At 41.0% G+C, this 72089-nt stretch overlaps 2 protein-coding genes across 3 annotated transcripts in view; one reads left to right on the plus strand and one right to left on the minus strand.

Annotated features, from left to right (window-relative positions):
* The first annotated feature begins 11937 nt into the window (after positions 1–11937).
* UBXN2B (UBX domain protein 2B) lies at positions 11938–37236 on the plus strand. 2 transcript variants are annotated; one of them, XM_090040027.1, is made up of 9 exons: positions 11943–12126; positions 13960–14063; positions 16231–16302; positions 18906–19071; positions 20221–20307; positions 25839–25948; positions 28922–29059; positions 34067–34228; positions 35421–37230. In XM_090040027.1, exons 1-9 carry the CDS (start codon positions 12025–12027, stop codon positions 35581–35583), a joined length of 1104 nt encoding a protein of 367 aa, XP_089896153.1. In that variant the 5' UTR covers positions 11943–12024; the 3' UTR covers positions 35584–37230. The 2 variants fall into 2 exon arrangements, with proteins under 2 accessions (XP_089896154.1, XP_089896153.1); XM_090040028.1 differs by lacking the exon at positions 34067–34228 and having other exon boundaries at positions 11938–12126; positions 35421–37236.
* Positions 37237–70852: 33616 nt separating this feature from the next.
* Positions 70853–72089, minus strand: part of CYP7A1 (cytochrome P450 family 7 subfamily A member 1) — an 11241-nt gene continuing 10004 nt past the window's right edge. The window contains exon 6 of the mRNA XM_090037330.1: positions 70853–71270. Within this exon, the coding sequence (XP_089893456.1) occupies positions 70971–71270 (300 nt within the window). The 3' untranslated portion in view covers positions 70853–70970. The remainder of the gene's footprint in view (positions 71271–72089) is intronic.

Below are 72089 nucleotides of genomic sequence, written 5' to 3' on the forward strand. Positions count from 1 at the left end.
TGGGGCATGACTCTGAGGAGTTTTAGTTTGCTGCCCTACAGCCACAGAGCGAAGCACAAGGCTCTGTGCAGCTCTGTGGCCCTGCAGGAAGCCCTACAGGCAACCTGGCAGCAGCCTGGGAAAGCAGGCTCTGCCCAAGAAAAGCAGCAAGCCTGATCTCCACCCCACTGCCCCCTGAGCATGCCTGCCTGCCTGAGCCGCGTGGCTACAGTGGCCCTCTGGGACCATCTGAGCTGGGTGCCTGCAAGCAGGTGCCACCTGGGGGAGGAGGTCGCAGAGGGAAGCACCTGCCTCCCCCCACAGCCCAGGGACCACTCTGCCCACCAGCAGCTCGCCCTCCCCTTCCCCCCCATCCCTGCAGGAGAGGCAGGTAAGTCAGCAGGGTGTGTGCACAACACAAGTGTTTAATCGGCCCTAAGTTGAAGCAGTGTATTTTCAAACCCACCGCTTCAATTTAGGACCCCTGTTTCTTCTACACACACCCTAAATGCCACCCTATCTTGACGTCTGCCTATACAAAGGTGAGGAGTGTTATACTATTGAAAATTTAGGAAGAGTTTGGACTGACAGAATGCAGTTTAATGCCCCTATTAATTAATCAAAGTGCTCAAGGCATCCCTTAGGCTGTAAGTAGAGACAGTCAAAAAGCCTGAGGCTGAATTAATTTGGTCTTTGCAGGTTAGTCTAAACTGTAGAGATTAAATTGAAACAGAAGTGAACAGACATTCAAGAAATGCAGCCACTTGCCTGCAGTGGCTCAGGCCAGAAGCCAGGGGGCACTAGAGCATGGCTCTCTGGCACATCAAGTATGGGCAGTACTTTGCTTCCTTTTCCTGCTGCCCACACGATCTCTGGGATTTGTAGTCTGAAATCACAGCAGCAAGACTCTGTAGGGCTGCTCATCACTTCTTCTTCCTGCTTCCAGGTACCTATGGGATTTGTAGCCCACAGTCACAGCCAGCAATAAGTTTGAGTAGAGAAAGGGGTGTTTAACTCTCTGCCCTGGCCCCAGACCCCAGCTATGGTTTGCTGGGGGGGAGCCCCCCCACAAACTTGGTTGCATCCCCAGCTGGGCTTACCACCTCCCCCCCAGCATTGTCAGCCAGCCATCACTGCCCTGGTTTGAGAGCAGAGGAGTAGGGCCAGCTTTGCTTTCTGGAGCAAAAAGTCCAGCCCAGGGCTGCAAAGCATGCTGGGATGCTGAGGGACTGTGAGTTAACTTGAACCAGGAAGGGGTCTTGGGCAGAAGTTTCATAAAACCATTTGACCCAAATCAGTTAAGTCTGATACTATGTTCAATCAAATTTATCTTAAACCAGTTTCAGCCATTTTGTAACAGGTTTATATGCATTGAGTTTCTGTTATAGGTTTAAACCAGTTTCTGATCACTTAAACTGGTTTATGTGTAAGCTCTGTCCCTAGCCTTAATGACCACAGGTTATCAAAATCATAGCTAATTACCTAATGTAGTGATTTTCTCTTAACTGTTCTTCTACTTTTCCTTTCAGGATAAGTTGAAGTGGTTCATCGGTTTTCTGGTGCTAATATAGTACAAATTAATTGGTTTGTGAAAATGTTGTACCACTTTTTTCCCAGTAGAAATTAATCTATTGATCCAAGTGCCAACAGTCAATAATAACTTTTCTCTATGGCCAGATGACTAATAGGGAAACTTCTGGGGGAAAATTTTGCAAATACCACGGCAACATCCAATATTTTGATATTCTGCCCAAGTTGATAGCCTGAAGAGGTCCAAAATAGTGTTACAGTATCATAGGATAATAGAGCTGAAAGGGACCACATGAAACTATCTATTCTATCCCCCTGCTCAGGACAGGATCATTCCTAACTAAACGATCCCGGTCAAGTGACTGTCTAATCTCCTGTTGAAAATGTCCAGGGCTGGGGATTTCAGAACTTCTCTAGGTATCTTGTTCCAGTGCTTAATTACCCTCATAGTCAGGGTGTGTTTGCTTATAGGCAAGGTGTAACACTGGGCATGATCCACAGATCCTGATGAAGAAATGGAAAATAATTCCATGCCAAAAAGCAAGCTAATAAGTTCTCACTTCATAACATGCTGACCGGCACAGATCTGACAGTAGTAAGGAAAAGGAGGTAAAATGCTAATGAGACAGCTGCAACTACTGCAGAAACCAAATGTCATCAGTCCACACGGATTTCCACAACCACAGGCCACATAGCTGGGTATGCAGGAGTCAGGAATGCCTAAAGCCATTCGCAGAGCATGTCTGTCTTGCTCGATTGAATCAGAGCAACAGTATCTGCCTAACTAGATTCAGAGTCTCACTGCCTCTATGTGCCTGTCCCAACTGCCTCTATGTGCCTGTCCCATAAGGCTTCTTGCCTGTGGTAGCAACTCATAACAAAATAATCTCAGACACATAAAAACAGTGCTTAGTCCTCTAGCAGTGACTGGAAAATGTTAGATAGAAGGTTTATATAGAACCTTTCAATGAGATACAAAATTATTCAGAGAGAGAAATTAGAGCTACATCTTTGCTACAAGAAACCCACAAGAGTCAGTGCCTGTTTGCTGAAATCAGGCTGAGCTATCAACACTTGTAAGTAGCTACTCAGCTACTGAAAGGTAAAATTAGGAGCTGACATGTTGACGTTTCTAATAAGCCTGCATTCTCTTAATACTTTTCTTTCTTCTCTGTAGGGGGAGTAGAATGGTATAATGATGTATCATTGTAGTTGGTCCAATCAAAGATATCACCCACAAAATCCCTTGCCTCTCACAGTTGTATAAGGTTGGTATTGTTCACTATATCATGCACCAGTCATATTTCAAGTGACAGGCTGTGGCAAATTACATACAATCTCACTAAGTCAGATTAAGAGAGAAGGAGATTTTGACTTCTGTGTTTCTACATTTTGTCTTTAAACATCTGGAGGATGCTGTCAAGGTTGCTGAGCAGCAGCTAGCAGCTGCCTCTTTCATTCTTCTCCTAACCTACTGTTCTCCCTACCAGCTGTTTACATGCTTGTTGAATCACTGAAGGAAGACAGAAAGCATCCAGAGAGCTAGAAATAGGGATGATATGGGAATGAAGGAAAAAAATCTCAGTGAATCACTGAGCAACATTCTGTAGCATATACTGAGAGTACCAGTGAATGAAGAAAGAGCATTTTATGAACTCCATTGACATGCCACAACCCAGTCCTCCGGAAAAAGGCACTGGGAAATCTCTATGTCCAAGAGACAACAATGAGAACAAAAGATAAAGGAGATGGAGGCCAAAATTCTTAGAGCAAGTGGTTCCAGCCCTAGAACCCACAACTCTGTAGAATCCTTAAAAACAGTATGGCCAACTCTAAGGACACAAAAAATTATGAAGACTGGCTTTAAAACCATGAGGTTTAAGATAAAAGTTTATTTGGGTTGCTTTTATTTGCCTGACTTTTATTATGATGCATTGGAGTGCAGTTGGGTCTCATTTCAAGTATTTCTGCCCAACCACTGTGGCTAGAAAATTGCATTAAAAAAATGAAGTTGAGATTGTCATGTATTCTTATAACTCTAGGAACCAGGGATTTAAGAAAAATGCCAAATACTGTCTGATAAAATAATGAGAGCAATATTTTGAAAATAAAGCAGCAAGGCTAGCTTCCGAAAATTCTACTTGCAAATTACAGACATTGATCTCAAAAGACATGAATTCAATCTGTTTATTACTAGAAAATCAAAGAATAAATCAGTTTTGGCTGAAACTAATGGCACAGTGATGTGTTATTGATATTTCAGCAATGTTTTTCCCTGAATATATTCCCCCTTAAACTGTAATAAACCCATTGTGTTGACAGACAGGAGACTAGAGGATGAGTTTATTTGTTTTTCCAGTTAAACAACAAATGCTTACCATAACTGGGGAAGGGGGGCAAGATACTTACGGACACTTTGGAAATACACTTTGCTTGAATAATTTACAATGTACATTAAAAGTATACTGTAGCCTTCAATTCATAATTTGAAGTGAAAGACAAGATACCTTGAACAGACATTTAGGTCCCTATGAATTGTTTTTCTAAATGCCTACCATTTAGAAAACTGCCATGGCTAGAACTGGGGCAATTGGCAGTTCTAGTCATGAGTTCATTTGGGTGCAATAATATACCAGTGGGGTAAACTTTATTGGAGGCAAAAAAACAAGTCATCTCACCCTGACCTTCTATTAATTGGTAGAATTTTAACAAGAGAGTCCAATGAATCCCCACAGTCCTCTGTGGCATGTTCCTGTCCTACTTACACAAAGGAGGAACAAAATGCTTTTTGCCTCTTCCTATGTATTTGTATAATGAGGCCTTGGTCCAGAACGTGGGTTTCAACAGAATTACAATCAAGTAATAGTCATAATAATCATATTTAATAGTAGAGAGAGATTAAAAGAGTTTTGGATTGCTGGGTTTGAAAGTTACTACTTCCTGTTATATGAGCACCACCTAGTGGTAATTACATTTCCGATGTTTTTCTTGAGACAGTCCTGGTAAATGATGATTGTTTCTTAACTTTGAAAAATTAGGAGATCACACAAAAATCACTGTAAGTTATTATTTTGAATTTAGAATTAATGACTAGACCAAATCCTTGCATGCTGATCAAAAAAGCTCACTTTGAAGCAGGTACTTGACCTCATGAAACATTTCTAAGGTGTTTGGTGTTTTTTTGGTGCAACTTTAAGTGTCTTCAGCATGATTTCCACTAGAGACAGTTGAAGCAGAATTAAATTAACTGATAAGAAAAAGTTCCTGATCTTGTAAAGATCGACACATTTAAATATATGCACTATGAATGGGCCCATGTGAATAATTGTAAGCAACCATGTTGTATGGCCTATATTTTGTACATAAACTGGTAATCCCTTTCATAAACTGAAAGTCATGCCTACTTAATTTCGATTATGCTCCTCAGAACTGTGTACAGTAATCAGGATTTGGCCTACTGTCCTCTAGAATTCTTATGGTTTTCCTTTGTGACATAGTTAAAGGAGGCTATTCATAGCTTCAGATTTTGAATAGAAAAAGAATATGGAAAAATAAATCTGATTAAAAATATAATTTCTCCTAGGGAAAAAAATTGTACTGCAGCACGAAAGAAATGAAATATTTGGAATATCAATATAATTATAACATTAGAGAATGTGACTGCCTCTGAATGGAATCATTTAAGTGGCTCACCCCAAAGACGTATTATACTCTCTTTCCAGACTAGTAGGGAGCCAAAGCAACAGTGTTCATTATTTGCTTAGCACCTATGCATAGAAGTTTTTGCATAATATAGTGAAGGGTGCGACTCTGCTGTGATATACACTTACTGCACCTCTCAAACACTGCTGCTTCCCTCCTGCAGCCTCTAATCTGCTTCTCTCTTAATCCAACAGAACCTTCTCCATACCACCTCTCCCACATTCCTCCAGATTAATAATTCTCAATCTTTTTAGGCTCAAAGAAAACTCCCTTAAGACTTGAGGTACCCCCTCAGAAAATGTCAGCTCTTAGTTTTCACTCTTTTTGTGACTATGGAAAAATAATAGAGCAAGTTTTCTGGTACAAAGTACTCAGACTGCAGCATGTCAGAATGTTTTTAATGCTATGGATCCCTATTTAAAATCCCTGGGTTCATCTTGTAAACCATGTTTGCACACCTAACAGTGTTAACATTGTGTGCGAACCCTGTAGCACCCTTGAAAGAATCTAAGGGGGAGCTGGGGTACAGGTGGGGGGGAGAGCGGCCTACAAGATAGGGGAGCTCGGTGCCAACCTCCCCCCTGCATTAGCATAGCCCAGCATGCAAAACATGAACACAAGTTCCCTAACGCACTCTAAAGCAGATCGCCTTCATTTGATACCTCATTTGAGGAGAGTTAACTTTTTATTGCGATCAGAAAAGCACTCTGCAACCATCCATGTGTGTCATGATACAGCTGTACAGTGCTTTCAGGGGCCCAATTATGTGAAAAATTTAACTTGTGTAAGCACCGAAGTATCTTAATACCATTTCAAAGGTACTATGATAGTTATCCTGACCCTGGGCATTTTTACTATAACAAGTTCAGCTTTGTTAATATAAGTAATTTTTGGAGCCCTATTCTGGACTTTTGGGGGTTTTTTGGATTGCTCTTCTTTATCCTTCGCTTTATTCTGTTAAAAAACTTTGGAGACACAAAATTCCCATCATGTAAAGGTCAAATAACTGTCACTTATAAATCATACAGCTGAACTTAAATGATTATATATTTGCAATAATTTGGGCAATTATAACTTGTATAAAGACCACTCAGTGATGGCACATATACAGACTAGCAAGACTACTGAGAAATGTAACAGACATTAAGATTTTTTTAAAAGTTATTTTGAAATGAAATCAAGAACAAAATATAATTCACGTGGTAAAGTTATTCCAGAGAAATTCTAGAATGCAGTGAGAACAGAACATCAACGGAGCTCAACCAGGAATGGTAAAATATTTCAATGGAAAGAGTTTGATGGGTTTAAAATCAGGCCCTGAAAACTGTCTCTTGCCCTTCTCGTTCCTTTACCAGGGAACTAGCTCTCCATAGATGCTACTGGATAGCTTTTACTGGGTCAGCTGAAGGTAATGGGAAACTGATGTCATAAATATTGTATACTTCTTACCATGCACTCCCAGCAAGAATTCTCCAGCCATTTGCATCTCATTACCTAGAAATGTCTTACTGAAATGAATCTTGCATGGATAAGAATTACAAAAATAAGATAAGACAGAGTAAGAATGTAAAAACCACATGGATTTCTGTTCGTGATGCTAATTGTAAGTTTCTTCAAAGATAGATCACTGAGATAATTAATAGGTTCTGATGTTACAGTACTCTAAAGGCCTAACAGTGCCTTTCTTTCATACCTTTTAAAATCCACTGGTGTCTAGGGGGTGATCAATCCCCAAATGTTCTTACCAAGTTCAGTATATCAGAACAGTAAAAAGGACTTTGGGTCCCCCAAAAAACGGAGTTTTAACGGAAGTGCTTAATACATCCCAGCACAGTTTACAGATGAGCTCTTCAAAATGGTTGTCCTTCCAAATGATAATCAGAATATTTTCATAGATTTCATAGACATTTGGGCTGAAAGGGCCCCTGGAGGATCATTGAGTCCAGCCCCCTGCCCCGGGGCAGGAAGTCAGCAGGGATCATAGGATCCCAGCAAGATAAGCATCCAAATGTGTCTTGAAGGCATTCAAAGTGGGTGCTTGAACCGCCTCCGGTGGCAGTCTATTCCAAACCTTGGGGGCTCGGACAGTGAAGAAGTTCTTTCTTATGTCCAGCCTGAATTAGTCACAGTGGAGTTTGTGACCATTCGATCTTGTCATCCTTTGGGGGGCTCTAGTGAACAGATGTTACCCCAGGTCCTGATGAGCACCCCTGATAAACTTATAGGTGGCCACCAGATCACCCCGAGCCTGCGCTTTTCCAGGCTGAATAGCCCCATTGCTCTCAGCTTCTTATCATAAGGTCTGTTTTCCTGACCCCTGATCATGCGCGTGGCTGTCCTCTGCACCCTCTCAAGCGTCTCCACATCCTTTTTGAATTGTGGAGCCCAAAACTGGACACAGTACTCCAGCTGCAGCCTCACCAAGGCCGAGTACAAGGGGAGAATGATGTCCCAGGATCTGCTTGAGAAGCATCTATGGATGCAAGCCAGCGTTTTGCTCGCTTTACTAGCCGCAGCATCGCATTGCAGGCTCATGTTCATCTTGTGGTCAACCATGACCCTCAAGTCCCTTTCATCTGTAGTGCTAACCAGTGTAGCACTGCTGAGGCTATAAGCATGCTGCAGGGTTTTCCTCCCAACGTGGAGAGCCTTGCATTTTTCGGTGTTGAACACCATCAGGTTCTTGTCCGCCCATTTCATGCGTTTATCTTTTAAATTTTAAATTTCTGTCTTTCAGAATTGTCCTGATTAATTCTATTTGTACTGTATGTTGAGCAATTTTCTAACTAATATATTACTGTGTACTGTAGCAAAATTGTTTACTGAATAATTCTAATGGCATTTAATACTATAATTTTCTGCATGTCTAGCTAAAAATGTTGTTGTCATTTTAGTAACTCACCTCTGAAAACTAGAGAATATTAGAGAAAACATACCATTAATTCTGGCATTAAAATATAATTTATATAAACATAATTTTTAAAAATAAGCCCTCTGTGTGCACTTGCAGGGCTACAATTTTTTTGGCAGAGAAATTTTACCGTTATCATGTACTTTTATTTATTTATATAAAACACTTTTATTTTTCTTATTTATATTATTTATTTATATGAAAACCATCTCAGTAAGGTTTTTGAATATGTGCCTAAATTGAAGCATGACTGTAAAATCATATATAATCAGTCTTACTAAAAAGCCTTTTCTATGACTGAAAAAAAACAATTTTAGAATTTCACAGGCTGTGTTTTTCTAGTTGTATTGCATAGTTTGTGGGTGGTGGGGGGAGTTGTTCTGTTTTGCTTTTTCCTAAATTTCATGAATGACTAGAGATGAGTTCCAGAAATGAGAGAGGGTGTTTGATGTCCAATTAAGTTTAAGTTAGGTGTTTCGTTTTGCCCACAATCTAGAAGAGTTTGTTTTGAGTGCAAGAGCTCCCAAGTTGTTCTAAGAACTACTAAGATTTCAACAAAACCTTCTAGACCCTCTTGAGTATTTCTGAGAGATTTCCTTCCTTTCTCATCTCAATGGCCTCTGCTGCTCTTGGAACACTAATTTGTACTTGGGGCAATGTTGCTTCTGTTCAAATGCAACTGCATTACCACACTTGACATCATACCTTTCTCTCTTCCTTGCCCTTTTCCAGTTCAGCATCCACAGATGTCTTCATTAATCTGAGTCTTAAGGAACATTTTAAAAATTACACAATTAACTGTATTTTAATCTTAGTGTTGTACACCACCAATTTCACTGGGGATTTGGTAATTAAAGAGCCACATTAGCCGTATGTAAGAGGATGGAAATAGTATGCATTTTCATCACTTGGGGAACACATAGCTAGGTTAGTTGAAAAGTATTTTAGAACACAAAAAAAACCACTGCAGGATTATTTTTAATTAAGGGAAGATAGCTACCAGGTAGTAATTAATGGTTTTAAATATAACACTGCAGAAAAACACTGGTCACAGCAATAATGTTATGCAAATTAAAATGATTGCTTAAGGTAGTTAGATTTCACATTCCCAGATGTCTGGAGTTAAATAAATTCTCAATGAGAGCACACTGAAATATTAATCTGCATTCAGGTGATATCTTGCAACACTGTTGCCAGTCAGGAGTAACAAGGAGAAACATCATCCATATTTAGGGAGAGAGAGCCCATTCGAACCTGGAACATCTAATGACAATAAGACCTGATTGTCTTTATTTATACCTATATAAATAAAAGTTAATATAAAAAATGTGGCCATTACAGAAATCACAATTTGGATGCTGCCTATCCTAATTCACACTATGTCACTGTGGGAGATTTTCATTTAGGCAACAGCTGGATTTCACTAATCAGTCCAAAGAAAAATGAATGAAACATGAAAATGAATGAAAACAAATTTTCATTCTTGGCACACTCAAATAAAAGCCTCAACAACCAGATCCAATTTATGTTAACTCATTTTTATTTCTATTTGTTTTCAAATAAGGAAAAGGGACTAGTTTATCAAGCTATACATAGTGTTCTGTGTAAATCCTAGAAATTAGACATTTCCAATGTTTTTTGGGTGGTGTAGGGCTTTCAGGAAAAAAAGGAAGGTAGTTGCGTGTGGGTTTTTGGTTTGTTTTGTGGTTAGACTTAGATTTTTTTTGGAAATTTCAAGGAAAATGAATCTAATCTTTCATTCTGATCTTTGTCCATGGGGAGAGAATTCTCAGCCCTAATAAATCAAAACAAATCAAATAATCATAATGGTAATAAATTATAAGGGGGCTTGCAATTTGCTGTGCATCATAGGTGAACAAAGGTTCTTGATCCTCTTCAATGAACATAATGAGTCTCTTTGCAAATATATGTAGATCACTGTATTTTCTTGAAATGCAACTGAATTAATAATAGGAAATTGAAAGGCCACACATTTAATCCATTGGTACTCTTTTAACTCCAGTGAAAATCTAAACATTACCTTAGATGTAATTGTATCTGAACACATTGGATAATGGCACTGTTCCTAAGATATTTTTCCAAAGTGCTTCATGCACCCAATGCAGTGTGTACAGGCGTACAAGACTCCCATACATAATATACATACAAATAACTCTCTTCCTATGTCTGGCCAACTGCCCTCTGTTTTGAACTTGTTTTTTATAGAGTGAAACAAAATGTCCTATTTGTATGTGTGCTGAGGGCTCAGATACCAAAATAAGTGTATGTGTTACTGGCCTATTTGTGGAGGTGATATGTACTCCCAAAACTGTTAATGTCAGTTTTTGGCATCTCTGACAATTAAGCCATTATAAATAGGGTCCTGACAGATTCAGCAGAATGAGCAGTGGCAGTTCCACTTGAATGGAAGCAGATATGAAATATTAGCTCACTCTTTCAACTGAGTGCTAGTTTCAGGCTACAAAAGTATTTCAGCTCAGCATTCACTGAGATGAATGCTAGTAGTAGTTGGGAATTCTGGGTGAAGACCCATTTAATGTTTCAGTTGAGGAATAATTGATAATGCTATTTCAATGTTGGATGATTACTGACTGAAAATGTAAAAACACGGATGCCTTGGACAGTATCTTTTATTGGAATAACTGCATGGTTGCAATAAGGTTAGGCAAGCTTTTGAATGCAAGACTCCTGAAAATTAAGGTAACCTACTGAAAAATGTCTTACATTCAAAAGTTTGATTAACCTTATCCCAGCCACACAGTTTGTCCAATAAAACCTGGAAAAAAAACCCTGCTTCCAATGGGGGAAAACTTTAATCCTGCTCACCCCCCAGAACAGTGGCTCTCAACCTTTTTAGATTCAAGGCATCCTTCAATAGACAAAGGGCACTCCTTGAAAGAGGTCAGTTCTTAGTTTTTGCTTGATTTGTGACTACAGGAAAATAACAGAACAATTCATGTTGCAAAGAACTCAGACCACAGCAGCTCACAATGTTTTTAATACTATGGATTCTTCAGGTCTTGTTGCACGGTAATTTCAGGCAGCTCCTGGAGCTCCTACCACCTGGACTGTCTGCACATGCACACCTAGGGTTACCATACATCTGGGTTTTCATGGACATATCCTCTTTTTGGACCTGGGCATTTTTTTAAACTGCTGCCCCTCATTCCCAACCCACAGTAGCCCAGGCTAGCCCTGAAGGGCAACCAGGAGGTCAGCTAAGTGCACCAGCGGGGCTGAGAGGGTGCAGGGGCCTGCAGGTCAGGTGTGAGGGGCACCAGCAGCGCTGTGGGGGGCTGTGGCTTGGGAGTGCAGGGCTGCATGGGGGCAGGGCATGGTCCGGAGGGGGGCGGGGAGGGCAGCGGAAGGCGGGGTGTGGGGGGGAGGAGGGGCAAGGCGCTGCAGGTCAGGAGTGAGGGGCATCGGCATCTCACTTTTCTCCTCCTCCCCCTTGTTGAAACTGGAAACAAACACGGTAACCCTTGAACACCTGAAACTAGCGTCAGGCAGTGGTTGAGCGGCTCAAAGGTAGCAGGTTTGTATGTGACCCGCGTTACCTGGCCGGTGTCATACTGCGCGGCAGGCGCCCTGGGCGACACCTCCGTGGGAACACGCCCCGAGCCCAGCCGGAAGCCATGGGTGCCCCAGCGCCCCCTCCCCTGGCCGTGCCGGGGAGCGCAGAGGGGCGACCCCGCCCAGCCGGCCGGAGAGGCCAGCAGCCCGGGAACCCCGCCCGTCGCAGGCCCCGCGGGGGAGGCGCAGCCCCGCACACAGGTGGGGAGCAGCCGGCGCTGGTCCAGCTCCCCCGTTGCCATGGCAGTCGCCACCGCTGCCGGAAGTGCTCCGCGGTGCGCCCCCCCCCCCCCGGGGAGCGGCGGAAGATGGCGGACGGTGGGCGGCAAGACGAAGAGGCGGCGGCGGCCTCGAGCAGCGGGCGCGGGCCTCGGCCCCGGCCCCGGCCCCCCACGGCCCGCGATCTGCAGGTGCGCCCGGGCTGGGCGGGGGGACGCGCGCCACGGCGCCTCAGCGGCGTCCGGGAGGGGAGCGATGCCGCCTCCCCGCCCCGCCCGGCCCCGCGTCTCTGGCGTCCCTGTGGCTGCGCCCTGCCGGAGCCCTGTTGCGAGCCCGGCGCTTCCCGGGCTCCGGCTGCAACCGAGACCCCGCGGGAAGCGCCGGCTCCCAGTTTTCACGTGGGCTGTGACTCCAGAGCGGCCCGCCCGGCACAGGAAGGAGCTCGGCTTGGGTTTATCCCCTGTATCACCTTTGGGTGCCCAGCGGCATTACCCCCGGCAGGACCTCCAGGCTGCCCTGGGTGAGAACCAGGGTACAGGGGACTCGGGTTGCCTCTCACGGCTGAGGGGACCCTGCATACAGCCTCTGCTTCCCTTTTGGAGGAGGCGAGGGACCTAGGTCTCCCCGGCAGGAGGAACAAGTACTTCCATGCAGAAAATCAACTCTGCACCAGTAGTTTTATGCAGGGTTCAAGTTGCAGGAGAGCTGGGAAGTGAGCCCCCTGTAAGAGACAAGTGCCCTCCTATAAGATTTGAAAATCGTAACCAGGGGCTCTCTGATTTTATTAGGGCATTGTGATAGCCCAATTTTTTTTTGCACCACTTTCCCCCCCCCCCCAAGTTCAAGTGTAATTCAAACGCTGATTCTCTGTTTGCATTCTTTGCAATGTGTCACCAGCTTGTTGGTTAAATACCAGCAGGGATTTTTTGAGCAGGTGTTTTTTTCATTGGCTTCTGAGAGAAGACAACCTTTGGCCCCCTGTGCAGCTCAGTGGCATGCACATGCAATGTGAGCTTGGCCTGGTGACAAATTTGTGACTTTGTTAATAGCCTTCAGTTCTTCACTGCTTTCCTGGAAAATGCCTGGCTCACTGCTGAGATAATTGGAATGCAGCGAGTGCCACGGACCCCACCTGGTAAAGAGCAGATGACGGTGGTCTTATTGCAGTGGTTGCTTTTGTGAACCGAGTAGTACCTGAATTACCGCTGTACGGGGCCTCCGGCAGTGAGCATGATGACATTTTAGCACCATTTGTGTATCTAGAGAAATGTAAAACCGAACTGTGTGTTGGAAAACGAAATCTTAATATTTTTTTTAAACTGAGTATTAATAGTGTATTAATAGTGTTAAATACAGTAACAGATGAGCTATCAAAAATGGCATATTTAGTATGCCTCCCACAGATTCTTTTAAAACTGAATCTGTCAGAGAAAAGGCAGCACCTATGGCTACTCATGAAGAGAACCTTCAATAAAGGGATTGGCAGCCTTGTTTTTTGGGCCTGTGATTTTAATCATGTGCTGAAGATGCATTAAACATAGGATTAAGTACTTTGCTGATTTGGAGCTATGTTTCCTTGTTAGTATTTTATGCAAGAGCTAAAGAAATAAATTCAAAGTTATTCTGCTCGTGAGCTTTATCAGAAGTAAAGTGGCCTCTTGTTTGGCATGAGTACAAAACCTCTTTGTTTATCGTAACCTGTATCAATAACGAATCCTGAACTGATGCTTCTGTATTAAGTCTCAAGTCATTCTGAATCCAAGGTAGTCCTGACATTTTTAAGTACTTCAGACTTGTGTGTTTTCTAATGTGTAACTAAGTGCAAGCTTGTTTATTTTGGAGCACAGAGACACAAAATCAAGAACATCAGTTTACAAATCATTTATTTCTTTCATATTAATGTTGGTTGTCCTATATCACTGAGGTGCACACATTGTATTAGTTATGTTTAATCCTGTGTTCTTTGTGCAGTTTACACTTCTAACGTTAAAGACTTTCTAAAAAAACATTGGTGTTTCTTATAGTTGGCCTTGGCAGGATTGTATCAGGATGAAGTTAAAAGTCAATCATCCCATTCTGACAGACCAACAGCTATCCTGGTCAATAATCCAATAGTACCTGTTCAGAGGTAAGAAGTACTTTGCTTTTCGTTATTATTTATTTATTCAAGTGTTTGTTCATGTGAAATATGAAATATTTGCTTTAGTTCACCAACCTTGCTGTTGTCACAATTTTCTTATATTTGATGTGAAAGAGTAGAATATTATATAGCACAGCTTGTTTAAAAATGCTATTATTATGTAGAGACATGAAGAGTGGATCACTAGAATATGTAAGTTCTTCTTAGGAATATCTTTTAGCACATAATAATTTATCAACTGTTCTTTAAACTGCAAGTATTCCAAACCACTCTGTTAGGTGCAGAAGTATCTGTCTCTCTCTCAATTTCTTGGTGAACTTTTTTTAGGACCAGGAACAATCCACATCTTTTCTATGTTAGGAAACCATGGTGCTTGCATCAATATAAGATGCAGCAAGTTTGGTCATGGAATCCTTTCCAAAAATAAGTCTCAGAAGCTGCCATCTGGCAAATGTCCTCTACGGTTCTTATCAAGACTAAAGAACCTGGATGGACAACCCCTATATGTCTGAAGAAACTGAATATAACTTCCTTTTTTTTTCTTGGATGGAGGCTTTTTAAGGGCATATAGCCAGCAAGAATTTGACTTTCAGTGTTTAGAGTTCACATAACAGAATATTTAGAAACTCTCAGCCTTCTCAAAGGTTTTCTGTGAGAAGGATATTTAGCCTTTTTAGTCTGAAATCGGGCAGAACGCAGGGTAGATTTACACCTAAATCAGAGATGCATAAGCTTTCATAAGTAGCAGCTTACTTCATCAGATGCTGAGAAGTGACTGGAGGAACAAAGCAGAGCTTCTAACTAGAAAGAAGTGGTTAGAATACAAAAATAATCCTGCCACATTTAAAATTAAGTAAAAATAAAAGCAATATAATTTTAATTTATTAATAAATAAATTGTGTTTTCTTTAAAAATATATATTAATCTGGATTTAGTATGGGATAAGAACCAAAATAAGGTTTGTGTAACTCTTCAATTATACCACCTCAAGTAAGGCTATCTGTGTGTATCTCAATAACAAAAACAGGTGTATGCCAACAGAGAGTTTTTGCATTTGGAAAATAGCTTCCATTTGTCCACAGGGTTCTCTGGGGAAAAAAAATGAAATTTGGCACAATGTTGGGCTCTGGAGTAACTGTCTAATTGAGAATACCTGTCCAGGCTGGATAGTTATCTATAGAGATTACTATTAAACATTAGTTGTCAATACTGCTAAATTATAATTCTCACTTCTAAGCAAAGGAAAAACTAGAATAGTATTTTAAATACTTACTTTGGTAAATATGGGCAGACTCCTGCTTTTTATTGGCAACCACATACTGGGACTCTGATCTCTTGGCAGGATGCCTTTTCAAGGATGCCCTTTAATGTAAGGAATTCCTTCTTTAAATATATTTTAGTCCAGGGGTGTCACCTGCAGAGCCATATTATCTGGACTGTGGGGCTCTTGGAGGGTCTGCAAATTCCTAAGTGGGATGTTGCCAGATTCCAGCAACCCAGTGGGGACCTGTGTGTTGGTAATAAAGGGACAAATGATGCTTGCATTAACCCTTGTCACGCCCTGACACTACTTGCCCTGCCACTGGAGGCAAGTCTGGATCCAGCGCACAAGGGTTCCTGTGGTCTGTATATGGCCTGCAATGAGCCCTTTGGGGTCAAGGGATGTATGCCATGCTTTCTCTAGCTGTGAAGCTAAAAGGACTTTGTTATATAAATTAACAGGTTTTCAGCTAATATAGAATCTCAGTTTCACCTCTAAAATCAATTGGAGCTATGGTAGTTTACATGAAAGAAAGACCTGGTCTGTGGACTTTAAACTGATGTAGTGCCTGAGTTACTTGCATTAAAATATTTGAAAATCCATTATCAGAATTTTATTGTCAGTATAAGGCTTTACAATTTTGACTTTTTAAGTATATTTTTGAATATACGTAAACAGAAGGGCAGAGGGGAAACTACTGCTTCTAAGTACTTTTGGGTAGAGACTGGCTATGTTTGTAGTGTTCAGGTTGTGCTCTGAGGATTTATTTAATCTATTTTACATGAAGCAGAAGTCTGGAAAGTCACAAGATGGAAAATATTTGTTGCCATGGATGAATTGTTCACTAATCAGCAACTAATCATGTTTATAATTACATTTTTTATGTATTGGCAGTCTTAAAATTGACTCTTTCAGAAGCTTGAGAAAACCAGAAAGAAGCATGAGTGATGACAAAGAAAACCAAAGGTATGAAGCATAAAAATGTATTCACCTGTAACAGTTGTGAAAAGAATTTTAAAGGTTTTTTTCTTTCATGCATGCATCCCCCCAACCCCCCCACTCCCAACACACATTTTCTTTCTTCATAATGGCTCTGTTCTAATAGAAACTGAAAATGAAAGTATTAACTTTAGATTGTTGTAGCATAGCCACATTTTGCTAATTTAGCTACAGCAGTATAAGGCTGATTTAGGCACCATTGTTTCCATAGGGTCAAGGAAAGAGAAGAGTTAAAGCACTATGTAACTTAAATACATTGACTTTATTACTTTCGTTAATTTGCTTTAACTTTCTTGAGTTCTCCTGTTTTGACAAGTGCAAGTTTCTCTGTAACTCAAATCCTTCTTGATGAATCTGTTTCTCTCTCTGTCACAACTTCTGTCATAGTTTGCCTTCTCACTTCACCTCTTACCTGTGTATTCTTTTTATCTTTAATTATGAGAATCTTTCCTCTGATAACTTAATTGTATTTTTGTGTTCAGCATGCTAAGTTAATATTAAAATTAATTGGATTATTTATATCACCCTTATTTGAAGTTATTTGTCTTAAAATAGTGGAATCATTTTTGTTGTCATAACTAACAGGAGTGAATTAATTTCCACACCTCCTCCCATCTCTTTTTACCCTAAATTGATTCACTTTCTGTTCTACCCTCAAGTAATTAAATCCAAGGAGGGTAGGAAGAATGTTTCTTTTTTTTTAACTTTTTAAAACTAAATCTATTGGATCAGGAATCAAAGCCTTCTAAGCCTGGAAGTTTGTCATATCCATATAAGGAATTTGTATAGCATCCATCTCAGTAGTATTTAAGTGCATTTTAGGCTTAACCACTTAAAGCCTTTTCATACTACTCTCCAACTGGCTTACAACTTTTAATTACAGATAGTTAAGCCAATAAGTAATGTTAAATGATTGTCTTTTCATTAACTAGAAATGAGCTTCCAACAAAAGCAAACCTAGAAGTTTATTTTCTTTTTTTTAACCCAGTGGCGTTCGGTAAAGTTACTGTAGATTCCAAAATGTACTTAATTGTAATAAATATTTTGTTAACAGTGTAGTTATTAGCATTACAAGAAAAATGGATCTTAGACTGACAGGGCCAAATTCTGGCACTGTGCAGATTTTTCTTTATACAGTTGTATAATCACTCTCTAAAGTAGGGGTGGGCAAAATACAGCCTGCAGGCCAGATCCGGCCCACGAGGCCATTCTATCCAGCCTTCAAGGCCCCTAAAAAATTTAGAAAATGAATATATCTCTGTCTTTGTTTCCTGTAAAAAATGTCAGGAACCAGGGGCAGTAGGACCCAGGGGAAGCCCAGCAGGCTCCCACAACAGCAGGGCCCGCCCAGCCTCGCCCCCCACCACCCCCAGCCGTAAGCTCCAGCAGGGGCTTCTGGCCTGGGACCACGTGGCTGCACCGCGCCGGAACCTTGGGGGGAGGGGGCGGGCAGGGAAGCAGCCAGGGAAAAAGCTAAGTATGGGGAAAAGTGGCCCCTTGCCCACCCTGTGGCTCTGCTGCAGCCACTTACAGCCCGCGCAGGGCTGTCCTGAGCAGCCTCACAGGGGCTGCAGGCGGCTGCAGCACGGGGCACCTGGCATGGGGCGGGGAAGGGGCCGCTTTTCCCCCTGCTCAGCACCAGCTTGTAACCCAGCCCCACTGCCAGTCTGGGCCCCACACCGGCTCTGGGTTCAGCTGTCGAGACTGTGCATGGCGGCAGCAGCTGCGGCCTCCCCCCCGCTCGCCGCGCCAGGCAGTGTTTGCTGCTGCTGGCCACCCAGAGCTCGTGTGCTGGGCAGGCCAGAGACGGCAATGGCAAACATTGTCCGGTGCGACAAGCAGGGGTGCATAGCTGCTGCCACCACGGTGCAGCCCCGATGAGCGAGGCTGGAGCCGGCACAGGGCCCAGGCTGGCAGCAGGGGCAGGTTACAAGTTGGTGCTGATCACAGGAAAAGTGGCCTGCCCCATGCTGCAGCCACTCACAGCCTATGTGGGGGTGCCTCTGCCTTCTCAAAACAAAATGAGGGCAGGGATACATGGCAGGATGCCCTTCTTGTGCCTTCTGCCCCCCAGCCCTGCCCTCCAGCACTGACCCTGAGACATTGGTCCCAAGATGGTGACTGGAGGCAGGGCACCTGTCAAGGGGCGAAGCTACCCATGCAGCCCTTGATAGCTTGCCAGAACTGGGTAAGCAGCCCTCCACCTGAAATAATTACCCTCCCCTGCTCTAAAGGCACTAATAAGTTTCCATCTATTTTCTGACAAATCTTAGTGCTTGCACAGGACTTTTCTTTCCATGCAGAATCTACAGAAGATGCATAAATCCATCATGATTTTAGGGCTTCGTTCACTAAAGCAGATTGCTTTGCTTCCTAATTAGAGATCTATTTGTGTTCCATTAGTGGAATGCCTTTGGAACAGCGTGACCTAGAAATACTGAAAAGTGAGAACTCGATGGAACCCTTTTGTACCCAAATTTGGCTCCATTTATTTACTAATTTTTTTTAATTTAAAAAAGTTGAGTTCCCTCATATAAAATGTTGTCACTCATTAATGTTACTGTTTAAAGATTTTACTCAGGTGACTCAGAATATGGCGGACTACAGATTGCTGGGCCTTCTCATAATAAGAAACCTGGTAAAATTGTTAATGAACTTTTCAAAGAAGCAAAAGAACATGGGGCAGTTCCATTGGATGAAGCCACAAGAGCCTCAGGTGATTTCAATAAAGCCAAGGTAAGAATAAAAGAGCAATAGAAGAGGTGTTACTATAATACTAATTTTCTTATATAGTTCCTAGCCAATTGCCCATCAAGAATGATGGGGGTGGGGCGGGTAAGGACAGAGGCCTGCATCCCTTCCCCCACCCCCTATCTCAGGCTGGGGCCAGGGCTGTTCTCCCTCTCCCCCCTGCCACTTTGGGCTGGGGCTGGGGTCTAAGCCGTTCTCTGCCTCCCCCCACTGTTTGGGGCTGGGGCTGGGGCCTGGGCCATTCCCTGCTGCCGCTTTGGGCTGGGGCTGTTCCCCCCCACCTCCACCCTGCTGCTTTGGGCCAGGGCCAGGACCAGGGCCAGGCTGTTTTCCCCCCTCTCCTCCTCCTCCCCCTCCCCGCTGCTTCAGGGTAGAGCCGGGATTGGGGCCATTCCCCACTGCCCCTCCCCTTGCCACTTTGGGCCAGAGCCAGGGTTGCTCCCCACCGCTTCCCCTCCAGCCACTCAGTCCCCACTGTCATGGCGATGCTCCACTGCCTGTCTCTATCTGTGTAGGGCACTCTGGCTGCCAAGACAGCCAGTCAGAGTACAAATAAAGCATTATGGACAGACAGACTTAGGCTTTTATAATATTAGAATGTATAGGTCCTTAAATTAACTGCATCTGATCATAAAAAAATTAATTAAATAAAAGTGCATCTTTAATGAAAATCAGAAGATGTTATAAAGACACTATTGGCTTGTATACACTTAAATCTATTACTCATAATTATAAAGCCAGTAAAGCCAGTTTTAGATTAGTTGTCAGATGTTTTAATTTCCCTGAACTTGGATTATGGTTGATTTATTTTTAATTAAGTTTAATAAAAACCTAATCAATTAGTCTTTTTGCCAAACTAATTGAATTCTACCATTAACGTCTGAAAATGTTCAGTTTTCCCTATTTAACATCTTGTAGTGCAAAAATAGCTTAGCCTTGTTATAATTACTGTGCCTATTTGGCTAATTAAAAGGTGTAAGGAATGTTGTTTTTGCTTCTTTACCACAGAAAAAGAAACATATGTATTCTAATTTATATGCTCTCAGAACTAAATACTTCTATAAACTGTTTTCTGTATCTGCTTAGGTTGTTCTGCATATTTTTAATTCCCTTTCTTTGAAATACTTTTAACAGTCATTTTCTGGTGGCGGATACAGATTGGGTGACTCATCATTTAAGCATTCTGAATACATATATGGTGAAAATCAACATGGTCAAGATGTGAGTAAAAAGCTGAATAGAAGAAAACATTACAGGTAGACAGAGATCTCTGGTTAGCAGTGTTTGAACCTCAAGTTGTCAAACTGTTGCTTTAGTTTTGTTTACAAGCAGTAGTTATAGAACATCATACATATTAAGCATAATTTATTTGAGTCAAAGCATCCGCACATACAAAAATACGTAGATGATGGGGTGTATAAATGTTGGTAGAGAAAAGATTTGTTGGTGAAAGCAGTTGTCAGACTACATCTAGCTTTGTCACAAGAAAGGTTGCATTAATGTGAGTACTTTGTCATAACCTGTAATTATCATAACAAGTCATAAAATGTAATTATATCTGTTATATTTCATGAGAAACAAAAAATGCATTTCATAAACTTGGAAAATACTGTCTAATACCAACTAACCATGTAAGACCCTTGCTAAGGCTCCTGTTTTGCTGGAAAATAACTATTCAGCTGGAATAAGTTTAAGCCCAATTTAGGGTAGGGGAAAAAATACATATATATGTTCTATATGTATGTATGTATGTACCTCTATATATATGATCTAATCTTTCTTTTGTCCATGGGGAATCGAATACTTTCCAAGATAGTGTCCTACCCCCAGGCTATAAAGCCATCCATGTATTGTTCTCTATCTGTCTTACCCACCTGATGCTTTCCCACCTGACAAGGAATATTTAAATAGCCTGTGGTGCCAGATGATGACAGTTAGACAGATAGTGACTAGGAGGTTGGGGGAGGTGGGAAATCATGTAGATCAGATAGACTCTTTGTCTAACTCAGTAGGGATTAGAACCATTCCCCCCACCTTCCAAGCAAGTATCCTAGCCACTATACTAGAGTATTACTCATTCTCTGGTTTCTGGGAGGTCAGAGACTTTGGTTCAGAACACTTTAGGAATAACTGCAAATTGAACACAAGTATCCTATGCCCTAATCACTGGGCAACTGGATACAGGCTGGGGAGACCAGCCTTGAGTTCCTTCTTCTCAGCTATTCTGTGAATGTGACTCCTTGTTTCCTATTATTTTTATGAGGTATGTCAAAAATAAAGTGCCAGAATGAATTATTCTGATATACTTTGTCCATTTAATTTCAGCCGAAATTATCCACCAAGTTTCATCCCAAGATCTCAAATAATTTAGCCTCCCTGAAATGGCATTTTTTATTAATTGATTTAATGAAAAGCTGTAATCCATAATATTTGTTTATTGTATGCCAGTTGCTGTATCAAGTGTACTGAGTTTTTCTTTCACTATCAAACTTGCAAATGATCTGCACTATGAGAATAAGACAGGTTCCTCGATACTAGTGCTTAAAACCAATAATAAAAGGTTCCAATACCAGGGTTGATTTTCAGCCTCAGCTGTGAAAGCCTTATGGTTGCCTTGCACAACTGTGACTGAATCAAAAGAATTACTTATTACATTCCACTCAAAATGGAAAACAAAACTTGGAGTGCTTCTCTAGCAGCAATACTAAAAAGAGAAGAGAGAAGAAAATTAAAAACTATTTTGACACTGAAGAAACCTGTTAGGGCTCTGAATACAATAAAAATAGTAAAATTCACTTTGACATCAGTAGAGCTACATTAAAATTAGAACATATTTTTTTCTATTGGTATCCTTCAAGTTTTGGCCTAGGTCCCCTCCTCTGCAGAGCTGTAGATAGCCTCACATGACTTCAGTTATTACCTCTATGCAAATTACTTCACAGATCAGCTTCTGTGTTCCTAATCTTCATTCGTCTGTTCCCCACTTCTGATATGCTTAGTTTACCTTCTTGAATGCTCCAATACTGTCTCATTTTCTCTATAAATAAATGAATTTTGCCTTTTCTTTTTCTTTTTTGTACAAGGGATGATTTTACTTTTTCCCATCTCCTAAGCTTGCAAACTGCATAGAGTTTTGAATTTCTTCTCTTTCTTTGTTACATTTCAAGAGAATGTGGTGCTAGTATAAAGTGAGGACGAAGACAGGGCAAGGTGGTACCTTAGAGACTAACTCATTCAGAGAGTCATAAGCATCAAATACTGATGAAAGCTTTTGCTTTTCTGTATGAATTAGATTTTAAGATGTCACTTTCATGTGCCTTCTTCCATTATAGAGAGAGTAGTAGTTAGCTGTGTTAGACTGAAGGTAGGCAGAAAGCTGGGCAGGGTGGCATATTATATACTAACTTATTCACAGAGTCATGAGCTGTTGTAGACTACATCTTAGTTTGTCAGATGCTTTGAATGGATTTGCAGTGTTATGAAACAGAAGGGAATAAAGTCATTTAATTACAAAGTATAGGGAAAGTGGCAGAAAACAAAGAGGTATTTCTGAGAGAGATAAAGGTGAGCTGAAGGGATAAACAAAGCAGTTAACCCCTGTGTCTTTTAATGAGTTTTAAAAGCTAGAAAAAGAACCTAGAGTCTCTACTGAGCACACATTTAACACAGTCCTGCCTGTGGGTGATTGCTTGTTCTACAACTTCATATTTAAGAATAGCTCCTCTGAAGTGATAGAATCAGAGAAAATTAGGATTAGAAGGGACCTCAGGAGGTCATCTAGTTCAACCTCCTGCTCAAAGCAGGACCATCTGCAAATAGATCATTCCAGCCAGGGCTTTGTCTAGTGGGGCCTTTAAAATCTCCAAGGATGGAGATTCCACCACCTCTTTAGGTAACCTGTTTCAGTGCTTTCCCACCCTCCTAGTGAGAGGTTTCCCTAATATCCAGTCTAAATCTCCCTTGCCATTCCTCCTTATTCTGTCATCTGTCACCACTGAGAACAGTCTAGATACATCTTTGTAAGCCCCCTTCAGGTAGTTGAAGGCTGCTATCAAATTCATCTTCAGTCTTCTCCTCTGCAGACTAAATAAGCCCAGTTCCCTCAACTTCTCCTCAGAAGTCATGTTACCCACGCCCTAACTCTTTGCATTTTCCTCCGCTGGACTGTCTCTAACTTGTCCACATCCTTTTTCTAGTGGGGGGCCCAAAACTGGAAACAGTACTCCAGATGTGGCCTCACCAGTGCAGAAAAGGGAATAACTGCTTCCGTAGATGTACTAGCAATACTCCTACTAATGCAGCCCAGTACGCTGTTACCCTTCTTGGCAACAAGAGCACACTGCTGACTCTCATATCCACCTTATTGTCTACTGTATCTCCCAGGTCCTTTTCTGCAGAGCTGCTGCTTAGCCAGTTGGTCCCAAGCCCATAGTGATGCATGGGTTTCTTCCATCCTAAGTGCAGGACTTTGCACTTGTCCTTATTGAACCTCATGAGATTTCTTTTAGCTTAATCCTTCAATTTGTCTATGTCACTCCGAATCCTAGCCCTATCCTCCAGTGTATCTACAACTTCCCCCATCTTGGTGTCATCAACAAATTCGCTGAGTGTGCAATCCATCCCATCTTCCAGATGACGGTATTGAACAAAATTGGCTCTAGGACTGACCCCTGGGGCATTCTACTTGATACCAGCTGCCAGCTATACATGGAGCCACTTATTACTACCCATTCAGCATGACAGTCCAGCCAGGTTCCTTTCCACCTTGTAGTTCGTTAATCCAACCCATACTTCCTCAGCTTGCTTGCAAGAATGCTGTGGGAGATGGTATCAAAAGACTTGCTGAAGTTAAGGTAGATCATGTCTACTGTTTTCCCTGCATCCACAGAGCCAGTTATCTCATAGAAGGCAATCAGGTTGACCAGGCTTGACTTGCCCTTGGTGACTGTTCTGACCTTTCCTGATCACTTTCTTTTCCTCTGAGTGCTCAGAAATGGATTCCATGATTTTTCTGGGGATTGTGGTGAATCTGATCGATCTGTAGTTACTTGGATCCTCCTCCTACCCTTTCTTAAAGATGGGCACTATATTTGTCCTTTTCCAATTGTCTGGGACCTCCCCCAATCACTGCAAGTTTTCAAAGATAACAGCCAGCGGCTCTGTAATCACATCAGCCAACTCCTTAAGCACCCTCAGATGCATTTGTTTGCATCTGGCCCCATGAACTTCTACACATCCAGCTTTTCTAAATAGTCCCTAACCTGTTCTTTCACCACTGTTGGCTGGTCACCTCCCCGAACTGTGTTGCCTAATGCAGTAGTCTGGGAGCTGACCTTTCCTGTGAAGACTGAGGTGAAAAAGGCATTGAGTACTTCAGTCTTTTCCTCCTCATCTGTCACTGTGTTGCCTTCCCCACTCAGTAAGGGACCCATGCTTTCCCTGACCAGCCACTTGTTGCTAATATACTTGAGAAACACTTCTTGTTACCCTTCATGTCCCTTGTTATCTGCAATTCCAATTGCACTTTGGCCTTCCTGATTCCATCTTTGCATGCCTGAGCAATACTTATACTCCTCCCTAAGCCAACAGTCATCTCTCCAAGCTTCCACTTCCTGTAAGCTTCCATTTTGTGGTTAAGCTCACCAAAGCAGTCTCTGCTAAGCCAAGCTGGTCACTTGCCACAGTTGCAATTCTTCCTGCACATTGGCATGGTTTGTTCCCTCAGTAAGGTTTTTTTAAAATACAACCAGCTCACCTGAACTCATTTTCCCCCTCAACCTAGTTTCCAAGGGGATCCTGACCAACAGGTCCCTGAGGGAGTCAAAATCTACTTTTATGAAGTTTAGGGGCCATACTCCGCTGCTCTTCTTTCTTCCTTTTGTTAGGATCATCTCGTGGTTACTGCTGCCCAAGTTGCTATCCACTTCCACATCCCACAGCAATTCTTCCCTGTTTGTGAGCAGCAGGTCAAGAAGAGCTTGGCCCCTAGTTAGTTTCTCTTGCACCAGGAAGTTGTCCCAGCGCTCTCCAAAAACTTCCTAGAATTCTTCTGCACTACTGTATTGCCATCCCAGCAGATGTCAAGGTGATTGAAATCCCCCATGAGAACCAGGGCCTGTGATCTGGAAACTTCTACTAGTTGTCTGAAAAAAAGTCTCATCTACCTCATCCTCCTAGTCTGGTGGTCTATAGCAAACACCCACTACAACATCACCCTTGTTGCTTTCCCCTCTGATCATTGATGAAATGTCCAAGGAGCTATGGAGTTCTTGTTTGAAATTCACTAGGAACAATATTCACTATCTTGAAAGCAGTAACACTACCCACCGAGTCTAGCATATATTTTCTGTCTGTGTTTGTTTTATCTAGTAACTGTCATTGACAAAAGAATCAAGAGTTATTGTAAATATTGATGGTGCCAATCAGTCTCACATCTTGTTGCCACAGAGTTTATCATTTCAATTGCAGCCCCAGTGCTGATGTTAGTAAGAGAGACTGACCCATTTTGAAAATTGAATGTAGTTTTCATTTCCCTTCTCCCTCTCACCCTGTGGAACCACCTCTGTGGTCCTTTGGAGATTTTGTTGCCCCTCTGTTGTAATATTTGACTACAAAATACATTTTTAGAGTCAGTGTATTAGCCTATCTCTTTCTCTCTCTGTAATATATGTAGATATATATAGAGGGAGAGATCTACATACACACAGTGTTTCAGATTTAGTTCTTTACTATGATTTGTCTTTGTTTAATAGGTTCAAATATTGCTAAAACTTTGGAGGAATGGTTTCAGTTTAGATGATGGAGAGCTGCGATCCTATGCAGACCCAACAAATGCTCAGTTTCTTGAGTCTGTTAAAAGGGGGTAAGTTGTAAAAGTGGTTATTTTTCTAAGTGTATATTATCAGTGGAAGGGAGAGAGAGAATATGGCCCCTTGGGGCTGTATGGCCACTCTGCTTTAGTCTCCCTATGTCTTCTGGGTTGTGTCCACTATAGATCTATCTTGGCCCTGTAACCAAGTCACTACAAGATTCAGACCCCACCCAGGGTCACAGTTTCTTAATCAAGACGCTACGGAAACACAAAATAAATGACTAGTGATCTTTAACCCTCTTTCAGAAGATAACTATTGAGTATTAAAATAAATAATAATGGTATGGAAAATGACATTGGATTGACTGATGTTGCGTCAGAGATATAATATAATTCACATGCATAGAGTATATTTTGTCAAAGGGACCTCTTCAAAATGGATCATGAGGTATTAACAACTTGATATTTATAATGGTGTATGCTGTACATTTTCTTAATTTTCTGTGTCCTTCATTGTTTTTAAAGGAGGTAAATCAACAGTATGGAACTGTTCTATACAGCAGTTTCCTAAATTATGGGGCATGCTCCCAGGGGAGGCAGTGAAGGTTCCTAGGGGAGACAGGTAGTCAACTTCCTGCTTCACACACACTTGCACCCCCTTGTACTTCAGTCACTATTGCTGCTTCTATCGTGCTCCCTGTACAGCTGCTGCCACTGTACATGGTGTCAAGAGCAAGCAGTAGCATCAGCTGAAGTAGGGGGCATGAGAGTATCAGTGGTGAATGAAGCAATGGTTGTAACTGAAGTATAGGGGATTCAACAGTGTTCACCTTTCTTACAGTGGGGCAGAAACCCACAAGGTTTGGGAAATGCTGTCATAGGGGGACTATTCCATTTATTATGATAGAGTAGCAGTGAGAAATTCCTGCAACAGTTCAGAAGTCTATGTGTTAGTGAACATTATCTGACACAATAATGGCTCTACATACTATTCAGTGGAGGTTACTTTACATGTAGAAATATGTTCCAGGCGGGAATAACCACATGGCATTGTGCTTGTGGCTTCTGCTGGTACATATCTTTACATCTTACAAAATAAAATGTATACCAATTTTGTGTAGTTCAATTTTTTTTGGCCTAGTTCTTTAAAAGAAAACTCTAGCCATTTTACTTATCTCTAATATTTTTCAAAATGTGAGGTACTTATGTTTTTTGTAAACTGATGTCATGTAACTATTGACTTTGGACACTGATTTTCTTGCTGAATTTGTGCTGAACAGCATACAATTGGATTAAAGGAAATCTCTACGGTGTAATAGGGTAAACACTTTACTTTCCTTGTTTTAGGAGGGCCATATTAAAACAAGATAGGGTCAGAGAACCTTTTCATGCTTCCAGGACATACTCACAGGGCCACACCAAGCTGTTTACACTGCATATGTTCTGTCACACACATGGCATGTGATTGGGCAAGGCTTATTCATCAGCAGTGAGTCAGTCTCACTCAGAACTTAGTGCAGACAGACCCTTAGGTTATATCTACATGGTATCCTGAACAGGAATATTCACACTGATTCACATGAGCCAAACTCAGTGAAGCTGTACCAAGGTATCCTCCATGCATGCTCCAAGAGTTTAAGAATACGTAGGTGGAATGAGCCAGGCTAGGAATGCAGCATTGACTCACCTTACAGAGTTCAGTCCCCTTGCATGGTAAAAAAAAATCCATTACTTAAAACTACTGAGGAAATGCAAACAAGTGAATCTTCAGCCCAGTTGGTCTCAGTATTCCATTTTCTTTCTCTCAAGTTAGTCCCGTTTCAATGTCCTTTCCTAAAGCTGATGTCTTTTGGTGGTATCTTTTCTTGAACCAACTGTAGTTAGGAGCTGTGTTAGATGAGCTCTTGAGCCTAAAGGCTGCTTAGAGACATGGGGGAAAAATGGTGCTTTTAAGCTCAGCATGCCCCTTCAAGCACAGTGCGTGTCCAAAAGAGGCATTGCATTAGTTGGACTTGGCTCACCCATCCTCTGTATAGGTTGAACACTTCAGCAGGGGGTTTTGCTACTTTTATCTAAAGCTGATTCAATCAGCTTTAGATAAAAGTGCCCAAAAACCCTGCTGAAAAGACCGACATATACAGACACTGCAGAGCTGGGTTGAACTAAAACACTGCCTTTTCCAGTAAAGCACCAGGTTTTGTTTTTTTCATGTCTGTCAGTGGCCGAAATGCCCTTCTTTAGATTTTCTTCAGCTCCATAATTAACACCTGCATGTTCTTTAACAACTTTGTGGCTGGTGCAAGATTTGCATAGCCACAGGGGTATATATTTGACTGTATCTTTTCCCCTCCACCTTTGTATATTGATTGTCATCTAAGATTATAGACTCCTTGAGGTAGGATTTTGTACATAGGTGTGCACAGATTCATGTAATAGGACTGTCATATCAACTGAGGTCTCTGGATTGCTACTGTAATATCTTTATCAAATACAATATTTTTATCACCTAATCCAGTTTAAGTGAAAGAATCCCTCTAAAGGACAGTAATAAACAAGGAAAATAGCCTGTTGGAGGTATTTCAAAAAGTGCTTGACTAGTAGAAAAAATATAAAAAATTTGGCCTCCTAACTAGAGTAATTATTCTTAGATATGATTTCTGCATACCTTGATTGTATTTTAAGTTCTCAAATAGTACACAAGAATGTCAAAGTACTGTCAATCTGTATTTTTTTCATTCACTATTTTCATTATTGCACCCAGGATGCCAACACATGGCTTAATGCTGCTCCTCATTAATTCTTTTTTTTGTCTGAAGTCTTATTTTTATCTGTGGCTTCTGAAAGAAGTAGGTATATGCATTAAGTGGGTTCCTTTACACTTTGATACAAATGTGGCAGTCATCTCAGCTCCTTATTAAAATATTGCTTATCCTTTTTTTGTTGATTAGTATTGTAGTGGCCTACTATTCTGTAATTGGGACTTTCTGCTGTGTGCTTTAAGAACCATTTATTTTTGAAATTAAGAGAGATTCCTGTGGAGCTTCAGCGATTGGTCCATGGTGGCCAAGTTAATTTGGATATGGAAGATCACCAAGAGCAAGAATATGTAAAGCCTAGATTGAAATTCAAAGCTTTCAGCGGAGAAGGACAAAAACTTGGAAGGTAAAATACTGTTGTTTTATTCTGTCATGTACGTAAGTACTTATTTCAGTAAAAGAGTAAGGAAGGAGTGAGAATAGCCTAAAAAGACATTTTCTAGAAGGTTTTCCATGGTGTTAATTTTAATCAAAGTAGCAATGACTTGTGGAAAAGCCTGTTCAACAACTAACAAAAGCAATGAAATAGTAAGCTAACCTTCCAATATGTCTCAGCCCTGACTGAGAAGAACCACAATTAAATCTGAAAGGGCTGTACATAAAATGTTAATGATCATGAGTTTCTTGTCAAGCTGAGACTGTGTTTTGCTTTAAAGAAAGGCACAAACTTTGTAGGGGCTAGATTAAGACTGCCAGTTCCTTTTATACAAGGTCCCTTATGACTGTCAATACTTGGTCTGTATTTCATTTTGTGTATAAATGGAAATATGCCATCACTAGTTTCCTAAGCCTTTCCTTTTCACTTTTTTAGGTATGAACATTCCATAGTCTGATACTTGCTTAAGTTGCTAGTGAAATATCTGAATGATAACAACTAAAGTGTGTGTTAACTGAAATGTCAGCAGAAAGAGGGTTGTATTATCATGACTGAACAAGTAACACTTATTTATAGGTAACAGCCCAGCTATATGAGTGGCAAATAGTATCCTTAATCAGAAAAGGAATTAGTAATAGTAGTTTATTGAGAGTGTTCACCAAAAAATACAAAAAAATGAGCAAAGCAATAACAATGATATCTAATAAAATAACAATGTATGTATAATTTATGATTGTGGCTAAAAGCATACAATAAGGTTATTCATTCTACCAGTTAACATAAAATTAAAACAGAGTATAGTGTATGATGATATAAAAGCAAAGATTATATGAAGCAATGGACAGTAAAGCAACAGATGAAAATTCGGTTTCATTTTGGTCCTCATTCTTTGTGAAAATAATGCAAATACACAGAAGGAGTATGGAACAGGCTTCAAAGTATTAGAAAGAAGCCAGATTTTTTTCTTCATTAGCTTAGTATTTAAAATTCACCATTAATAGAGCGATCCATTTTCATCTTATTTCTTCAAAAAACAGACAAGACCACAAATAATGATTTAAGTTATCCATCTTATTCTTCCCAAAAGAGCATCTGCCCATAGGAGATGCAGATCTCATTAGAGTACATCTCAATCTACTAATGGCCTTACATTGTTTGTGGTGTTGCACCACAGACAATTAAGTTCTAGGTTAAAGCAGTGTTTCATTAACCTTAAAGGGGAAGTTCAAGGCAGTCTCACTGCCAGCATATCCATTTGCATGCTTGTTTTAAATAGTGGTTCAGTGTCTCTCAATACACTTCCCAAGCCGTTTGTCTGGAGGACAATCTAGATGTCATTTAACCATCCAAACGGGTTATTTGGCAAAGGAGAGGATAAAAAATGTACTTCTGAGGGTATCTGGTACATTTAAAAGATCTAGTTTTCATTCGGCAGTTTAGACTTCTTAATCAAGCTAAAGTGTTTACATTTATCAGTCTGTTTTTTGAGCACATGAGTTCCCCCATCACAGAATTAGTTACAGATAAAAGCTGTAACTAAAGAAATAATTAGAAACCTTTTCAGTTTTTTGGTGGACCATAGGGTCAGTACCCCAGAGTTGTGTTCTGTACAGTAAAATGGACTTCACCTTAGATTATAGAGCTTGAGTGCTTCCAGAACCCCTCTTCTGCCCATCTTGTTGTAAAAAGATAAAATTCCTCCCAAGTCTTGTTTTCTCTAGTCTTTACATTTTCAGTGTGTTCATTCCAGATCTTATTTATGCAAAAGTAGGTCCCAAGGCATTTTAATCTCTGGTTTTATCTTCTGTAAAAATCAAAATATTTTCCAACTTTCATTCCCAAGAACAAATGCCTTGTTTTTCACTGTGTTGATTTCCAAGATATTTGAGGTAAAATATTGGTGAAGAGTGTCTAACGGTGTTTGGAGGTCTGTTTGGGATAGTGACATTATTAATGTGTCATCTCCATAAAGTAAGAGAGGGTTATGGTCATCCAGACTAATGGATATGTGGAATTGATTCCCTGTTAGCAACTGTTTTAGATCAAGAATAAATTTAAAAGTGGTGAGGCAAGCAAGCATCCTTTTTGTATCCATGTCTTCATTGGAAAACTATTGGACAAGGCACCACCAATCCCATAAGACACCCTAGATGCTGTTTTTGAATAGTAATTAATGATTCATTGTAAGAGAGCTTTATCCATTGCTGTTATTGCCAGTTTCTTACATAATTTTAATCAGTCTGTGGAATCAAAAGTTCTCTTGAGAGCTTGGTATAATGGTATAATAATTAAAGATACCCTACCTCTCTAGAGTAGGGAATATAATGACAGTTGAAGGCCTCAGTTGCCACTGATAATCATCTTACACACATGCCTGTGGACTGAAGGTATAAACCAGGTGCCGGAGGACTGGAAGAGGGCCACTGTGGTCCCCATCTTTAAAAAAGGGAGGAGGGAGGACCTGGGCAACTATAGGCCCATTAGTCTTACTTCAATCCTGGGAAAGCTCTTTGAGAAGATTATCAAGGAGCACATCTGTGATGAGCCAGCAGCAGGGATGATGCTCAAGGACAACCAGCATGGTTTCATTAGAGGCAGGTCCCGTCAGACTAACCTGATTGCCTTCTATGATCAGGTCACAAAATCACTGGATGCAGGTGTCACAGTGGATGTAGCCTTTCTGGTTGTCAGGAAGGCCTTTGACACTGTCTCCCACCTCATTCTCATTAAAAAGCTAAGTGATTACGGCATTGATGCCTACACAGTCAGATGGATTGCAGGTTGGCTGAGGGGTCGCACTCAGAGAGTGGTGGTGGATGGGTCATTTTCGACCTGGAGGGAAGTGGGCCGTCGGGTCCCCCAGGGCTCGGTCCTTGGGCCTGCACTATTCAGTTTCTTTATTAGCGACTTGGATGATGGGATGAAGAGCAGCCTGTTTAAATTCACAGACAACACCAAGATTTGGGGTGAGGTGGGCACGCTAGAGGGGAAGGACAGATTACAGCAGGACCTGGACAGGTTACAGGGGTGGGCAAATGAAAATAGGATGGGATTCAATATTGACAAGTGCAGGATGCTACACTTGGGCAGTAGCAACCAGCAGCATACCTATAGGCTGGGGAACTCCCTTCTCAAAATCACGGTGGCAGAAAGAGATCTTGGAGTCATTATTGACTCCAAGATGAACATGGGCTGACAATGCGAGAACACGGTCAGTAGGGCTTAACCATACCTTGTCCTGCATCCACAGATGCATCACAAGCAGGGCCAAGGAGGTGATCCTCTCCCTCTATATGACACTGGTTAGGCTGCAGTTGGAGTACTGCATCCAATTCTGGGTGCCGCACTTCAGGAGGGATGTGGACAGCATTGAGAGGGTCCAAAGGAGGGCCACTCATATGATCTGGGGACAGCAAGGCAGACCCTATGAGGAGAAGCTGTGGGACCTTAACCTGTTCAGCCTTCACAAGAGAAGACTGAGGGGGGACCTGGTGGCCATCTATAAACTTACTGAGGGGACCAGCAGGGTTTGGGAGAGACCTTGTTCCCCCAAGCGCCTCCCGGAGTAACGAGGAATAACGGCCGTAAGTTGCTAGAGAATAGGTTTAGACTAGACATTAGAAGGCACTACTTCACAGTCAGGGTGGCTAGGCTCTGGAACCAACTTCCAAGGGAAGTGGTGATGGCTCCTACCCTGGGGATCTTTAAGAGGAGGCTCGATGTTTACCTTGCTGCGGTCATCTGAGCCCAGTTTTCTCTCCTGCCCACAGCAGGGGGTCAGACTAGAAGATCTACAAAGTTCCTTCTGAACCTGCATCTATGTATCTAGATCCTAAAGAGAAGAATTTAAAATACACTCTAGCCATCTACTAGCAGTACTCATTAAAATTTGATGGTAGACCTCCCTTGATTCTTATTAATGGTTATTTTCTAGCATTCTCATGAAGGCTATGTACAGATGATGTCTTTTTACCTTTTTAGATGCTAAATAGTGCAACACCAGGCAATGGTTCATGAAGGAATAGGCTTCTCTAAAGCCAACCAGCTCTTCTCCCAAAACATTAAATTCAGAAATCCATTGCCTGAAGATGAAAAATTAAGTATCTTCCAGGTATTTTGGCAGGAATATACTAATGGGGAAATATGATAAAGGATGTCTTATCACCATTTTAAAAAATTGGGACTAGTATATTTTCATTCTAATTCTTTGGATGAATGCCTTCTAAAATAATTATGTAAAAAATTTTTGTCAGTATTGGACACCACCAGTCAATGAATTCCTTGAAGATTTCTGGGGCAAGAAAAGGTCAAGGGGGTGAACTGATGGGCCGTCACTGTTGCATAACAGTGATGGAAGTCCTAGATTAAAACTCTGGAATGGGATCCCAAGGGAGGTAGTGCTCTCCTCTACCCTGTGGATCTTCAAGAGGAGGTTAAGTAGGCCTCTGGCTGGGGTCATCTGAACCCAGCACTCTTTCCTACCTATGCAGGAGGTCGGACTCGATGATCTATTGAGGTCCCTTCCGACCCTAACATCTATGAATCTATGAATCTAAAAAAAAAAACAGTGGGTTTTTAATTGGTGGGTTTTTAATTGCGTCAATTAAAACCCACCGTTTCAATTTAGGGAGTACTGAACCATCACCATGTGTACAAGTGGTTGCTGAATCCATTTTCAGTGTTTTCTGCCCCATCTTCTGAGATAATATCACTGCCAAATTCAAAACCTAAACATGTTATGTATATAACTATATAGCACTAGGAAGATGCATAAAATCGTATGTTATAGTGGTTGGGTCCAATTTGCCAATGTGTATGGTGGATAATCATTTATGTTATCTCCAAATGTGACACTAAAGATAAAAATTTAAAATCAAGCATATGTTGTTTTAGTCTTGAATATTAACATATGCAACGTGTGTGTGTGTAAATATAACAAATACATGTTCTTTCAGTAACGTCTGTTTTCAATCTCAGCCTTACGCCTGAAATAGTCAGTACACCTTCTTCCCCAGAAGAAGAGATGAAGTCTATACTTAATGCTGCTGTTCTGATCAATGACACCGTGCCAACAACTAAAATACAAATTAGGTTAGCAGATGGAAGCCGTTTGATTCAAAGGTTCAATCAGACACACAGGTAAACTAATGGCATGGGTGTAATTAATCACACTTTTTCTGTAAGATTGTGTTTACTATAATAGAAAATAAATTAAAAATGTAAGTAGGATATAAAAAGGCAAAAATGATAGTAACTAAGGTAAAATGTGTAAGGATGTTATATAATCATAAATGTTAAAGGAAGAGGCATCATAAGGCAAAAGGACCTTTTTGGAAGTAATCATAATAAAAAATACAGACATTAAAAAACTTATTACAAGTAATTCATACTGCTTGGTAACTATCAGTCTGTAATTCCTTCAGGTTGGGTATTAGGCTGGATGCAGAGCTTTTCTGCTGATTGATCCTCTCCTAAATATAGGCAGATATTTAGTGTTTACTTAAAATTCTTATTCTGTTAGATGTCTCAGTAGACTACAAACTGGTTTAAGCCATTGATAGAGGTTGTGTCAGACAGTTATTTATCTGCCCCAAAACAATGGAGTCTGCACAACTCCCCAGAGTTATGTTTGTATTTGCTGTCCTATGTGTAGGTGAGAATTTGAGAGGTCATCTAAGACCACTTGAGCTATGCCATTAATGTACAAATTTGCAGTACTGTCTTTATTTTAGAAGATCTAAATAATACAGACTTTCTTTTCCTCCCACTGCTGCTTAAGAGCTGGTTAAGTTTGTGATGTTGGTAGCCAGAGCACAGTCCTCCAGCATCCTAGGGTGCTTTGCTTCTGTTTCCTCCCCCCTGAGAAATATTGTGGCTGCCCTGTGTATTGTTGCCATTTTGTCTCTGGGCAGACTAAGGGAGTCTGCAGAGCATGCTGAGATGTGTGCACAGGTTCTCCTTGGCTGCACAACCTCAGCACTAACCTCTGTTCTTCAATGGCTCGGTATTTGAATGTCTGTCTAATCATGCAAACTCAACCATTGACTGAACTACTCTGTAAGTAAGACTGTTGAATGAAGAAATTAACAGTGAAAAATAAAGTGAGCTTAGTGTGTTTCTTTTTGTAACCTTTATTCCTGCTATATAAGTATACCAGCTACAGGCCGCCTCATATTTTTTTTCAATCCTTGTATTAAGGAAGCCAAGAAACCCTAAATTATCCTCCTAGTCTTCTGAAGAATTTAAAACCAACATGCACATATGATTCTTGCAGAATTTGAACATCATAAAGATTTTTCACTCATACTCTATTGTTCTGTTCTTTCAACAGAATTAAGGATATTCGTGATTTTATTATCCAGTCTCGCCCTGAATTTACAACGGCTGACTTTGTTCTTGTCACTACATTTCCAAATAAAGAGCTAACAGATGAAAGTCTGACACTGCAAGAAGCAGATATACTTAACACTGTGATTCTTCAACAACTAAAGTAATCCTGCAACTATCAAAAGAGCATTTTTGGGAATGCATAACATGCCATGGTTTCATACAAGGAAGTTTACAGCAAAAGAAAAAAGAGAGAACATATCAAGTCAACGTTTTCTTTCACTTGCACAGATCAGATGCGTTTTCACTGCTGTTCTGTCTTCCAGCTCTAGTGTATCTAAATTTGATTTTAGAGTGATTTCCCCGCCCCCCCCCACAAAAAAATCTTATCAGAATTTTTACAATTTTAAACTTGGCTATCTTCAGTTGATATATTCAAAAACACGGCAAGAACTAATAAACTACTTGAGAAACTCAGATATCACTTTATTCTTGGATTTTTGTAGGGGAAGGTGCAGTTTTTTTGAGGGGGGCAGTGTCTTTTTTCACACACTTAGTAAGACTTGCACTGAGGAAACATTTTATGCTGCATTGACGAACAGCCATTCAAGAACTTAACCAGTAGGTTGAGAGATGTTTACCTTCCTTACCATATTGATTTTAAAATGTCTATTTGTAGGCTAAGAGATGTTTTGTGTCATAATATGATTTTAAAATATTTTCTTTGTGGTGGTTCAGTGGTGTGATATGATTAATTGCATAAAATATCCTAAAATGTATTTTCTGTATAATGTCCTTGCTGATGTGAATGAATTGGTAACACACAATGCAAACCTCAGTTATTGCTGAATATATATAGATATTGTTTTAACTTATTCCAGTTGTACTTCTTGTGTTTAAAAGGAGTTAAGTATGGTTTATCACCTAAAAGCAGATGAAAAAGTATGAAATACTATGAGAGATAGGAATGGTAAAACTACTGGGTTCTAATTTTTCAAAAGAATTAGCCTTATGGTCACATTTAAACTTGGATATGCAAGTTACTTCTGTACAGATGTATGTTTCTACATACAAAAGATTAGATATGTACACAAATGCTTATTTTTGTGTACAAACAAAAGATTTGTTTATGCAATCACTTACATGCGAACCCATAGATACGTAATTGCTTGAACTGGACATCAGGTCATCTTTGAAGTTTTGGCCAAAATAGCATTACGGTTTTGTAATACTGCTGTTCAACTTTTGTTATTCTCACTGGAAGCTTTAGAATTAAACCCTGTGTATCTGAAAATATATATTTTCATAAAGCTCCATCCTGCATGTGTATGCCAGTAAAAATCCTTTTTTTCCCCCTTGGGAAGTAGACTACTGTGCTTTCATAGTATGCCAATTTAATATTTGTGGCTTTGTATCAAAAGGGAGGATCAAACTTAAGTGGGCTAGGGAGGTATCTCACATATCAGTATGTATGAAGTCTTCTCATTCCTGAAAGCATCAGGTTTTTTTGCCATGCTTACTCTTGATCAGTATAATTCAATTAAAATTCTTACCTCAGAAAAGTTGACATTTTCAACTATACATAATATTCAAAATGCAGTCCTATTTGAGGTCAAGTAGATGTTTTGTAAAATAAATATCTGCATGGTACAAATAATCATAGTCCATCTTGTGTGTTAATAAAGAACATGTTTTAAGCTAAAAGGGTCACAGCCAGCTTTTTATTGTGACAAATCAATCATTGTGCATCCTGACGGCCATACACTGGTAATCCAGGAGAAAATAATATTTAAAATGTGTATTTGATAAATACTAAAGCTTGGTATGTTCTCTCTCAAAACTAGAAGTGGCTTATGTCAGTGTTCTGGTATGAGTCCGAACCAATCCAAAATTTGGGTTTGTTTTGATTCAGGATTTAGCTTCAGGTTTATCCCTAATTTGTACAATATGCATTAAATATTTATTTAATTTAATATTAAACAAAGTTATTTTAAAAGGTTATTTTATTCAAAGAAAAATAACTATGCAATCATTACTTCTCCGTTCCATGCATCCAGTGAACTTCTAATGTAAGTGTATTCTTCAGCAATTTGGGAAAAAGTCTTTGAGATTCAAGATTACTTTGTCAAGAACTAATAGTAAATATAACATGCATTTGTTTTGATTTAATGGCATCTTTGGCTGTTTGGAGGTGGAAGACCTCTCATGTACTCTATAGGAGCTGTATGCCATACTGAAAACTATATCATTATTATTTAAAATACATACCTTAAATGCCTAAGTTTTCAAAAATATCAATAGGCATAAATAATGGAACTAGTTATCTGTGGGTGAAAGTTTGAATTTGCTAGCAACAGGATTTTCACCATTGGCTGCTCTAAACTAAGCACAGGTACTTGAGTGCTGTAAGCAGAGGTAGGATGAGAGCTTAGAGTTGGTCTGGATGAGGGCTGTGAGAACAAGAGTGGTTGTTCCATGTACTCCTGATCTGTTTTTGTCTGAAAGACGAGAGCGAACACAAGTTAGGTAATGTGAGCAGCAGCATTTTGCCAACAAAGAGTCGATAGGTTACAGAGTAGGCAGTGCATAGAGTAAGGTTCTACACAGACACAACTACCTGAAAAGAATAGTGAGAATATTTAGGCTTGAAAAAGTAATGAGTGAAGAACTATGAAAGAAAGCAGGTGGACAATGTAGGGCTGAAGAAATAAAAATGAAGAGGTTAACAGCTAGGTCATTGTTTGCAGAATAAAGAATGATGCCATACCAGATATCATTCATAGGTAAAAACCAACAGGGAAAAATAGAGGAAGACTCAAGGAACTCTGGAAAGGAACATCTGAAAGAAAAATAAAGGAATATCACTAAAGCTGGAATTTCATTGTGATGGCCACTGCTGACTGTTAGGCAGAGCTGTCTCTGTCTTAGGTGGTTCTAGCATGAAGAGTAGTAACATAACATTAGCACAAAACATTTTGTGAAATTTTATCGCCATATTTTTCTTTTTTAGCAAACATTAAAACTTTCTGCTAAGGTAGAACATTAAGTCAAATTTAAGGATTGAAATGCTAAGTGGTCTTCCTCTGACTCTGGTTACTGCTACAATATCTTTTCATGTACCTAAAATAGACACCTTAAAAGATTCCAAGCTTAAGTTAAATTTTAACAAAACTCCCTTAAAAAACAATTATACTCAACTATAGTCCTCTTCACTAAGGCCACCTTTTTCCTTGACCAGGGACTGAAGGTAGCAAAGATATTAGTGTACAGCCTTCTATCTTCAGCAAAAATGAAGTTTATTTCCTACCTATGGAGTCTGTTTATTATCTTGTACCATCTATACTTTCTCCAGAGCCTGACAAAGGGACTTTGATCCTGAAAGCTTGCAGAAAAGAACGAATTTCTTGCGATTTCCCAGTTAATCTAATACAAGGTATCATTTTGGAACCAAGAGTTCTTGTTTTTTATAAGTGCACTAATAATACTTTTAGCCCCACCTTCAGTTTCAGACCTGTGCTTGCAGGTAATTGAAAGCCAGAGGGAAGAGATGAAAAAAAAATGGTGATCTAGATTTTAAAGCAAAAGAGGCCACTTAGGGATTATCTGCCTGGGGTGCTATTCCTGACTGATTAACTACTTATGTATTTTCTAGTTCCAGAATGAAACATGCTTTGTTTTGAATTCTTAATTTGATTAAGCTTAATCAAAAAAGAAACAGCTTTTCTGGAATAAGAATGTAAGGAATCTACACTTAGGAATTCCCCTTTAAACGCACACCCTACTTTAAACCTAAATTAATTTATCTTTGGATGCTAAGCACATTTCACCTAGAGCTGCTTCATAATAATTTCAGTGTTGTAGGTTGACCTGATTATTGAGATATTTACTTTATGAATATATTGTATGAAATATTAGCATGTTTATTATATGCCTATATTGGATCAGATAAGGGCTGTCAAATGCACCCTCAACCCCAGGCCAGATGTAGACATTGGGGCAGTAACTGTGGTGGGTCCACCTTTGGGCAGCAGCATAGGATAAGGGCCAGGGGGGGCAGCACAAAGCCTGGCAGTGGTGCGGGGATACATTCAGGGAGCAGTATGGGTCTGCATTCAGGGACCTGCTGCTAGTGACCATATTACTCAGGGTCCAGGGACCCCAAATTCTGCAACAGGCCGTGCTCCCACCAGACTCCTGACAGGCCAGGTGGAATGGTTTTGTGGGCAAGACCCTGCAGGCTATGTGTTTGGCACTCCTGGACTAGATCACAAGGGGAACAGATGACCCCAGCCAGATGCCTATCCAGCCTTCTCTTAAAGACCCTGAAGGTAGGGGAGAGTACCACCTCCCTTGGAAGCCCATTCCAAATTTTGGCTACCCTTACCATGAAGAAGTTTTTCCTGATATCTAGCCTAAATCTACTCTGTCAGTTTGTGACCGTTGTTTCTTGTTACCCCAAGAGGTGCCCTGGTGAACAGCATAACTAGCTCAAGGTAGTTAAGAGGCAATACTAATAGATAGGAGCTGTAAAGGTGCCGCTGTACCTAAGTTACAAAACGTGTTCTCCATTGCAGAGCCAATGATACCAGAGTAGCAAAAGGATTAAACCTGAATATGAAGGGATTCTTTCAAGGGCAGAGAGAGTTACTGGAGAGTTGTTCAGAATGTCACAGGTACCTTCTAGAGTGCCTGAAAAAGTTAAGCTTGCCTATGATAGCATTAGAATATGGTAAGCCTAAAGGTAAGATGGGTGTAAATCTGATGTTTTAAAAATTTGTTTTCTAAATGCTTTGTTCCTACTCTTGAAAGTTAACAAATCTTTATCTCAACACCCTCTGATTGCTGTTTACCACTTGTCTCACCAGCCTGAAATAAAACCATGGGTGCCAAAACAGTTGACTTGCTCGAAAACTATGGTCACTCAATAGGCAATAGTTGGATTTGATCTGAGTGGGCATGTCTACATGTGCATATAGGTGCTCCAAAATTTAATGTGCATTAGTTTAACGCACATTAAGGTGATTTAGGCTTTTGTCTACACATGCATGTGTTTAAAGCATATTGATGCCATGTGCACTGGCTGGCATGGAACTAAAGTTAGTCCCAAGTCAGTCCATACACAGCATTAATGTATCTTAAGACATCTACATGTGTGTTAATGCACTTTAGCTATTCCCACCTAAATTTGATACCTGCAAAAGGGGACTTTTGTGGTTTTAAGTAATTGAAGGCAATTGCTGGATCATCCACATAAAAGATGCATACACATATCCCAAGACACATTTTAAAGTGGCCTCCAGTTTTGAATGTTTCACATGCGTCTGTCAAAATGAGCACATTCTGAAAATCAAGTGTTAATTGTCACAATTGCAAGGCCAGCTGCAGTTGTGACCTTTTCCTGGGGGTCTACACATGTGTGCCTTTAATGTGCCTTAAATTGGCATGAGTAGATGCGCCAGTGTGTGACAACTGTGTGACTGCATCCCAAGAAAAAGCATATAAGATATAACACTTGAGGGGATGCTCTCATACCAGGAAAGGGTCTGAATTGCAGCTGGCCTTGCAGTTGTGACAATTAACATTTGCTTTTCAGAATTTGCTCATTCTGACAGAAACATGTGAGACGTTCAACACTGGAGGCCACTTTCAAATGTGTCTTGGGATATGTGTATGCATCTTTTACGTGGGTGATCTTGCAGTTGCTTTCAATTACCCAACACCACAAATGTCTCCATACCCTAACTATATTAACTTGCAGTGTGCACACACAGAAGAAGAGACAAGTTGTGGACCAATGGTACAGAAGGGCTATATTAGAAAGAAACAGGAAACTGCAGCAGACCCCTTGAAGGAATCATGCCATGGCCCACTACTTGTTTGCTTCTCTGGGCTAGCTTTAAGTACAGCCAATAATAGGGAGTGGAGCACAGAAAGGTGGACTTTCTGTGCTTCCATCTCACTTGACTCAGGTAAGTTGTGATAGGCTCCCAGGGTGGTCAGCCAATGGGGAAGTGTGGCCACAGGCCAAAATGCTCAAGAGATAGGGTGGACTGGTGGCAGGGTGAGAGCAAGGGAATATTTAATTTGGATTGTAAACAAGATTAGGGACAGATCTGAAGCTGGGTCTAAGTGGTAGGCTAGGTGTGCTGTAATAGTGCTTCATGAGCCTTATCTACCATAGCTATTTTTTCTTCTAAGACTTGTAACATCCTCTTAATGTACTCATTATACCGACAATTTGAGATAGGTTAATCCTCTTTACTAGTGCTTCATTTTTCATATTTCAATTCACTTTTGATGAAGGGGATGAATATTTGTATTTCTAATGTAGTACCCTTAGTAGGTTGTCCTGATATCTGACAAGTTCAGTTGCAAGATTAATTCTTAAATGTGTGGCTTGGGCTCATCTTTTGAGAACTATTGCAGCTCTTATTGTATATATTTGGGTATCAGAGGGTAGGAGGATGTAAAATATATGTTTTTACCTTGTGGGCAATCGCTCCTCAATCCACTCAAAGGTGGATCATTTTAATTAATAATTTCTGTTGATAGCCTATCTTGGTTTGCAAGGAGAGAGAGAGAGAGAATGAATCCCTTCTGCAGAGAAAGTCTGTGAAGTTAAGCAGATGGCAAGGTAGAGATGCACCTTAAAGCATAATTAAATCAGAGATACATAAGCTTTCATCAGCCCCAGCTCACTTCATTAGAAAGCTTATGCATCTGATTTAATTAGTCTATAAGGTGCATCTCAACCCTGCCTTATTCCTTTCTGAGCTCATATTACTGCTAGCGGCCTTCAATTTAATGACTGACAAGTCACCTGGTATATGATCAAATATGTCTGGATTAAAAATGAGTTGCTGAATCCCAAAGAGTTTATGGGCTTTATCCAACTTCAGTTTAGTGGAAGAGTTTCCATGGTCAAACACAACACCCATGAGCCTCAACTTTATCAAGCCTTAAGCTGAATATGAAGTATGTAGTTTCTAGCATCTCCCCATCTTACCTTGCTTATTACATAGAAACCAGACCCTCCACATGAACAAGAGAGAATCTTACCCAAAATAAGCTATTCTGATTTATTTCATTGGTTGATTCTGATTTATTTACCTGTTCAAAATATTTCTTTTAATTTAACTTGGAATCCTTCCTGCAAAATCTTTTTGAAAATTCAGGATAGCAATAAATCAATTATGTTAGCTATTTTCTGCTCTAGACTGTAAAGTGTTGGTGATCCATCCTCTTTCTGATAATCTGACAGCTCACTTAATTTACCCTTAATCTAATAAATCTGGACTTTGATTTCCAGTGTCGTGTTAGCAGGGAAGAGTTTTGCTGATACGATACCTTTTTATATTTCTACAGACACTACTTTCAGAACTCGGTTTTGGGGGTGAGAAAATTTCCACTTGTTTTTTATATCTTTTCAGAAGGCTATGTAGACCAAATTTAAAAATACATATAGATGTAGAGTAAAGTTAGAGCATGTATAATATGCATATTACAAGGAAAATTTAAGACACTTTTTTTAAAGTAAACATAAGAATTTCAGACAGAAGTTTCAAATTATGTCTGTCAAAATTCCATCTCCGTTGTGTTTGTTAGTGTAGGTAGACAAATATTTTCTCATGCAGAGTAGGACACACCAATATTGCTGGAGAGGCACAACATGCATGCTATTTTCAGAAGCCTCAATCCTACAAACAATTATGTCCATAAAAAATCTGTGAGTAATTACATTAATATAAATGGTGTCATTTACTTTTATACATGAATATCAATTTTTGCATCATGAATATTATGAATATCAAAAAGTGACTTGAATTATAAGCTTTTGGGCCTGATTCAGTTTGACTTGGAAGGTGCTCCCCTTCCTGTTTTTTATCCAATGAGTAATATAAAATGCATAAAAAGTCTTGACAGCATGGACCAAAACGCATCTGTTCTCACTTTACAAGGAGTGCACTAACCACAACAGAGATGGGGCTTGTTCTCTTTCTGGTTCCATGACTCTTGCCTGACTAGGGCATGTGTAGATGACACAGGCATTAATGTAGAGCACCTGAAAATTTTAACACGGCTTTTTTTGTTGCAGTGCATTTTTGTTTGTACAACATGGCGTTCATGGTGGCATAAACAGTGCTTTTGAGTGAGTTAAGTCTTGTTTGTCATTCCCCGCAGATTTCAGTAGGGGAAGTCAAATACCAATTTACCCCCATAATGTATTTCCTAAAATATTACAGCAGGAGATGTATGTAAGCCACCTGGGTTCCCCAGTCCCCGCTCCCAGACTCTCACTGGGGAATCCTGACTTTAACTGGGAGTCTTCCCTGGGTCCAGTCATGATCACCCCAGAATCCTTGTTACTTGCCCCCGCCTATGCTTGGTCGGTCTGGTCACTCTCCATCCCTATGCGATCCCAAAGACCCAATCCCAATCCCAAAGACAAGCTGCTTGAATCCTCCCCTCCCGTTCCTTTCCCTTCCCATCCCACCATGTTACAAATATGTGTTTTTTTATTCGATTTACTATAGCTGCTATTATAACTGCTATGATATCATAAAATATTCAGAGTTTAGAGTAGCAGGTGTGTGGGTGGGTGTTTGTTGCTGCCCAGTTGATTGGTGATTGCTGTCGTCCATGTTGGTGGTGGCAAGTTCTTTGGGGGGGGGAGTTTTCACGGGGGGGATGTGGTTCAACTATATTTCCCACCATTCCCAAGCTCATTGATCTGATCTTTGCACATTTTCCAATGGGGGCTTCCACTGGAACCCTCCCTTTCCCTGCCCATGTACACCATCAATCTGTTTGTGTAGTGCCATATACGGCTTTTGGAGATGCGTTGTGAATTGTTTGGTAAAGGTTTTTGGAGTGTTTTTGAAAATGTGGGTTACTGTTTGGCTTGTTACCCCCCACCCCCTGCCTAGCCCACCAAGAGCTATAGTTAACCTTTTCTACCACGTAGGTGTGCGGGGTATTCAGATATGGGTGACAGTGCATAATGCCTTCCTCTCCCAAACCACTCACAGTCTGGAAGCAGCAAACCCCTAGCCCAGTCCAGATTTCCTCCCCCTTCCCCTGACCATCCTCCCCATCCACAACACCCCACGTCCCTGTAGACAGACACAGATTTAAAGTGTAAATGAATTTATTTTAACATAACCAAGAGAGAGAACAAAGCACTCCTAGGTGTTGATGTCAGTAATATATCCTGCCAGACAATCATGCACAAGGTCTGCCCATCCAGCTTCTCCTTAGGGATAGCTCCTCGGTCCCTGCACTGCTGCTGCTGCCCAGACATGTCTCTGTTGTCTGGGCACAGCCTGTCACACTTCTTCCCACAACTCCTTGAAAACCTGTTTGCGCTTCTCACAGATATTGCGTAGCATGCAGGCTGCCACTACAAAGGCCTTCATATTTTCTTGTTCCATCTCAAGTCAGCATGTAAGCACCCTTCATCATCCTTTCAGTCGGCCAAACGTACATTCTATGGCCATCCTGCAACTTCTCAGACAGTAGTTAAAAACCAGCTTCTGTGGGTCATTGATGTTCCCTCCATAGAGCTTTATGAGCCAGGTCTTTAGGGGGTAGGCAGCATCTGCTAATATAACCAGGGGTACAGCAACATTGCAGGTCACTGTCTCCTCCACACCGGGTGTGTAGCGTGGTTTCTCCATGAGATCAAGCAAAGGGGAGTTTCTGAACACATGTGCATCATGCGTGATGCCAGCCCACCTTATATAAACGTTGTGGGTCATAAATGGTCCACCACAGCTTGCAGGATCATGGGGGCATATCCTTTCCTGTTAGTGAAAGCCCTCCCTCTCCCCATAGGGCACAGCACTGGGATGTGAGTGCTGTCTAAAGCCCCCACATAGTTCAGGAATCCCTTCTCATTAGAGCCATCTATGACTTGCTGCAGATTCACCAGGCAGATCATTTTGTTTGCAGCATTCCCCTTAAGCAGCTGAAGTACCTCACAAGTTGCCAGACTGACTGTGCAGGCAGCATGCCAAACTGGTTCTCAATGCAGTGGAGGTGGGATGGGCTGGCCAGTTTCATGATGGCCATTGCAACCCTCTTGTCTGGTGGGATGGCCCAATGCATGTTAGTGCCCTGCCTCACGATGTGGGGCCCCAGCATTGAGACAATATGATAGAACATCTCCCTTCTCATTCGGAATATCTCCAGCCACTGCTGGTGGTTCCAAGTCTTCAGCATAATTTGCTCCAACCAGTCTAAGCTGCTCTCGCAGGCCTGTACCATGCGGATTCTGGTCCTCAGGTTTCTCAACAGATCCCAGTCAAATCCCACTTTGCTTTCCTCTGTGTATTCCAAGTCCCCTGGGTACCTGTATCTTTTTATTGTCATTAATGCTGTTAAACCAGGAACGCAACATGCCAGTGAATACTGTTGCACAGTTCCTATCCATCTCAAGCATTGCAGCAGTAATCGCCAGGTAAACAACATTTGCCGAAGCAGTACTGCCACTTCCTCCTCCTCCTCCTCCTCCTGCTCACCCATGTCCTCCTTATTCTCCATGTCAGAGGACTCGTCACTGCGTTGTTCTCCATCATCACGTATTTCATCCTCATTCTCCATTTTGCCCCTCTCTGTCAGCAGCAGCTTCTCGCCTGTCTACACCAAGCAGGGGACAGGGACTGTAGGGTGTTGTGTGGTCTGGAGCTTAGTGTAGCTGCTTTTTCAACACTTCACCCCAGAACCCTGGGGCATTGGGGCTTTTTCACATCCTTTCATCCTGATCTTAGCTGCCACTCGTGTTCCGATGTAATCAAGCTTGCAAGCAAAAGATATTTTGCCTACTCTTCTCCTGGTAATGTAGGCTACTCAAAACTTTTGCCACTTTAGGGAAAACAGGCTGTGCTTCTGTAATAAAATTATTTTGTACAAGCAAGCAGGTAGGTATCGATTTTTGCAACATTCCAGGCCATTGAGCAGCCATCCTATAGTACAATGGCCGTATTTACCCCATCACCCGGTCTTTTTTGTTGTTAAACTGGGTGCTTCACTTACAGGTAATGGTAAAGGTAAACTGGGTGCTGACACTTACGGTAATGACTTCACAATCCTTGGAATTTTCCCAGACCCTCATGCAAGCATAGCTGAGTATAAAGGTGACCCTCCCCCCACAATTTTCTAGGCCCCTTTCATAAATTACTTGTGCCATTGACCACAAACTGCTTTGCCATGTCTCAAAGTCAAGGCCAGCAGTATGGAACTAATGGCCCAGGAGGCTGATACCTCCAATACCCATGGAGGACCTGGGAAGAACTGGGGGACTTAATTGATATTTTGTTGGAGCAGAGGAGCATATAGACAGGCTGGAAAGTAAGAGTAATAAGCCTGTTTATGTCAAGATCACAAAAGGCATGCAGGCACAAGGGCACAATCGTGACTGGACCCAGATCCAGTACAAGATCAAGTCCCTAAAATCAGCATTTTATAGAGCCAATGATGCAAACTCTTGTTCTGGGGCAGGTCACACAATTGCCCCCTTGTGATGGATACAAGCTGTCCATCATTCTCTCCAAGGATGTGGGTGACAACCCAGGTATGGAGACTTTCAGCACTGGGGTTGGGCAGGAGGAGGTGGAGGTGGCAGCAGCCCCTTCAGAGGGTGAAACCATGAGCATGTCTTAGCTGTATGGACACCGCTCATTGATGAGTGGCAGGAAGAACCATCGGTCACCATACTCTTAGTACCACTTAGCCCCTCCATTCCGGGGACTAACACAAATAATGAAGCTGAGGAGCTGCAGGGTAGGAAGAAACCCATGTGGCCAATACATCGTCTACTGTTACCAAAAGCCAAGAACATGCTGGACCTGGTAAGTCTCTTGTAATGTGCTTCTTGCCATTGCCAGACAACACCTGGGTTCATGCAGGTTGGGTTTGGGGGTCCAGGGGGAAGGGGAGAAATTCATGCGTTGCTGTAGATTGGTCGCCATGTTCTTTTGGTGGTGGTGCATGATGGGTTTGATAGTTCATAATGTAACAGACACCAAACTAATTATTTGCTTTAATTAATTTTTTACAGCTATCACGGGCAGTGGCAGCCATGGACCTGTTTCCGAAGCAAATACTTGTAAGTTTTAGGCAGTACAAGTGGTGCCTCACTGTTGTGGGGTCTGTTTCTGTACCTGTCGGCATTTTGTACACTGCATGGTGGGGGTGGTGGGGTGTACTTTCCTAGGTGATCAGTGCCTAGAAACCCACCCTGGGAGCTGTACAGCCCAAAGCAGAAGTACTGCCTGAACTTAGATATCCACTGAGTTCTGAGGAAGAGCAGGGCCAAAGAAATTTAGAAACTTAGGTGAAACTTAAGTCTTATTTGGAGACCAAGCTATATCAGGCCTTTTTGTGTGAAACCATGTTTCTGTATGTGCTTGTACAATTCTTAGCACCATGGCTTTCCAGTTCTGATTGGATTTTCTAGATACTACTGAACTATTTCTAAGTAATAATAATAATAATGCGTAATACTACTACTAATAACAAAAATATTAGTTATTGGCAAATGGATTATTTATATTTACCACCTCCGGTTCTTTCTGGCCAAGAAGTTGTAATGTTCAAAGATCTCCAGTGAAGTTGACATATTCATGTATATATCACACCTCGTGTCACCTGTTAGTAAAGAAAATATGCAGAGAAAATATTTGCTTTGTTTGTGGGGGGGGTTTTCCCTTTTGCAGTAATAGTTTAGTTAAACCCATAAAAAAATCAGAACATGCCAACCAGGCAAGGTCTGTTTGCCTTTGTTACCTGTATAGGCTTTATTGCCCAACCTACTGCGCAAGCAGAGATGACCTGGAGTTAGTGATTTCTACATGACCTTCCTTTAGTTGCCAAGACCAACTACAAACACCAGTTTCATTTTATGGCTTTTCTTAGAACTGTGGCATACAGAGGAGAGTTGTGAAAATTTAATTTGTGGCAAATTCAGATCACATAACAACCATATTTTTACAAGTATAGTAATTGGCTTCTCATTAAATATTGCTGCAGACAGAGGTCTCATTTTACTGTGGAGGTGGTGTAGTGTGCATTTTACTAATATGAATATCTATACTTGGGTGGTACTTAGAGATAATCTGTTGCATATAATAATGACATAATATTCAATATTGCAGTGTGTATAACTGGTATTTTATTTCTGCGTAAGGAATCAAACACTGTGCAGTGAAACTCCAAGCAGACAAAATTTATCTGAAGTAGGGTTTTGTTTCTAAAATTTGTTTCTAAAAGTAGGAGTGGTTTGCAGAATTGGTTCAAGACAAGATGAACTCTGGCCATTTTGGCTAACTATTGGCTTTAAGTTTGGGGGTTCATAAGTGTGAGTGTGGAATTGATAGATTCTATCAATAAATGTGACAAAAAGAGGTTTTGATAAACTGGAGACAACTAGACTGGTAAGCTGAGCAAGACTCTGCTTGAGTTTAATAGATAAGTATTTGAAAAAAAGGCCTTAACATCATTAAAGGGTCATCTTGTTTTTACTAGCCCATTCCCTTGAGTATGGGAAGTTTGCCAGCTTCTAGGATGTTAAGAAAATAGTAAAAGAAATGATTTTTGAAAGTTGGCTGGGGGGAGGAGGGTGGGACTTTCATCCTTCCTTATACCATGATTGACTCTTAGAGGCTTCATTTTGAGGCATTAATCATTATCTCCTTTATTTCAGGTATGTTTTTGTACCAAGTTTTCTTTGGGTAGCTTATATTCCTTTCCTTGTCAGTCCCTGCAGGATTGTGCTGCTGGGCCTGTTGATTTGCTCACATACTCACAGAGCTTCTGTCTTTGTGCTGGTGCTAAAGAGGTGCATGGAATTCAGTTATTACTGCTTCTTTTCTAGACATGTTAGTTCATTGCATTGTATAGGTACCCAAAGAATTATTTAGACACATCTAAATTCAAAGACTTGATCTTTGTTTTGTTGGTATTGTTAGACTCCAGGCTTCACAGCATAGGGTTACTGAGAGTATGGCCATTGCAAAACATTTTCTCTTTGTTGCGTTGAAGAGGGTTTTTCTTTCCAAATGCTGTTGACTTGTGTCATAAGCTGCCATGAGGGCAATTCCACTTGCAATTTGTGTTTCAGATTTTGCAGTAACTAAAAATACCTGCTTGAGTCTAGTTGCTCCCCTTCCATTGTAAGGTGCTAGTAGAGTATCCCTTTGGCATCACCTTACTATTTCTGAAATTATCTCCATTCTGTAAATAGCTTCATTACTGTCTAGTCTTATTGCAAGATCTGTTCATTCTTCTCCTGTTCTTCCTATCATGTTAGTGTCATCTGCAAAGCAAGGTTACAGATCTTACTACTCCCTTCACAGTTTTTGATGATGATCAAGGAGTGCTGAGTGACGTGGATATATCCCTATATTAGCCTGCTGCTGTCTAAATTTAGTAAGCCACCCAAGTAAGCATACCCTTTGCATTGTTAAGGGGTGAGTCTATGGTTCTTCCTTTTCTTTTGCTGATGTTGTGCTGCTTCATCATAGCCCTCGGTGCTTCTTGCCATACACAATCAAATGCAAATGTCTATAGAGCTCTTGTTCCTATTTGATGTTCTATGTATTTTTCACTTCATATTCACAGGTTGAAGGACTGTTCTGTTGTGCACTGTCTATTCCTAAAACCTACTTGTTCTTCTGCATGTAGTGTTTTTTATATGAGGCTTTAGACAGTTCGGGGGCTGAGTAGTAATATCTTGCTAGTAATACTTTGGCAAAGATTTATTTTCTTGGGGATTGGAAGCACACAAGATCAGGGTTTGGCAACCTACAGCCAAAGGGACCATTGGTCTGGCCTGTGAAGTTAAGGAGGGAGCAGGCCATGTTTTGGTGGTGTGGGGCTTCATCCATGTCATGGCCAAGATGCATGGAGATTCACCTGCGCTGTGGCCAGGCCAGTGGAGAGATGTGGCAGCAGGGAGAAGGAGCAAAGGTAACTGCAGCAGCAGCAGCTGGACCTTAATGCTGCCCTACATTGGTCCTCAGCAGGGTCATTTTGGCCCACTTCTTGAAAGAGTTACTAACCTCTGCCTTAGATCATGTCCACAAGACTGGTCACCTCCCTGACTGCTAATCATATGATGTATTTTATGAAGCATGATAATGACTGAAGTATCTACCATTAATTGTACTGTACAAATTAAACAGCCCAAAGAGGTATACTGATCTATCTTTGTGAAACCAACATCATGAGGTGGTTACTTTTGATCAAGTTTAAGTTACAGATGGGTGCTGCCTTTAAACCATGGCATGTTTTTCTTTCTATTCTATAACATGAAGATACTTTTATTGGTTGATGGTAACTCAGATAGGCATGACTGTACCTCTCAGAGACCATGCTAGGGAGTGCTTCAGTGAAGTGGGGCAGGCCAATTCCACATACTAAATTCCACTGACTGCTGCTCCTGGGTGCAGTGGTTACACACATGTCCAGGACAGCAGCAATTTGGGCTGGGGTAGAGCAGCCCTAGGCTGGCAGGGGGTTGCGGGGACAGCATCTGGCAGCAGAGGGGATGGTTGGGGCACAAGGGTGCTAAAGTGCAGAGCTGTGAGGCTAGGCAGCAACAGCCCCTGCACTTTAGCACCCTCGTGCTCCAGCCAGCCCCTGTCACCGTCTACATGTCTGCTTCAATGAAGTTACTTGCTCTGCCATAGTACTGTCCCCAACAGTACTATCTTACAGTGGAGTTTAGTTTACTACACCGTAATACCAGTACACTTTACTGCTTTACTGCAGAGTTAATTAGTCTACTCCACAGTAAAGCGCACGTGGCTGCATCCAGGTGAGTGTGGACATTTGGTTCCATGGGGACAAGTAGTGGTGGTGCACCTTGCGCCACTGCTACTTGTCCCTGGGGAATGCCCATACTCCATGCGCTTTTGCACATGGCAAATTATCCTGTGCGGGGTAAGGGAGGCTGGGGCCAGTACTGGGCTCACCCCAGCACCCCTACCTGGAGTCCTGGGCACCTCCTGGGGCCCAAGCGGCAGCAATTGTACCGTGCAGAGCCTGGCCATAAGCCAGAGCAAGGGTGTATGTGACACCGCAGATGTGTTTATAGCACCACATACTGCATGGCTGCACTCGCCTGGACACAGCCAGTGAGTTTAATACTGAGAGACATTCATGTAGCTTTTCTTAAATAAGTATCGAAGTAAACAAGATGGATGCCACTGCTTCTGAGCTGTTCCAGACTTCTTCATGAAAGGATTACCCTTCATGCTGCATCTTGCTGTTCTTCAATATTTGTTTTGTTAGAACATAGATTGCTGGAGTCATGGATATATGTACAAAAGTGTAATGTCATTGAACTAGAAATGCATTTTTGCATGCATTTTGATGATTCCGAATCTGCCTTCTAAAACAGTGTGTGCTTTTCTGTGGTTTAAAATGAATAAAATGTATAAATTCTACTTATAGCTTTGAACTAAAGCTTCAAGATGGGATCTTTCTACTGAAACCAATAGAGAAACTCCCACTGGTTTCAACAGCACCTAAGTTAGGCCAATAGTGAACATTTTTTGGAAATTTCTACTTCAAAACATCATTGAAGTATTGACTTATGATGTCTAAGGAGAAACGTGATGCAGAATCTACTGAAGTGCTTCACATAAATAACATGGTTAAGAGAATGGTAACAAATGCATAGTTAAAACTTCAAATGAGAAACTGCCAAAGGTAAAGTCACAAACAGAGTTGTAGACCCTTTTTGTTTTGTTGGCATTTCTGAAAACTCTGGGGAAAACTGTGTAGACTTGATCCCAAGCAAATATTTCCCCAAATTTCCAATAACTGAAAAGTAAAAATATTGCTTGCAGTTAAATGAAGTGCTGCATTTAATTAAAATGTATTAGAAGGGTGAAAATATAGGTAGGTGTCAAATGAAATATGATCTTGAATTGAAAAATTGAAAAGTTTAATTTTGAACATTTAGTGCTCATTGTAAGTATAGTCTCATTACTCAAAACTATATCAACTTGTGAATGCAAATTATAAGATAAGTAACACTTCTGAAACCATCTCGGTGTACATTTTAAAAACATTTAATGCCTAATTTCCATCAATTCCAATAAGAGGTAGGCACATAAATTGTTTTACAAAGATGAGCCTTCATGACTTCAGGGCCTATGTTTCATTGCCAGTCCTTAAAACTTAGTATCCTAACTATTTGTCATCTCTGAAAATAGGACTTAAGTAAAATTTTACCTATTTCCTTTACTTTCACATTACATATTATTTTGAAATAATTGTAGTATGCGTATTTAGTCTTTGGCCATTTTAAGTGCATGTTATGTGCACACACGACATTCCTGTGCAAAATCTATGCTAAGATGAAGTTAAAACTAAAAATATATATGCCAGTAGTTTAAGTAAAATTAGTAAAACGATAGAGAGAAAATTATTCTTTGCCCCAAAAAAAACATTATATGCGAAGAAGGTCCAGAATTAGGGTTAAATGTGAAAGAAATTCAAACATATTAAATTATGAAGCTGCACAGTTAAAGAGTCAGTCAACCTTAACTCTGCCCTGGAATATGCTACACAAGTGAAGACACATATTTAAGAGAGAATTTGTCTTTTAAAAAAAGTTTAATCTAATTTAGGACCAAATGCACTAACATCCTGTAGCCATGACTGTCTGATTATTGCATGTCTCCTCATTTAGTTTATGATTGCCTGGGACATATATGATGGCAACTAAATATTAATAAATAATTGTTATCTGAAAAATATTACTGTTAACTACATGTTATTGTTTTACATGCTTGAAATATATTGTATTGGCAATTAGCTACTTGAAAGTTCAAGGATAATTGGGAATGTAGTTTGCAATATTGGTATTTAGAGATATCTGTAGTAGTAGACTTTAATAAATACAGTTCAAGGCTGAATGCTCAAGGCTGAGCGCTCAAGGCTGAATGCTCAAGGCTGAATTTTATCACTAAATAACTTTGATCCAGACTGCCACATCCAAAGTGCTACCAATGTTTATAAAAGTATGTACATTTGAACTCAGTCTGCTGTTTGATTACAAATGTAACTTATCTGGGGTTACTAGCTCTGTCTGTACTCAACTGTATTTTTTTTTTTTTTTTTACATTTAGCACTTATCAGCACCCTTTTCAGCCAATAGATCTACTTCTTTTCTTTTCTTCTTATCCTCCATCTTCCTTGGTGACCCAATCCCATTTCATCTCCTGATTTTCCTTGTGTCCAGTTTACTCCGCTATCTTAATCTTAATTTGTCTCTAGCAAGAGACAATAGTTATTCTCCTTTTTCTGTATGGCAGCCTTTCAAATATTTGAAACTACTAACATTTACCTGCTTAATCTCTTTTTCTCCGGGCTAAACATATATCTATTTCAATCAGTCCCTCTTCATAAAGTTTGCAAATCCACCCCTTTTGTAATCTGTGTTGTTCACCTCTGGATCTTCTCCAGTTTTCCTATATCCTTCTCAAAATGTGGTGCCAGAACTTGACAAAATATGTTAATACTATACTATCCTGTCCTACATGCTGCCTATAATACTTCTGTTAATACAACCCAAATCTGCATTTCCTTTACTTTGCAATAACATCACATTGGTGATTCATGTTGAGCATATGATCCACCATCATCTCCAGATCCTTCTCATCAGTGCTACTGATTAACCAGTAATCCCCCATTCTGCATCCATGTATTCATGCGGGTGTAACACTCTGCATTTGTCTTGTTGAATGTCATTATTTTATTTATATTCCAAGTTTCTAGTTTATCAAGTTCTTGATTTCTAATGATAGCCAGCAGAGTGTTTGAAAACCCTCCCACTTTTGTATCATCTGCAAACTTGATCAGAAAGCTCTCTAACCCCTGCATTCAAATAATAAAAGTGGAGACCTCTTTTCATTCTGATATTGAGCCACTTTTAGTTACTCTTTGCTTGTGGTTATTCAAGCAATTCTATGTAGCCACATTCCTCCAGTTTACTTAAGAGAATTTCATGTAGGATCATGTCAAAAGATGAAATTCTCCTAAGTAAAGAGTAACTAAAGTAAAGTAAGTCCAATGCATCCCCTCATACTCCAAACTAGTTTATATACCATCAAAGAAGGAACTGGAGCAAATGAAGCTTTAACAAATTTTGGAGCAAATAAACTTTAACAAATCCATGTTGGCTGGTAATATTCACTAGGCCTGTGCAAAGCAGCTAGTATTTACTTTGGGTTTGGATTCGGCTGATTCTGGGGACAGTAATTTGATTCAGTGATTTGAATCTCTGTCCTGAATTAATTCGGCCAAATCTGATTTGGAGATCCGGCCACTGCCAAATTGGCCACCCCCCAGCTCCTGATGAGCTCCCTGCCTGGGCCCTGTGGCTGCACATTCTGGCCCCAGGCTCCCAGCCCCACACACCACCCCAGCCAGACAGCAGCTCCAACTCCAGCCCCAGCCCTGCTCAGCTCCCTCCTTCCTCCCTCCCTTCGTCCCTCATTATGGTGGCCTCAGTTCCACACCCCACCAGACTTATCTAGAGAGAGTTGCTCTCCAGGCTGCCTGGAGGCCATGTGCGTGTGTGAGCGAGCACATGCGCGTGGCCCCCGCTGCCTGACTGCCCTTTTCCCACTCCCCCCAGCCCCTTGCAGGCTGGAACTCTGCCAGTCTGGAGAGAGCTCTTTGCAAAAATGGAAAATCCATGTGTTTCTCCATTAAAATAAGAAATCTGTGTTTTTCTCAGTTAAAAGAGAAAATCCACATTTTTTCCCCATGGGAAATGGAAAACCTGGATCCCTGGTAATCACTGAGCAACTCTGCTATCTTTGCATCTTCCATTAATAGCTCTCCCTATCCTTTAATCAGTGGACACAGTTTCCCTGGCCTTTTTTTTTCTGCCTGACATTTGTAGAACACTTTTTAATGTCTCGCATGTCCCTGTTCACTTATATCTTATTTTCCACCTTTGCTTCCCTGATTTTTGTCTTTGCATGATCTTTCCGTTCCTTGATATTATTCTTTAGCAACCTGTCCTTCCTTTGCCTTTCCTTTCTAACCTTATTAAACACACAGCTTATAATTAGTGTCTAGAGTTCTTTTCCTTCATTTCTATTTTAGAACCTCGTTAATTCCAACATGTGCCCCTTGTAAGCTGGGGCTTGTGCCTCTTGGAAGCTGGAGTTAGGCACTGTGGTAATATGAATAACACCAAATGAATGAAAGCAAATAAAAATGCCCTCAAGGGAAAGAATATAGAATGATTCTGAGTGAAGACTAGGAACATGTCCATACTGCCTCTATGCCATGCCTTAGCATAGGACTCAGCAACATCTTAGAATGGGGCGGCTTAGCTCCAAGTGTGGGCTGCTTCCAAGGTAGCCTGCACTACTGCAGGCATCATTACCACTCTCCTCTACAATGCCATTGCCTCTGTTTCTTCCTGCTGCCAAAGACCCCAGGGTCTGCAGGCTGGATAAAATGGCTCCATAGGCCATATCTGGCCTGCAGACTGTAGGTTGCCAGCCCCTGCCCTAGCATACCACTGTGAATCATGACCAGGCCATTCTATCTCACTGCACATGTCAAATCTGGGTAATGAAGAGAAACAGCTGCCTTAGAGGGATCCTGAGTGTGTGCCAATAAACATGTCCAAAATAAACCGCTTAAAAATGAGGGAGGGTGTGAGCTCTGGGTCAGTCTAAGGTGGCTGTCTTGCCTCATGGCCAGGATTTGGCAAGATCAGAGCAGAAGCAATGGGAGGTGCTTCATTGCAGTGCTTCTGGGGGCAGCATAGGGATTATGAAGGTATGGGAATATGTCCTAAAACACAATTAATCCCAATGGGAAAAGCCACTGTGAGAGCAATGATGATTCTCCTAGTATCTCAGCTGCATGAAATCCATGCTTAGTGTCAGACCACAACTGTTGAATGTTGGCATCACCACACTAAAGTGCAGTAAAAGCTCTGTTATCCAGCATCCCCTGGGGTAACAAAATATGCCAGTTAATTGAGCGGCCCCAGCTGCTGCTTCTCCCACTTTGGGGGGAGGTCTCTGCAGCGCAGGCTGCTTTGCCCCAGGCCATGGGGGCTCAGAGAAACCGGAAGTGCCACTGTGGACACTTCCCGTTTCACTTTTCCTTACAAGCCGGCATGCTGGTTAACAGAGCATGCTGGCTTGTAAGGTGCCAGTTACCAGAGAGTTTACTGTAATTAAAATTAATATAATTTATAATATCTGAGGAACTGCCTCTTATATGGTACACATACTCATTGTTGTTTCAATAAATACCCAGAATTATCCTCCCTTTACCATGTCAGGAAAAGTAATGTATTGATAGTTTATAGACCTGGAAGAAAGCCTTTGTACTCTGGAGTTTTAGTTTTAAAACAAGATTAATTCATAGCCAGCTTGCTATCTACTTGTGTTGCAAGCATGCTCACTATCTATATATAATAGAGGTAAATAGCTAATAGAAAATGTGCCAGAGATGAATATATAGTATGGTTGGTGGAGTTTATAGAACCCATGCAATTTGCTGTTGATGCACGCTATAAATGGTTTCCTTTGTACAGATCTTTAAATGAGCACTTAAGATATTTGTCCCCACTACCATTTCCTAAAGTGCATCAGATCACAGAGCTGGGATTTTTTTTCCAAAGCCAGGCATGTTACACATTGTAACACTGCCTTTACAGAGAAATACCTTCTGATTGACTGTTCTTCCCCAAGAAGTGGGGAGTAGGAAGGTAGCCAGTCAAAGTTGTTGAAGGTAATAGGCAGTTGCTTCTAGGAAGCCAACGCTGTTCCCATGGGAAAAGCTAAGGGAGGTGGGAGCAGAAAGAGAGTCCTGCAGCTCTGGAAGACTTTGTGCCCTACTTCTTGCTAATGAGATGGATTTCCTATGCTGGAAATGGGGAGAGCATTTATCCCCCAGGCTTGAGATGAGAAATGAAGAACAAGAGGAACAGAGGTGAAGATGAGGGTCAGCATTAATAAGGGCCATGGGAGGTAGAAATGATGGATGATAGAACTGATAAGGATCTGGAGAAGAAAGGGGCGGAAGTAGAAGAGACAGAGGATCTGGGTAGGGAGGACAGATTGAGAGCTGAGGGAAGTATAAAATGCTAGACAAGATTATGGGAATGTGGGGATCACTTTAATGACTGTTTATTTCAAAGCAGTCATGTGGGAGAAAGGTGTCATTGAAGATGCTATAAAGATAATTTCTCTCTGTTTTCCACCTCTTGGTTCCCATGTACTATGCTCCTGAGTTCTACACAATCAACTGTGCAGAACACGAGACAGGAAGAAACAGGAGATGACAAGCTGAGGGGATGATCTACCTTTAGGGCATGCAAGAGCTATGGGAGAGTGCCCACAGTGCAGCCAGCATAAGAAAACCATAAGGATTCTAAGGAATTGGTCCTAGTTGCATCCTACTAGGTACTTTAGGCAGCCTGTCACAATATAGGGCCTAACCTAGGCCTCCAGAACCTAAAAGACAATCAGTCAGTTCCTGCAGAAGTTCCTAGTGCACTGTAAGTTTAGTACCGCTGAAAATGAGTCCACTTACTCAAGGTACTCAAGTTTTGAAGTTATGCATGCTGGTTAATCCGGAATTATCCTCAAATGGAAGACATAACTAAGAACTAAAAGTCTCAATACAAGTTTCTGAGCTATCTATTCTTCTTCTGTTCTATTACACAAAATGCTACCAAATTAATTGTGTGCCTCCCCTCATTAGGGAGCATTCAAAAATATAATCAATAGATATGCTGCAGTATCTTTCTCCATGCTGCAATTCATTTAAAATATGAGTGTTATCTTTAAAGGGAAAAAAAGCGGTACAAGAGACTCTTATGAGCTTATCCCAATTTTCATCAACACTAAATGAACTTAACCAAACCAAAAAACAATTTGCAGTTTCTGTAATATATATTCTGTAACTTATATAGCCACATCTTTATCTGACACATGACTCGTGAAAACCTTGTTTGCTTGTAAGTGTTCTCCCAAAAAATTTTCGGTTTTGGCAGAAAACAAACTAGAGTCAATAATGGCACCAGGGTGTGTATTTACCTTGACATTTGTCCGCATACCAATATGTAACTTTTCTTACATTTTACATCAAAAGTTACTCTGGGACATCTGTTTTAGCCAGTAATGCTCATCTTCATAATTACCTGAACAGCAACAGTCCATAGGCCTAAATCAATTCAGTGTCTATGTAAAAAGTAACTCTACTGGTATAACTGCTATTATTATAGCATAAGTAGGGGCAGAATGTTCCTCTCTATCTAGCCTACTTGCTGTGTATGTTACCAGTTTTAAAAAGTAGATTTTTTTTTCACTTGGGTGCTAGATCATTTCACACTTCTATAATTGCCTGATTAGTCCAAGACTATGGATGCAAGAACTTAAGTTTCACTGAAATTTACTGACTTACTTTTGTAAACTTTCCCCCCAAATCTTACTCTCATTCCTTTGCTTCTGCCACTTTATTAAAATGTCCACTTTTTTCCCCTTTCAGAGGCCATTGCCTGAAACAGCTTACTAATAAGAAACTATGTTTGCTTCAGAATGTTTGTGTTTTAGTCCAGATTCAAATAATAGTTAAGAATATGGACTGATAAACTCTATACTGTTAGGTAACAGTTTGTGGGGCTTCAGTATGCCTTGGCTGCCTCTTGGAATGCAAAATGGTAACTGTCTTTCAGGCCCCTGCCACATGTTACATTAACCAATTAACTGCTTAATCACGCATGCAAAGTAATTATTATGCCATCCAGCTATAAGAGCCAACCAGCTACAAAGTTACTGCTTGAAAATGTGTAATAATGTTATAGCCAATTTCTATCCAGCTTTAATTTCAACATATGGCAGAGCCCTACCTGAGAGCTGTAACCACTTGCCATACAGTAAGACCATAGACCATGTGGTTACTAAAGAACAATAATTAAGACTTAATTGACATGTCTACATCCTCAGACATCGATGTAGGTGCTAAGTCCAAAGCTGAAATCCTCAAAACCCTTATTCAGCTGCTGGCTAATCCTGGAGGCACCAGAGTTTCGAATTAAAGTTGTGCCATGGGATAAAGGTTCCGCTTCTGTACATGGACGACTGGTGCCATCTGAGTCGGGGGGGGGGGGGGGAGGGGGCATATGCCATGCCCCCCCCAGGGACCACTTAGCAACTGGGGTGGGGCTCCTCTGCAGCCAATTGCACTCACCTGAAAGCAGCCGCAGAGCTCCTGGAAATAGTTGCAGCCACTTCTGGGAGTGCCGCAGCTGCTTCATCCACTGCTTCATTCCAGCCAGTGGTCACAGGGGGGCACCGGCACTTCTGCCTGCCCCCCCACCCATCACCTAAGTGGGGAGTGTGGCCTGACAGAGGGTGCACCAGTGCTCTCAGGGGGGTGCACGTGCACCCCCTGTGCGTTGCCACTGCTTCTGCACATGCCTAGCAGCACCTTCGTCTTTGAAGTTCTGAGCAGTTTGGCACCTAACTCATACCCAAACCCAGTATGGATCCATAAACCAGGCCTTTTTCTGTACATCTCATCTAAGGATGCTTCAGACCATGCCTACTAGACCAGGCTCCGTATAAAATGTAGTGGCAGGTACGATTTTCTTTTAAAGCATGGCAGTAGGAAGAGTTTTGCCCATATTTATTCAATTGTGTGTGGTTGCACCACTCCCCCAGGCTGCGGGAGATCAACATTCAGTTCCCTCCTCTTTCTAAAGGGATTCAAATCTCAAAAGAGCGTCTAACCACCAAACTTGAGACAGAGGAGAGACTTGCAAGTCATCCTACTGAAGCTGTTCAACTTAGTAGACGAGTACTGAAGAAAAAAGCCATAATGCAGGAGAGCGCAAGTGAGCATGACTCTGACTTTGTGCAGGGAAGTCACTTGGGGAAAGGGATTCAGATTCTGTTCCTGCAGTTGTTCGTGCATTTTGTGTAATGACTGATTAAGGTAAAATACATACATAAATTTTGGGTAGAACCTTGGAACTTCCTCTTAAATTCCACAGATTTCTAACAAATAAGAATTGTCTGATGTTTTCAATTGATTTGTAAGCTTTACACCATCTGGAACAATTTAGGGTTTTTTTTTTTTCTTTCATCTGTCCCAGTAATTCAAATACTTCAAAAGAAAAAGAAACCCCACTGCTATTGGGCAATTGCCCTGTCATAACCTTACAAAATCATCTGTCCATGGCAAAACAAAACCTTACTGATTGCTGAAATATTTGATTACATTACACAGGTTCAGCAGTCACAAACCTTTGACGAATCTCTGCCTCCACTTATACCTCTGAGATTCCACAGACTTCACTAGCATTGCTCGGGTTTAGTTGAGGGCAACCAGTCTGAGGAATTCAAATGCATATGTATGTTAACCTCTTTTAAAGCCCTTCTCCAAAAAGTAGAAGGAAAAATGTTTTGTTCCTCCACCTCGAGGAAGGCATTGCTCAGCAGGGAATCCAGCATGTTTTTATGTCATCTATATTTGAAAATAGAGAGAATACAAAAGGACATTTACAATACAAACATGCTGTATTGTATGTTCTGGATTATTATTCTGGATTATTTCCTTGTATTTACTTAAACTCTGGGGACTATTTTATAATGATTTTTTGTCAAAATAACTTAAGGATAACTGCATTCAGGCTGCCTATATGTGCTGATACTCTGATATATTACTGTGGTACTGTGGTCATTCAGCTAAACAGGATTAGACAAAAATCTAACTATCATGAAATATGTAAGCTAAGGTAAAAGGAGCAGAGTCTATATAAAATATTATAAGGTGGATACATTACTGGTTGGATCATCATGCTTAATAAATAGTTAGCAGTGACACTATGCCTAATACAGAGGAGGTATCAAGTGAGGTTCTTCAGGAATCTGCCCTACATCCTGTATTGTTTAATATTTTCATGAATGATTTGGAGGATGGAATTGAATACACACATAGAAAATTAGCAGATGCCACAAAGATGGGTAGGGTTTTAGTCACACTGGAGAATAGGATTAGGTGTCAGAATGAATTTAAAGAGAAATAGTCCAAAATTGATCAAATGAAATTTAATAAGGACAAGTGTAAAGTCCTAAACTTGGGATGGAATAACCACATGCACAATTACAGACTGGTAAATGACTGGCTAGGTTGAAGTACTGTAGAAAAGGTCCTGAGATGACAGTGGACCATAATCTGAATATGAACTAAAAATGCACTCTTGATGCAAAAAAAAAGACAACAGCTTACTGGGGTTTATTAATCGAAGCATCACTTGCTAGTCAAGGGAAGTGACTCTTCTGCTCTACTCAGGACTGGATGATGAAAGACAACAGGGTGCAGGACAAGAAGTAATGGTCTTCAGTTAAATCAAGGGAAATTTAGAAACAGCTGTCTTGGTTAAATTTGGATCAGGCACCCTACAGAGGTTATGTAAGTTGTAAGAGCAGGTTAGGCAAACACTTGACTAAGATGATTTAGACAGGTGGTCCTGTCTTTATCAGGAGCTTCCAGCCCAAGTTTTCTATGATTCTGTGTTTTTATACTAGAAACAAGGTGGAATGCAATCAAAGCCAATAGGCAGACAAGGTTCTTTAGGTAAATCTGATAACTTTTATTAGACCAACTAAAATAGTTGGGAAAATTCTTCTTTGCCATTGAAGCCAATCTGTTCTGATGTGATTACAGTGGAGGCTTCAAGGAACTCTGATCCTTTCAGGTCCCCCCAGTCCCCAGTTGTGGCTGAAATCTTAGTAGCAAGTTCTTTCTAAAATAACAGTACTTTAAGGTATGAAATATGATCTGGTTTTTAAGCCCTGTTGTCATTTCTTAATATGCAGAATTATAAGAATATGGTATAGTTTAATCTTTCATAGTCTGTCATACAAATAATTTCTCAATATGATTTATGAAGTCAAGTATCACCCACGTTCTGCTTCCAGAAGTAGAGTGTTTGAAATTCAGCAAATCCTGGTGCCACCCTTGGAACAATGAAGTGCTCTCTCTGCAGTGCTTTTCCCTCTTCTGAACCTATAGAAGTGTCTGTAACAAACGCTCTGTCATTTCTTGGAGTCTCAGAACAGCAGAGACTCCCCATGCCTGAAGAAGGGTGTGTGTGCCCAAAAGCTTGCCAAGAACTTTTTTCCAACTTCTCAGTTGGTCCAATAAAAGATATCACATCTACTCAAAGAACCTTGCCTGACAATAAAACTGGGACTTCTAGAGCCTGGAGGATCCAGAAACAAGAGGAAAGCAATTCTCTGTGATTTCATTTTACACCATGTGCACAAACCACCCAACATAGATTTCCCAATTATAATAATTGAATTCATAATATTGAATAGAGAAAAACTAATTCCCAATTCATAATATTGGATAGAGGAAAAACTGATTTGGAGAGATTCTCCCTTTGCAGTTGAAACCACCCCAACTTTCCACAATATGGATCCATGGGCAGAGGAGCCTTACAAGAAGAAGTCCCATGTTGGCTGTTCTGCTCTAAAAGAGAGCAAGAGGAAAATGAAAGATAGTGTAGAGCCACAGGACTTCCTTATAGATTGATCTGATTTGTAGTTCCTTTGAGTTCCATGCAGCCTTTAGTAGATCCATATGTTTTGGGGGCAGAACTTCTGCTTCCTCCATGGAGGAATAAACCCAAACTAGTTCCCATTGGTTCACCCATTGGCAAACCTAGATTGATTGTTCTTGTTTCTTTTTTTTTTTCATTTCACCTTGATACTAACAGGGGGGTTTGTATGGAGATACTTTTTGTTCTTTTTTTTTTTTTCCTTTTTCCAAAGAACAAAATGTACAATCTGAATTGTAATTCTCTAGTTCTTTAACTATCTAACTTAACATGTCCTGAGTGTTGGTACCCTTAGCAGAGGCAGTGTAACACTAAGTCACATAGCTGACCTTAATATAATGTCCTTACCTGAGGTTGTTTTGACAGAAGAGCCTTGTAAAGTTACCGTAGGTTAGGTACATACAGAGAATTAATCCAAAAAAAGATTCAATCCACAAGTAGAGTAAATCATATTTCATAGAATCCATTGGACCTGTGCTGATTTACACCACTGAGGGTATGACCAGAGGTTACTATTGTCTACTGATAGCAATGTTTTGCAATGTGTAATTTAGATAAACCTCAAAGTTTTCTGCTCAGTTTATTAAATTCTATTGGACATAAATAGTCTCTTTGTCCAGGCTGCTCCATTCTACAATCATATTTCTTAGTAAGCCTTAACTTAAAGATGTTGATTTTTGTCACTGATAAAAACATGAATTTCTCTTCTGGAAACTGAGATTGGTAATGAGTGAAAGCCTTTCAAGAACAAATTGCCCTTTGAAATCCAGCCCAAGTCAGTAGACAGAGAAAGCTATTAGTTTTTTATATCTGTTCAATGACCTGTGTTAACTGGTCTGAAGCCTGGGGCTAGTGTACCCGGTGATTCTGTGGTCTGGGCATGTATCAGAAAGTATAGAAACAGTGGCTGCATCTAAAGAGTAGTGGACTGTAAAATTGTTACTGCACAGTCATTTAATACTTGTATAATCAAGTACTACATGACTGTGCAATAACCACCATCACTGCACAGTACTGTTGCTGCATGTTTTTTTTCAGATGCTAGTACACAGTAACAATGAACAACTACGCACTAGCTCATTCTTGCTCAGTATTGTCGCTGCACGGTTAGTGCCCAGCAACACCACTGCGGGGTAGCAACGAGCTGGTGTGCAGTAGGGTCCCATGTAGACATGCCCAATGTGATTGCAGTGAAACCATGTAATCTGGTCTATGTTCAGAGTTGCTCCAGTTTAATTACATTGTGTTTTTTACACTAGATTTGAGGATCTTAATAATCTAGTTAACTTCAATATAGTTTTAAATATATTTTACAGAGCCCACCATGATTCTGTACTGGTTTATGAATTGATTCCACTGAAAAAGCTGGAGCCACAGGGATTCACAGTAGCTGATAGTCTGGCCTGGGAAGTTTAATATTAGGCAAACTGAGTTTTATCCACCTTAGTTTCATTTTATATTTTTTAGTCACTTACTTGTAAATGAAAACAATGAGGGTTAAATTCTCTTCAGTGTCAGAATTCCATTCAGCACAGAGGAGGTGATCTTTCTCTCTGGCTTTTGATTGGCTTCACTTGGGAAACTTGAAATTACAGATTGCAAAATGAAGATGAGACTTCAGGCTCATTTAAGGGTTGGTGATTAAACCATTTTTTTTTATTGTTGGAGACAGCCAAGACTTCTATGCATGAAGTACCAAATAGGGCACTCTCCTGCAGAGGAAATGTTCAGGTTTCATAGTTTCTAGGGTCAGAAGGGACCTGAGCAGATCATTGAGTCCGACCACTGCCACGGCAGGAAAGAGTACTGGGGTCAAATAACCCCAGCAATGTGTTTGTCCAGCCTCCTTTTAAAGACCCCCAGGGTAGGAGCCAGCACCATCTCTCTTGGAAGTTGGTTCCAGGCCCTAGCCGCCCTGACTGTGAAGTAGCGCCTCCTGATATCTAGCTTAAATCTACCCTCTGCCAACTTGCGACCGTTATTTCTAGTCACTCCCGGTAGTGCACAGGGGAATAGAGACTCCCCCAGTGCCTGCTGGTCCCCTCTGACTAGTTTGTAACAGGCCACTAGATCCCCCTCAGCCTTCTCTTGTGGAGGCTGAACAGGTTCATGTCCCGTAGCCTCTCCTCGCAGGGCCTGCTCTGAATTCCCTGATCATGTGAGTGGCCCTTCTCTGGACCCTCTCCATGTTGTCCACATCCCTCCTGAAGTGCGGCACCCAGAACTGGACATAGTACTCCAGCTGCGGCCTGACCAGTGCCGCATAGAGGGGAAGGATCACTTCCTTGGACCTGTTCATGATGCATCTGTGGATGCATAACAAGGTGTGGTTGGCCTTCCTAACTGCATCCCCACAATTGGGTTGTGAGAATCCTTTTCTGGAACTAGATCTTCTGTTTCTAGCTGATGCTTTTCAGGAGATGTAATGCTCAAAACCTGCAACATTTTTAATTTTTTTAATTCTCTTTCCATTTGGACTCATCAGCAGTAGGTACTATTTGTGAACTCTTTTAAATTAAAAAATCTTTGAGTTAATGATGACTGCATGTACGATAACTTTCCAATAGCATTCTTTAATATGCAAATACTGTATATATTAATATGACAGGAGAGCCACATTACATGAACTGAGAACAAGGTTTGCCTTTCAGAAATTGACTTCAGGCATATGTGATGAAGTAGAACTATCTCAATGGCCTCAGAATGGTGTGCAATATTGTAAATCATATTTATTGTAATTCCATGGTAGAAAGGAATTCAGGGCAGATTTTTAGCCGGAAATGCCACATCCTTGCTTTTATAGGTTTAAATCAGGTACCTTATATAAGTGAATTTGAGTTATTAAAATCAAATAAATGTATCCTTTCTCTGCTAACGAAGGAAATATTTATATTTTGAGAATGGTTTAATGTCAAGTAGGGCTGTGCAAAGCTTCAGTTGCTGATTCGATTCGGCAGTGATTCGGCCTGATCTGGTGGCCGAATTGCTGAATCCTAATCGAATAAGAAGACACTTTGATCTCTCCAAATCAAATTGAAGAGATTTGATTGGGGAGGTTCGGAGAGTTTTGTTGATTTGGCCATAGACACAGCTTTAAATGACTTTTCTATATACCTCAAGATACTGGGCGACTCATGCACACTGAGATGCTGGAGCAGATGGAGCATCCCACAGAAGCGCAGAGTGGGGGGTTCCCAGCGTGCTCGGTGGCAGACCCAGAAGTGGACCAGAAGCACTTCAGGTCCACTTCTGGGTCCGCTCAGTGACTGGTGCCTCCTGGGGTCCCCTTGAAGCCAATCTCTGAGCCTGAGCAGTGCGGGGAGCATCCCCCAGGTGCTCAGTGGTGGACCTGGAAGTGGACCAGAAGTACTTCCGTTCCACTTCTGGGTCTGCTGCTGAGCACATGGCCCCCCCGTACTCCTGTGGGATGCTTCATCCGCCCCGCCATCTCAGCATTCACAAGCTACTCCTGGTACCTCGAGGTATGTTAAAAAAAAACGTAAAGCTGTGTCTATGGCTGAATCGCTGATTCCCTGAATCAGCATTGAACCTTCAGATTTAGATTTGGCCAGATCAAATCGGGACAGTGATCTGAATCAACTAATTGAAGCACTGTCCCCAGATTCGGGCCAAATATGAATCAAATATGCCCATTTTGCACACTCCTAGTGTCAAGTATTTTTAATATAAATTGAAATTTCTGATTTTGATTTACATACGTAAAATATTAGTGAACTACACAGACAAATTGAGAATTGTTCAAACACAGGTAAGTTCTAAGGCAGTGTATATGTCTGTCCTGGACCCACGGCTACTCCGACGTGGGGCTGTCCAAGGCCAACAATCAACTCATTGTAAGTCCTGGCCCAGATGGACCTGGGTCTGGTTCCAGATCCTGGGCTGTTCAGGGCCTAATCTGACAACCAGCTGATTGTCAGCCAGTTCCAAGATCACCCAGCTGCACTCATGTATTTTAGAGGTCCCAGGACCCTGAAATCAAAGATCCTCTCCCCTACCTCAAGGTTATGTGCCTCAGAATGTCTGAAAACCACATAGTTCATCCCAACTCCCTCAGCCCAGCATTTTAAAGTGCCTACTGGGCTGTGGGGCCAGGCAAGAAGGGCTGCTGAGCTTCCAATGGCCCCTTGGCTGACTCCCAGCAGAGAAACTTGAAACCTGCTCACCTAGGTGTCCACATCAGGACAGGAGCTATCTTGGTCCCCTTGCCAATACTGGCAATCAGCATCATCATGGAAGTCAGCATCATCATGGAAGTGCTACACATTCCGTTTATGGTGGTGTACAAATGAGCCACAAAGATATTCCACATATTTTGTGGAATATTTTTATGGATGGCTTGTCATTTTTTGGTACCATAAATTGACTGAACATGTAGCACTGTTACTATTTGTGTTGCGATTAACATATAAATGATACCATATTGTAATGTGGTCCAGAGGCCTATATGGCACACTGCAGTGCTATAAAGACATACTCTTTCTAGTTCTGAATGTTCTAGCTCAAGGACCAGACACAGTATAGTGTCTTTAACATGGCACTCTTCCCAAGTGAAATAGCACTGCTGAACAGAAAATGGAGCACTGTGGTAATGGGCGTAAAGAACTAGCTTCCAGGACCTGCTCTACATAGCATTGACTTGTGCTATGTAGACATCCTAAGCTCTATGCATATTCTCTCCTCTGTCGAAATGTCAGAGACAGAGATATCAAGAAGTAGGAAAGAGGTGGCAGAACAGGGCAACCTAGAGATAGAGTTGAAGGGCCAAGTTAAAAATACACTTTACCATGTGCATAAAGGAGATTGTCTAGAAAAGATAATGAACGCAGGCTGCACTACCTTTAATGCACGCACTCTCTGTGCAAGGGCAAAACCCCATAGTAGGCATGATGTTTGTGGGAGGGGGAAGGGTCCTAATATGTTTCCAGTGGAGTTGCATTGTCAGGCACGTTTAAGAGGGGAGATGTTGCCCTGTTCTCAGAGCAGTCACAAAGGGCATAAGTTACCTGTGGAATTCTGTGCATCAGCAAAGTCCTGGGGCAAAAACAGTACCAATTCCAGAAGGTATAGCAAACTCCGGAGTTAGCTATGGAGTTTGACCTCCCACCAGGGCTGTCCCTAGAGGGGTACAAATCAGGGCGGCCACCCTGGGCCCCGTGCTTTGCGGGGCTCCACGGAGCTGGGCGGAGTGGCCGCGGCCCCTTCTGCAGGACCTGCCTTGTGCTGGAGAGTTGCACCACCACCAGTTTTGCATCCGGTCACTCACCACTCCCTCCCACCCCCCACTGCCACCACCGGCTTCTTCGCGTCTGGGCCTGCACAGGCTGATTTGCTCCAGGCCCTGCACGCTGCTAGGATAGACTCTGCCTCCCACAAACCTATATTTTTGGCAGCAGTAGGCCAACATTAGAAGCTGATGACACTTTCAATTTAGTTTTGCCATTAAAAAATAATTTTTAGGCCACAAAGTGTTACTGAAAAAGCAGTCAGATTAGATGGAATAGGAGAGGAAAGAAGGACACTTCCAATAGTAAAACAAGAATGTATTTTAAACAGCAGAGAAAATATATTCGGAACATTTACCCATTGTTTTTGTTTGTTTTCATTCTCCTGAGAACTTTTTATAGCATCTGAAGTAGGTTGTTGTCTATGAAAGCTCATACCTCTCTGAAATGGTTAGTCTCCTAAGGTACCACCTTCTCTGTCCTAACTTCTGCCTTCTTTTCACAGAGGAAGGATGTTTTTCATAATATATCCTATAGCAGTGGTTCTCAACTGTTTTAGACTTGAGGCACCTTTGGATAGATTGAAGGCATCCCTTGGCAAATGCAGCTCTTAGTTTTCCCTTATTTTTTACTATAGGTAAGTAATGAGCAGTTCTGTTGCAAAGCACTACGAAATGTCACAGCTGGGCCACAACATGGCACAACTGTCATGGCACCCTGGTTGAGAATTACTGTCGTACAGCCTGACCACAGTACTATCCACCGCCCCCCGCCCCAATTTTTAAACAGGACTGTTGTAAAATGAAAAAGCCATACCTTCAGAGCAGTAAAGCCTGCTAGGTTGTTCATGTGTATGTTAATGCTATACTTTGAAATGCATTCAGCTGCAAGCACTGATGTGTTGGAAAAGGTCTATAAATTATACATCAATGTGACTGATGAAAATGCAAAAATAACCTCTATTCCAAGGTTAGAACCACACCAACTAATGATAAATCAAAAATATATTTACATTAGACATATAATAGTTTAATACTAGTAAAGTGTCATGAAGGAATAATGTGTGATTTTTCTCCTGTCACCATGTCTCTTTTGAAAATTAAAAATAATTAAAATTACAAAGACAAGTTATAAAGTAATAAATAATTACAAATGTTAGAATATTTCCCTTTTGTCCTTGAATATTTAATAATAGGGTGCAGAAACAGATGGAAAAATTAAGAACTCATCCCCAGATTCCTCCTTTGGATAAAAATGCCTCTATGTGCCAGAACCTTCTCTGATCATCATCTGCCATGCGATTTATGTCAGAAATAAAGGTTCAGGCCCTAAATCCCTGAAAATATGCACAGAATAGGAAAAAAAAAGGTGAAATCAGAATTGGTTTTGCCCTTATTGTTGATATATGACAACAAAACTGCCTTTTGTACCCTAAAGAAATCTGTCTGTCTACTGATTGAAATACTGAAAAGAACTAAACTGAAAATCAACACTAAGTACTACTGACTCCAGTGTTTTTCTAAGTGCATGATGACACTGCAAGTTTGTTACTGCACCTTTTGTGGAAATACCTGCAAAAGCTTGAAACTAGAGCTATCTTGACAACAGAGTAGTCCATAGCAGCAAGAGCCAGGACTTTGGTAAATATTTGTGCAGCTTGCCTGAACTAGGCTCTGTGCTGTCACAGCCATACACACTTTGGGTGTCTATGCATGTGCTTCAGGGTGGGGTAGGAAGGTGTTTTAATTACAGTGACTCTGAGAGTCACTCTAATTAAAAAGCCCACAGCATCACATGTATTCAACATCCCATGGTTCAAAATGACAGCGGGGGGCACTTGAACTAAAGCTCATTTGACAAGCTTTAGCTAAAAGTACCTCTGCCACCTTTTTTGAAGCATGGGGATGAAGAATAGATGTGACGTGGAGGTTGCTGGAGCACACTAATTATCAATTATTGACTGAGTCTGCTCTGAAGTGTGCTAATTAGCACATGTCAGTGCAGATATCCGGCACATGTATAGGTGCCCTTTGGTATTTGAGTTAGCGAATTTAAAGATAGATATGGCTACATGACATATGCATAGATCTAGCTGCATCTATGAACTGCAGTGAAATACACCATGAGACACTGGACTGTTGAAAAATGTTGAAACATGGCAACTGAGAGATGTTTCATTATTTGGTATAATTTGTGCTCATGTGGTTAGAACTTTGTGAAAAGACATACAGTGTAAGCCCTTAGAAACCAAGTTTGTGCAGTTTCACTAAAACGTGAAATGTTTTGTTAGTTTTCCATGAAAACAAAGCATTTTTTTCTGGGCAAAACAAAAAAAAAATCCTGACATTTTACAAGAGAAAATGTTATAATGATGGAAATGAGAGGCTCCATCTGGGAAAATGACAAAAATTTATCCCAGAGCAAATTTTGGAAAATCATTTGATCTGAACAGTAAAATGCCTACTGAATGCATGGAGGCAGGCTGTGTTTGCTAGCAGAAAGGCAAAGTGTACCCTGGAGTTACAGATGTAAAAATCTCAAATTGCAGTTGCAAAAGGGAACCTATCAGCTTTGTACATGATGCAGATTGCATTGCATTAGCAAAATAATCTAGTCCTGTTCTGTCCATTTAGACAAATACATGTTCATCTTTACAGTGATTTCTCCCTGTGGATAACTTTTTACATATTCATGGACATTTTAATCTATACCTGAAATCAATGTCATTGCCTGGTGGTAAAATACCAAGTCCTGCTCGGGACTGATCTAAAGAAGGGCATGCCACATCATTGTCAACAAATTCCATTTCAAAGTATGAAAGTACCAAAGTCAAAAATTGTTTGATTTCATGAACAGCAAATAATCTGCCAGGACACTTTGCTATTCCTGCTCCGAATGGCATGTAATAATGTCTTAATTTGCGCCCACTGTGATAGAAAGCAGTCTTCTCTTCTCCATTCTCATTGAGAAAACGATCATACTTGAATATCTGGAATGAAACACAAAAACACATTTGAAATCTCTGTGTCTTTTAGGACCAAATCTTGTCATTATAGCACAACCTCAAGCAGAAGAAGACAGTGCCATAAGACCTCTGTGGCAGGTCATGCCTGTCACAGGCTAACTTTAATCTTGAATACTCTTCCCTTAGGTAATACAATACATGTTCCTATGCATGGGCAGCATAATGTTTTTGAAGGGTTTTTTTTCCCTTCTCCTGGCTTTATATGACACATACAGGCTGAGGTACAGTCTAGCCTTTTCTGAATGTATCTAAATCAAAAGACTTCCCACAGCATCATTACCTATCCATAAGAAAGAATTTCCTCTTCTCTTGTTGCAGGGTTTTTGGGTGTAGCTGTATTGGTCACAGGACATAGGCAGGAAAGCTTCTTTGGGTAGATGTGAAAACTTTTATTAAACCCAGTAGTTGGGAAAATGTTCTTGGCAAATTTTCAGGCACCCTTCTTTAGGCATGGGGAGTCTTTGCTGTTCTGAGATCTCCAAGGACATCTCAGAACAGCAGAGACTCCCTATGCCTGAAGAAGGGTGCCTGAAAACTTGCAAAGAACTGTTTTCCAACTATTCAGTTGATCTAATAAAAGATATCACATCTACCCAAAGAAGCTTGCCTGCTCTTTTCTTCTCCTCACTTGAACTTTCATATCACAACAACTTTTTTCTGGCTGAGGAACATTGTATGGGACTTCCTCTATCTAGACTTATCAACATTAGTTTTTGGCTGGCTAAAAAGATACAAGGCTAGTGGTTTACTTGCTTCTAACTTTTGCCTGTTCAAGGAGTTCAA

Source organism: Crocodylus siamensis, chromosome 3 (genome assembly GCF_052110815.1).
Source record: "Crocodylus siamensis isolate JL-2025a chromosome 3, ASM5211081v1, whole genome shotgun sequence".
NCBI classification, from domain to species: Eukaryota; Metazoa; Chordata; order Crocodylia; family Crocodylidae; genus Crocodylus; species Crocodylus siamensis.

What these genes read in the sequence shown, in the direction of transcription:
- UBXN2B (XM_090040027.1), top strand. Translation starts at nt 12,025, where the DNA reads ATGGCGGACGGTGGGCGGCAAGACGAAGAGGCGGCGGCGGCCTCGAGC. An exon ending in CCAATAGTACCTGTTCAGAG is followed by an intron (nt 14,064 to 16,230) that starts GTAAGAAGTACT and finishes ATGTATTGGCAG; the next exon opens with TCTTAAAATTGACTCTTTCA. An exon ending in CTTGAGTCTGTTAAAAGGGG is followed by an intron (nt 25,949 to 28,921) that starts GTAAGTTGTAAA and finishes TTTGAAATTAAG; the next exon opens with AGAGATTCCTGTGGAGCTTC.